This window comes from Canis lupus, chromosome 23 (genome assembly GCF_048164855.1).
Source record: "Canis lupus baileyi chromosome 23, mCanLup2.hap1, whole genome shotgun sequence".
Lineage (NCBI taxonomy): Eukaryota > Metazoa > Chordata > Mammalia > Carnivora > Canidae > Canis > Canis lupus.
In genome coordinates, this window is record NC_132860.1 from 22,956,617 (window position 1) to 23,028,705 (window position 72,089).

General features: G+C 37.3%; 4 protein-coding genes, 1 long non-coding RNA gene and 1 pseudogene across 5 annotated transcripts; all 6 read left to right on the top strand.

Annotated features, from left to right (window-relative positions):
* The first annotated feature begins 6,401 nt into the window (after positions 1-6,401).
* LOC140615497 (olfactory receptor 52Z1P-like) lies at positions 6,402-7,361 on the top strand. The gene has a single exon (XM_072795364.1). It carries the CDS (start codon positions 6,402-6,404, stop codon positions 7,359-7,361), a length of 960 nt encoding a protein of 319 aa, XP_072651465.1.
* A 10,818-nt stretch (positions 7,362-18,179) lies between these two features.
* Positions 18,180-19,130, top strand: LOC140615273 (olfactory receptor 51V1-like). Its single transcript, XM_072795191.1, has one exon. It carries the CDS (start codon positions 18,180-18,182, stop codon positions 19,128-19,130), a length of 951 nt encoding a protein of 316 aa, XP_072651292.1.
* Positions 19,131-26,770: 7,640 nt separating this feature from the next.
* Positions 26,771-54,710, top strand: LOC140615500 (uncharacterized). The gene is made up of 3 exons (XR_012016070.1): positions 26,771-26,945; positions 27,090-27,159; positions 54,551-54,710. It is a non-coding gene; the product is annotated as an uncharacterized lncRNA (long non-coding RNA).
* LOC140615499 (olfactory receptor 52Z1P-like) lies at positions 32,891-33,850 on the top strand. Its single transcript, XM_072795365.1, has one exon. The coding sequence runs from the start codon at positions 32,891-32,893 to the stop codon at positions 33,848-33,850; it is 960 nt and encodes a 319-aa protein (XP_072651466.1).
* Positions 45,349-46,332, top strand: LOC140614586 (olfactory receptor 51G2-like). Its single transcript, XM_072793679.1, has one exon. It carries the CDS (start codon positions 45,349-45,351, stop codon positions 46,330-46,332), a length of 984 nt encoding a protein of 327 aa, XP_072649780.1.
* A 3,110-nt stretch (positions 54,711-57,820) lies between the features above and the next one.
* On the top strand, positions 57,821-58,758 carry LOC140615501 (olfactory receptor 52A1-like; annotated as a pseudogene).
* Positions 58,759-72,089: the final 13,331 nt, after the last annotated feature.

Genomic DNA, 72,089 nt, shown 5'->3' on the forward strand with positions numbered 1-72,089 from the left:
ATCCCTTCAAAAGGTTGAGGGAAGGTACTGGACTCCTGATGATAATGGTAGTCACTTCCATCTCAATATGTCTACAGATTTCTTTCTCTCCCTCAACCTATAAAGTACAACAAGAAGACTAGACATAACTATCCATATTTCCATGTCTAGGGACATACAAAATCTCAAACTTTGAGAGTCAGCTCCAGAACTACAGGTAAGACTGTAATAGACTGTTCAGGGAAACAGGTTGAGCAGCAGTATTTTACTGTTACTGAAACATTGAAAACACCACATCCACCATCACAAATGCCAAAAAAGAGTCCATTCCATGGTGTAAAATAGTGAGAATAGGTCTGAGGGCCTTTAAAGGAGACATTCCTCAAGTGGGGAATTAAAGGAAGAGTTGAAAGAGCAGGAAAAGAAACTTGAAAGCAAACTTGAGAAGCTGTTGCTTTTGTGTCATGAAACACCATGACAAAATGGGTGTTAGGAGCACATGGTTGGTGCTGTCAATTAAGCTCTCAATCTTGATGTGTCAGCTGAACTCTGCTCTCCGTGTCCTGAGATGGAACCCTGAGTCGGTCTCTGCACTCAGCAGAAGGTCAGCTTGAGATTCTCTTTCTTTCCCTCCCTCTCTATTCCACCCCTCCTTGTGCACTCCTTCTCTCTCTCTCTCTCTCATATATATATATATATATATATATATATATATATATATATATATATATATAAGAGAGGGGACACTCTAGTAAACCCTCTTAGTCTTCCATCATTCCCTCACCCTTCTATATGTGCATGTGTTGGGCATTCCAGGGAAACCATGAGATATTACAATTGAAGAGTTCCTACAGAAAACATATAATTATAATAAAAATGTTTCTGCTGATAGAGATTCTGTCTCACCTCCTGAAAATGCACACACACAATAACACACACATGGGTTCTAGAGAAACTTCAATGTATCTCTCCAATCTATCTTTCTTGGGAATAATTTGTATTCCTCAGATATGGGAAATAAAACAGGAATGGAAAGAATAGAAATAGATAAGAAATGTATCATATTATTTAAACTCTGAAGTCAGAAGAGAAAGATGCACAATCATTTCAAAAATATATTTACTGTCTTTTTATTGTTATCTGCTATGTAACAAACCACCCAAAACCTTTGTGCTTCAAACAACAGTGATATAACATTTCTAAAAATTCTGTGGGTCAACAATCCAAGTAGGGCTTGTCTGTATGGTTCTATTTCAAAGAGGAAATGGTCTCACTGAGACCTCACTGGTCACTCAGTAGGCAGCATCTGGCTGGGAACTCAGTTGATTTGAAAGGTCCACAGAGTTCATTGTCATATTTGGTGCCTTTTCTGAAGGTCTCATCCACTTAGTCATACTCTCCCCAAGGAGAGCTTCTTCTTATTCTTGTGTGGTCCTATTCCTAACATGGGTGGCTGGCATTGAATTAGAAACAAGGCCGAAGTTGCCAGACCTACTACTTTGGCTCAATATCTGAGAACATCACCGTCATTTCTGCAGTATTGTTTGGTAAAACACCTATCAGCCCAGTTTCAAGAGGAGGAGACATCAGCACCCTTATGGATGATAGTAGAGGCAGGCATCCATTGAGAAGGGAGGGATTACAGTCTGTTTCACAGATTACTTTGCACAGTCTCAAAACAGATTGGTGAAAATATTGTAACAGGAATTGAAAAAGAATAATAAACAGGAGAGAAATCATTATGTAAAGGCCAGTGATATGTGGAGAAAAGACAAAATGTACAAAAGGATTCTCTGAAAAATAAAAAAAAATAGAAGAAAAGAAAAGAGCAAAACCAAACAATAAAGCAAAACTGAAACTAAGATTATAGTTATAACCTTTGCAGAAAACCCAGACAATCCCAATGCATTTAGAGAATGGTTACTATGAATGAGAAAGTTGAAAAAGAAACAGAAACAGAAGAAGAAAACCTCATGCAGAGAACATAAATATCCAAATAAAAATATCTATAGGGGCTAATGGCGTTTCTGGATCCATCTGATGCTAATTCTACCATATGACCAATGGTAGAGAGAGAAGGCCAAGGAGTCTTAAATTTTTGAGGTAAATAAATGACAATATCAAGGTTTTAGAGACCCTTTAAGAAACAAACAATGTTTTCTTTTTTTTTTAAATCAAAATTATTTATTTATTTATTTATTTTTTCTTAGTATTAGGAAAATAATTTTGTTTTTTTTATTATTATTTTTTTAAATTTATTTTTTATTGGTGTTCAATTTACTAACATACAGAATAACACCCAGTGCCCGTCACCCATTCACTCCCACCCCCCGCCCTCCTCCCCTTCTACCACCCCTAGTTCGTTTCCCAGAGTTAGCAGTCTTTACGTTCTGTCTCCCTTTCTGATATGTCCCACACATTTCTTCTCCCTTCCCTTATATTCCCTTTCACTATGTTTTCATATGTGGCAATGACCCTCTGCATTTGCTGATGCCTCCAAGAGAACAAGAAATGACTACACTAGCAGGAGTCTCTGCCACTCAATGGAGACCTGGATGTTTAACAGCAAGTTAAACCAGGGTGTGTGATAGTGCTGGGCAGAAGTAAACTTGCGCACGTGGTGCATGGAGAGAATGTGGGCGGTGTTTTTCTCCTAAGCCAGGTCTGGGCTCTCTCCTTCCATGAGTGAGTAAAGTTCAGTCCTCTGGGGACTGAAGATCTTGGGCCTGAGAGATCCCTAAAGGAGATATAAATAGTCAGCTACCCATTTCCTCTTTGTGTGTGTGGGTTTTGAAAAGATTTTATGTATCCACTTAAAGGAGAGAGAGAGAGAGAGAGAGAGAGAGAGAGAGAAAGACAGTGTGTGTGTGTGTGAGAGAGAGAGAGAGAGAGAGAACAAGCAGGGAGAGGATCACAGGGAGAAGGACAAGCCAGATTCTGCACACAGCGCTGAGCCTGACATGGTGCTCCATCCCATGATGCTGAGATCATGGCCTGAGTGAAAATCAAGAGTAAGAGACTCAATGGATTGATCCACCTCCAGGTGCCCCATCCTATTTTTGCTTTGAACATCATCTGCCTTTTACTTTTTCCATCTCAACGAGTTAAATATCTCCAGGGTCCTAGAAAAGATAGGTAAGTAAGCTGACTTTTGCTCAGCAAAGATGTAGAAAAAGACATCAGGTAAAATAAGGAAAGGGAAGGAAAGGAAGAAAATCTTAGGAAACCGAAGGAGCTACTCAGTCTTCCTAGAACTTGATCATCCCACATTTCTCTCAGCCCTGACCCCTGAGGTGTGTTGTGTGGCTGTGATTGGACTGCAGGGGCGATTGTAGTGGCTCTTTGGACTCTTTTACGAAATGAGTCATCTGCAAAGAGCACAAATATTTTTTCCTTTAAGAATATATTTATACAGTGGTTGTTTTTCTTTACTATGTGGCTCTGAATATTGGGCATAGGGGCAATGAATTTCTATTCCAGGTCCAGTAATAAGAATAAGGCTCAGGAGTTACACAAGTCTAGTAGTTAAAGACCATGTATGGGTGTGTACACATCAATCCATGCATGCATTTTTTTCCATAGATTTCCTTGATATTCACCATATAGCAGGTGCTGGGCTCAACACAGAGGAAGAAGCTGAAGCGTAGAGATTTGGACTCCACTCCCTATGTGACAAAGTTGCTACCCTGGTGATAGTGCAAAAATAAAACTCCATTTCTAAGCCCACTGAGTTCAGCAGGCTGAGCTGCCTGCATCTTATAAAGCAAAAAGGACAGATTTGGGGTGAATATTATAGTTGATATCATGTGCCTAGTGTGAGAAAGTGAGTCTTGGCCTGTGTGTGTACTCTAAAGCAGTTCAATGTCTGTCCAGTGGATCCTAAGCCTAAAGTCCAAAACATTGAACTTACTTCAAAGTAACAATGTTTTTGATCTTAGTGATGGTAATTTTGGAAGTGCCCTAATTTCATCTGTTGCCTGGATAAAAATGTATGTGATTTATTTAGCAATCATCCTAAGATACTAACTTCAGAACTGGTTCACATCTGTCATTTATGTTTATTATTGAGTATTTTAAAGAAGAAAACCAAGCTTTAAATCAAGTAAGTTTTATTGGAAATGTAGTCAGAATATGACTTACTCAGCTGTACATCCAATCTGTGGGTCCCATTCTGTCCCTGTAGCCACAACACTGCCTCTGTGCATATAGTCACAATTCAGTCAGACTAGGCCATTATGAATATTGTAAAGAAATACTTCAGTGAGCTCTGGAGCTGTAGGTTAGAGAGCTGCATGTGATACTGCTATGCCAAGAGGAAATCAAGTAAAATAAACCAGATCACTGGTGTCCCAAAGGATCTGGAAAATATCTATAAATTGGTTGATTTTCTCTTCTACCTCCATTTCTGTGCTTTTCATCACTCATGTAGACACCTCCCTCCCCATCTCTGATGTCCTTATGAAGCCCCGCTCACTCTACAACCCCTCCCATAGCTGTACATGACTCACATACATGGTTCTGGCTCAGGTCCCGATCAAGTATACTGTATCTTTTCTCTCGCTCTCTGAAACCCTGCGATCCTTTTTAAAATAAGTTTCCAACAATTAATTTTACTTGTATGTTAAATGTTTAGACCATTAGCTTATGTAATCAAAGGAGATCCAGAGACTTATGCATCTCAACTTTTTAGTGTAACACCTTAAAGAATTAAGTACCAACTTAAGGAAAGGTCTAATGGAATGATCATTTGAGGGTTATATATTCTAAACTGTAATTTAATACATGGGGTCCAAATGACTGTAGAGAACAAACTAATGGTTGCAGAGGGATAGGGGGATGGAAGATGGGTAAGATGAGTGAAAGGGAGTGGAAGAGAGAAGCTTTCCTTTTTGGAATTAATTAGTCCCCAGAATAAAAAGAAAGTATTGGGAATATAGTCAGTGGAATTATAATGGCCTTGTATGGTGGCATATGAGATCTATCCATCTGGCATGTATAACAACATATAGACGTGTCCAATCATGGTGTGGTCCTCTTGAAACTAATGCAACCGTGTATATAAATTATTCTTCAATGGAAAAAAAGAAAAAGAAAAATGGAATCCAAATATTTCAATCATATGAAATGAAGTGTCAGATTATTTAACGTTTAATGAAAAAAAATCAAAGTGGTCAGATTATACTGTGCAGTGATGCTGACACCTTGCAAACAAGAGGTGAATAACATCCCTTAAGTCCATGTTCCTCTTCAGCAAATGCATCGAGTTAGCTTTTACTGAAGAATGGGGACTGAGGGAGGATGGAAGCCACTTGTCATCCACTTCTTTCCTATCCATGCCTAGTCCCTCGTTTATATGTGTGTATTTATATGTACATACCTCCTTCCCCACACACATCCCACTTACATGTTGTATCTCCTAGTCTGTTTTTTGCTCCACAGCTCCCTGCTTTTATGCACATTCTTTTGGAACTCTAGAAAAAGAGCAACCAATAAATTACTCACCCTTCCTTTTAGTGAAGGACAGTGGATGCCTACTTCATAATGTAAAACATTAGTATTTGCTGCTGTGTGGGGATTTGGAAATAATAAATATGTTGTCCAATTTTCAATCAATGACCCAAAAGGGAAAGAATGTTTTTCCTCACCACATGCAGGACATATCCATTTAAGAATCTAACTGAACTCGATATTGCATAAACTTTAGGTTTTTAATGTTCAGCCTATAATTTTAAGAAACATGTTGATTAGCAGACAAGAATCAGTTAATTCATCTGTGGCTCCTCTATGCCCAGCATAGGCCTTAGCATCATTTCTACGGTCAATCAATGCTCAAGAGAGCCTCTGTGTATACATGGTCTGAAATCTATTTTGGTAAAACCTAATTCCCTCCCTCTTCAATAAGCAGTATAATCAATTCCACATGTATCTATGTTACTCAGGGGTAGGATCAGTGAAAATTTTGATGACGTGTTTTTGTATAGGCAACATTCGATGGTGGTTAAGATCGGAACTTTCACATTTTCACTCTTTGGCTCTAATGGGACCTAAGTCAGGAAGCTGAAAGTCTGTGGGATTCTTTTTTTTCATCTGTGGGAATAAGAATGATATTATGTCAAGGATTATTGTTCAAGTCTTTTCAACAGGCTATTGTGAAGATTTAATGAGTTTAAATTTTGGGAGTACTAGACATATATTAAGCACTTATCAAATGGTAACTATTTTTTTCAAGATATGTTTTAATATTTCCATGTAATGAGTCAGAGTGCAATTTTAAGCTGGTTTATACACCTCTCTGTCGTTCCACAGAGAAGAACATATTGGAGAAGAAATTCTGATCCTACATCAACCAGTGGTGCTCTTCAATTCTCAGTCTGCCCTGTGGTTTTTATTCAAGGTACTAGGTCCTGAATATGCTGCATGAGATGGCCCCTTTCTCTTACAACCACACCAATACCCAGGATATGTGGTATGTCCTGATTGGAATCCCAGGGCTGGAAGATTCTCACCCCTGGATCTCCATCCCTATCTGTTCGATGTACGTGTTGGCTGTCATAGGCAACAGCTTCTTGATCTTCCTGATTGTGACTGAGCGCAGTCTCCACGAGCCCATGTATTTTTTCCTTTCCATGCTGGCCTCGGCAGATGTGCTGCTCTCCACAGCCACGGCCCCCAAGATGCTGGCCATCTTCTGGTTCCAGTCCATGGATATATCCTTCGGTAGCTGTGTATCTCAGATGTTTTTCATACATTTCATCTTTGCGACAGAATCTGCTATTCTCCTGGCCATGGCATTTGACCGCTATGTGGCCATCTGTCACCCCCTGAGATACACCACCATCTTAACCTCCTCAGCCACTGGGAAGATTGGCATAGCAGCTGTGGTCAGGAGCTTTTTCATCTGCCTTCCATTCATCTTCCTGGTTTACCGACTTAGGTACTGTGGGAGAAACATCATTCCCCACTCCTACTGTGAGCACATGGGCATTGCCAGATTGGCATGTGACAGTATCAAGGTCAACATCATCTATGGCCTGACTGTGGCCCTACTGTCTACAGGACTGGATATTGTGTTCATCATTATGTCGTACACCATGATCCTTTGCACAGTGTTTCAGATACCTTCCTGGGCTGCCAGATTCAAGGCCCTCAACACATGTGCTTCCCACATCTGTGTCATCCTTATGTTCTATGCCCCAGCATTCTTTTCATTTTTTGCCCATCGTTTTGGGGGTAAAACCATCCCTCACCACATCCACATCCTGGTAGCCAATCTCTATGTGGTTGTTCCCCCTATGCTAAACCCCATCATTTATGGGGTGAAGACCAAACAGTTTCAAGACCGAGTGATGTCGCTTTTCTCTCCCATCAGCACATGTTGTTAAAATGGAGATTGATGCTAAATGCTGCATATCTCTGAATCAAACACATGCACCCTCACATATACACACACACACACATAATATTTGAATGAGGAATTAGAATGATTGAAATGCATAAAGAATCCTCAACACACTTAAAAGGACAGTAAATGCCAAAGATACCAATGCATAAATCACTTAAAGTCTTTGGAATACTAATGATATTCTCAATTCTAGACATGTTATCATCTTGCATTGTACTTAATTCTTTTTTTTTTTTTTGTACCTATTTGTTAAGGAAGTGTAAGATAAGTCTGAAAAGAAAGGAATATATTTTAGGATTCAGTCCAGATGGAACTTTCTTGGGTATAGCTGGGAGGTGAGAATAGTGAGTTGCTGAGCTTTTGCTCATTTAAAATTGGACATTTAAAATTCTGCTGAAATATAAAACTCTCCCACTGCAATCAGTAAACACTTGCCTAGTAGCATGAAGCTACTTAAACTTATTTTTATCAGCACCTTTTTCTTTAATTAAATTGTTAGTTTTAAAGTGAGATATTTTTGTATCCCTGATACACTCTACTGTATGGAATAGGTACAGAATATAGGTCTATTGTATGAACGCTTAATAGTGAATTAAAACAAATAATGACTTCATCTTACATAAAATGTCTCTAATAACACAAAATATAAATTTTTATAAGCTTGTCTCCAAACTGTACCTTAATTTCTTTATTTAAGAAAATACTTTTATAGTATCTCCTTCTCAAGGCTTAACATGCTATGAGAATGTAAAATCGGAACTTATCTACATTTGATGTCAGCAAAAAGTGAACTTGGAGGTATTGCTTTGAACAATTGCAACCTTTTCAGGGTTAGTCTTTTTTCTTTGTCTTCTATTAAGTATATATCATGTATGTGTGGATATACACATTAATGTATATATGATGTAATATATGCGAATGAATGTGAAATGAAAGTCTTTTTCTTTGATCCTTGGAATCCTGAATAATTACCGTGGCTTGCAATAAATGATATATTCACTTGAATTTCAACAAATCTATTTTAGCAGTTAAAAAAAAAGTTTGATATTAAAAATCCTTGTTTGCTTGTCCACACTAACTGTATAAAATTATCTGTTGTGTAACTTTTGATTCTTGCCTGGTAAAATGGAATCATTTGAGTACCTTCTTTATTGGCTTGATAATTAATCGAAATATGTCATAGGATATATTTGATATTTTATAAATATAAATTTTATTTTGATGATGTCGGTAATTTTTATGATCAGAGACACTAAAGAACCCAGCAAACTGAAACTAGCTCTAGTAACAATAGTTCATAGAAAAATGGTGGGAATGGGTCATAGTCATAGATATGGGAGTCACATAAACTGTGACAAAAGTTGCAGCACATAACTAGGAACTCTTTGACTCATATGGGTCAAAAAATGTTCTGTTTTCTTCTAGTCATTTATAATTTTAGATATTTCATTTAGATTTATAATCCATTTCAAGTCAATTGTTGCATAGGAAAATGGTTGTTTTTCTTTTTCTTTTTTGGATAATGATACCCAGTTGTTTCAGCAATATTTGTATAGAGGACTATTCTTTCTCTGTTGAACAACTTTGATATTGTTTTTGAGAATCAATTGACCTCATATGTAGACATTAATTTCTTGACTCTGTATTCCATATATCAGTGACTTTAGCAATATGAGTCTGCTTAATGACTTATAAGCAATTGGTGTAATTTATTGTATTCTGCTAAAAACCTGGATTGTCAGATTAGTGTATGATACATAGTGAATACATATCAATATTTTTGAGGAAATTTTTGGGTGATAATCCTTTAAAGATGATTCATTAGCCTACTACCCTCCTAAAAAAAAAGCCAATATTCAGAAAAAAGGAAAACAAATAGGTTTTGATCTATGTGTGAAGACATTTCCAGGGATTACAATAAAGTAGAAAAAGGTTGTTAGCCAAAATAAAATGGTCAGGACCATTTTTCACACTATTTGTTTTTTATTTTTTAATTTAAATTCAATTAGCCAACATATAATACATCATTAGTTTCAGATGTAGTGTTCAATAATTTATAATTTTGTATAACATCCAGTGCTCAGAGCATCATGTACCATCCTTAATGTCCATCACCCATTTATCCCATCACCCCACCTTCCCTCCAGCAATTCTGTTTCTTTCCTATAATTAAGAGTCTCTCATAATTTTCCTCTCTCTGATGACTTCCCTTTTAGTTTTCCCTCCCTTGCTCTATTATCCTCTATGCTGTTTTTTATAATCTACATATGAGTGAAACCATATGATAATTCTCTGCTTAATTATTTTGCTCAGCATAATACCCTTCAGTTCCATCAATATTGATGTAAATGTTAAGTATTCATCTTTTCTGATGGCTGAGTAATATTCCATTGTTAATATATATCACATAATCTTTGATCTGAAGAATTATCTTTCAAAGTATGTTCTACATCAACTGAAATTTGGATATGACTCGCTGATACTATATATCTGGAGCAGAATCAGGATATGTGCTGAAAATATTGTAAGAGTTGACATAATAACACTGATACTTAAGTTATTTTGAGAAGCTGCAATTGCCAATTACCAACAATAATGGATACTTTGAGGGTGAAAGGAACTTAGGATAGAATATTGGAAGGCACCAAATTTAAATAAAATCAGTAGAAGAGAAGAAGAGGAGGGAAACAAAGTGATGCACCAGCCTAAATTGTTCTTTAGTGATTCAAGAATGGGCTCATGATTAGCTAACATGTGCCAGTCTGACCTCTGTTTCAATTTCATTCCACATGAATCAGTATCACTGTATCTGTCTCCTTCACAAGTGTGCCCTTTTATCTTTATCTCATATTCTCCCTGAAATCCGCTGTGAATGCCTTCCTCGATCCTACTGAAAGTATTCGTCCCAAATTTGCCAGTATCTCAACATACCTCTTAAAGTTAGCAACATACAAAAAGTCTAGACTCCAGGTGAACCAAGTACTTCTTACAGTTAGCAGCATACAAGAAGGTCTAGACTCCAGGTGAGTCATGTCAAGGAGAGAAATAACAGGTGTGTAAGTATTTCTTGTAATTCATCACTTGTTATAATGATAAAAGGTATATGAATTCTTCCTCCCATATTTCTAAAGATTTGAAAGCATATATTATATATTCTTTATACTTGCATCAAGAGCAGACGGCATGATTCCTTCACACCTATGAGACATAAAACATCTGCATTCTGAGAGAAGAGTGGCAGAAAAGAGGAACTATAAAAGATAAATGGAGAAAAAAGTCACCAAGTGGCCAACGACATGCTCAAAGTTCAGTATGGTAGGGTTTAGAAATGTACCATATAACTTGTCATGTGGGAATATTATTAAATTTACAGAAATAGTTTCAACACAATAAAAATCAGAGGAATGAGAATGCAGGACGATGAGAGTAAATGTGTGATAAAGAGCTATTGTGGATACAGATTTTTCTTTCCAGAAGTGCTTCAATGATAAAGGGTCATAAGGATATTTATAGAATTCATTGGCATAGTAACATACCCATATCTAAGTGTTCTTTAGATGTCTTTCCAAGTGAGAACAGCAGAAAAGGAACTGAACTCATAAAAGTATAACTCGTGTGCATTAATTTCTCTGCATTTACTCTGTGAGGAAAGAGAAAAGAGAAGAACAATGAGATTCTGCAAGGTATAGAAATGATTTCAGAGATATTAGCTGTGAATGGACCCCGAAGTGACTTATTCTGAGCTGCTGGGCCTCCTGGCCTGGGCTAGTGGCAAGGAAATCTCTCAGTCCATGTTCAAACTTCCTTTTTCTCCACATTCACTATGAACGTGTTAATTGGTAGCCAGGAGCTTTCTTCTGTACTTTGAGCTCAATAAATTTGTTGCTGCCTCAGCATAAATGAGACCGATCCTGCTGTCAGTTTTGTTGGAGGATGAATTCAGCAACATGATCTCAGGCAGACTTACAGAATAGAGTCAAATCTGTTTTAAAGGGGGAGAAGAAAGGCAAGAAAATTGTCCCACAGATGTCCATGTCCATATATTGGATACGGCCCCAGCAGCAAATAGATCAGAGTTCATGACATTGACAAGGGCTGTTACTGAGGGTGTAACAGGAGGCACTGCCCAGCACAAGATACTGGGGAATGAGACCAGAATCTCGAGAGAAAGACAGGTGGAGGAGAGAAAAGCAAGGAGGGATGACGGTCATCAGGTGTCTGGTAAGAACAGAACTGGTTCCCAATAACAAAGGGTAAGAATGTCTCACTATCTCTAAGTTTACCTCACAATGCTTCACTAGTGGATTTCCCTTCCCACCTGTCCTTAACTCACATCCTCTCCCACCTGCCTTCTCACCATCTGTACCTGTCAGGTAATGCTCACATGGCAGTTCCTTTCTCTTGACTAAGTCAGACAATGTGGTTGTTACTAAAGGATTCCTATTCTGTCTATAAGGAAGAGAAAAATCAACCCTATGAGAAACAATCTGTGACCTATGGATGTGTAGAATAAGACACTGGAGAGCAAAGCTGTGGAAATTAAGGAATTAGCTGACTTACTAGTCTATCCTAAATACATGTTAGCTGATGCAGCCTTTCTTCATAAATGATCCCTCTGATTTAAGTCCTTTCCTTGAGTTGTAGCTGCATAAATCACAGCTGTTCTTGATCTACTGGCATATTTGGTGACATTGGTTATGTGGTTTGTTGATCATGAGCTTGCTGACATCAGGCAACACTGTTGGAGAGTTCAGGAAAAATGACATACCTGAACCATGTATTTTATAGGAAATGCTTTTCTATTGTATAACTTGAGAATTTCATGATTTTAGATATGCAGTTTTTAAAATCAATGATCTTTATCAGAGAAGAACTCTCATTTGAGGACTAAGAGCCCAAGAGTTTAGAAAATCCAGTCATCAGTGAATTGTGGTGATGAAATTATCTTTAGTTGCTCTACAGCCCTCTCCTAAATCATTTCTGGTGTGCCGAGGTCTGCCATCTTTCCTCCCTTTGTAGGACTCCTAACCATCTCTACCTGTCAGGTAATGCTCACATGGCAGCTCCTTTCCAGCTTCTAGATCGGGCTCCCTTTTAAGGAACCTGTCTTTTTATCCCTTTATTTTCTCATTCTTTATTTCTATTTTCTATTCATTTTTGATGCTTCACCTCCAAAATGATTGAAGTATTCAAATGAGAATCAACGAGACTAAATTTACCAATATTTTGCTAATGGTACCTCTAAACACTTTAAACCCTAGAAACTAAGCCTAGAAAAAGTATTAAAACAGATTATTTGCTTGGAGGTTATTTAGGCCTTAAAGTGCAATCAAACGAGACAAATCCTAATAGAACTTTCTCAGATACCCACATGACCACAATTAAACAAATGTACCATGTATTATAACTTTTTATCATGGTTCTAAATTATGGTAATCACTTTTCAATATTTATGCTATGATGAGAATATTATTTATATGCATCTTATGTAATGTTATAAGCAAACACATAGTAAGAATAAATACACAAGTAACATAATAAAGAGAACATTTATAAAATTAATAACAGTAATCATTCCTATAACCTGAGTTTTAAGCCTATACTGGGTTACTGGTGAAAAAGTTGCCACCAATACTAACATGTTGAGAACTCCTGAAACCCCAGTTTTTGGACTAGTGTCATAGAAGGTTCTTATCTCTTCAGCCATGCTGGAACTCCAAAGGGCTGGGCCTCACAAAAACCCAGTTTAAAGCAAACTTGCTTTAGGCATCCTTGAAGATGGGGGAAAATGGGCTTCTTCTGCCCCCTACTGGTGTCCAGATGTGACACTGAGAGGGACTACCTGGCAAAGAGTGAATCTTTCAATTTATTGAACAAAGCAGGTTGTGCGCGGGCGTCATTAAATAATGATACAAAAAAAAAAAAGCAAAAACCTGGACTATTCTGGCAAACAGTCATACTTTTTATTCAATTTAATGAAAAAGACTCTGACTTGTACATCCAACACTCCACCTCCATGCCTTTAGGGTAAGTAAGGAATATTCATCTTTACCCTACCCAACCTGGAAAAGGCAGCGAGTGATTAATAGTGATTAATTCATTAAAAGTGATTCATTTGCAAAGAACAGAAAAAAAGACAGCATGCTTGAATATGTAGGTCAGTTTGAACTGGAGGGTGTAAGAAAAGACTCCTGTGAGAAAATGATCTGTTTACTTTGATCACAGATATGCTTTCCAAATCCACATTCCAGACAAAGTGCACAGAGCAAATGCCGGGATCCCATCACCACCCTGGGCTCCAATTCACTGCTGCATTAATTCACTGCAATATTATTTATTTCATGCCAGGCATTGCTCTGGTTGCTAGGAATTCAGAAACAAGTATTATGCACACTGACTGAGAGAGGCAAAAACATAGCATGATGTTTTGAGAAATATGTTCTTTTTTCCCCTCCTTTTTGATACAAATGGAGCATATTTTGCATCTGAAATATCTGACCACTTTCCTTAGAAATTTTCATTTATTCATCTCACCAGCACTATCTTCTCTGATTCCCATCCTATCTCAAAATAGAATTTAGAAAAATCCTACAATTGCACTTTTATGCTGAAAGACCGTTCATCTGAGGCGACACTACTAAGCTTTGTGGCTAGGCTGAAGAAGCCTGAATGAGAGCATAGATTTCAATTCCATGTGTGCCTATATTCAGAGGATGTTTGAATTTTTTGTCGGTCAGGCTGTGAATGACGGGAATCATATCTGGATTCTGAGCATTGTTGTTTGAGGTCAGCAGGAATGCCCAAGGCAGCATCTGTTTTATGCATCACATAAACCTTCGAGAGGATGACAACGTTTGGTAACATGTGACCAAAAAGAATCGAATGTGTACTTTAAGATATGACAGTTTAGATTTCATGGTATTTTTTTGCAATGTGTTTGCATTTAACTTGTTTTATACCTCTGTAATTGAACAGTTCAAAATCATAGATTAATTCAAATAAGACAGTAATAATTGGATAAATGCCCCATCTATGCTACACCTCACTTTGCCTTTCAATGAGCAAAAACCAGACATAGCTCCTGTTCTTCTCATACTTCCAAGAGATCTCCTAGAAAATCAGCAAAGGATAAGTGGCATAAACACAAAGCAGGGAATGATGAGACTCATTTATTGGAGAGGATGGGGGCACTTGTGGTGGGGCTACAAAAATCCCTCTGAGGAAGCTACATTGAACTTCTCCACCAAAGAAGAAAAAGTAATTGTTGACTATGTCACCTGGAGGGGAGAATCCTCAATGACGAAAGGAGGTTTTGTGCAAATACCTGGGGTAGATCATTCTACACAGAGAGAAGATCAAGAACAAAGACTCTGAGATAGGAAAACACTTAAGTGGTTTTAAGGAAGAATAGATTCCTGGATCTCATTCATTTGGGGAATATAAATAATAGTGAAAGGGAATATAAGGTAAGGAAGAAGAAATGTGTGGGAAATATCAGAAAGGGAGACAGAACAGAACATGGAAGACTCCTAACTCTGGGAAATGAACTAGGGGTGGTAGAAGGGGAGGAGGGCGGGGGGTGGGGATGAATGGATGACGGGCACTGAGGGGGGCACTTGACGGGATGAACACTGGGTGTTATTCTGTATGTTGGCAAATTGAACACGAATAAAAAATAAACTTATTATTAAAAAATAAAAAAGAAAGAATAGATTCCTGGGAGATAAGAAAAGAAAGCAACAGTGGCCTATCCTGTAGACAGAAAAGTGGGTAAGCCAGGTCCTTTCATTTTTCCGACTAAGATAAAAATATTTTTGTTTTAAGAGCAATGAAAAGACATCAGTGATTTTGTTTTTTGTTGTTTTTGCCTTTTGTTGTTTCATTTTGTCTTAACATGGGCTTATGTGATGTAGTAGACATTTATCATTTATTTATTTATTTTATTAATTAATTATTTTTTTTAGCGGGGGGGAAAAGATGGTTTTAAAAAGCACTCAGTAGTGCCTGGGTGACTGAGTCGGTTAAGCATCCAACTTGATGTCAGCTCAAGTCATGATCAGGGTGATGGGACTAAACTAGGCTTTGGGTTCTGGGCTCAGCGTGGAGTCTGCTTGACCCTTTCCCCTTTTCTTCCCGCCTTCCCTACTTGTGCTTTCTCTGTAAAATAAGTAAAGGAAATGCAAAAATATAAAGAGGAAAGAAAGAAAGAAAGAAGAAAGAAAGAAAGAAAGAAAGAAAGAAAGAAAGAAAGAAAGAGAAAGAAGAAAGAAAGAAAGAAAGAAAGAAAGAAAGAAAGAAAGAAAGAGAAAGAAGAAAGAAAGAAAGAAAGAAAGAAAGAAAGAAAGAAAGAAAGAAAGAAAGAAAAAAGAAAGAAGAAAGAAAGGAAGAAAGAAGAAAGAAAGGAAGAAAGAGAAAGCAGTGTGGTATCCCTGGGGAGAGTATATTTTTAGGGGGCAAGTAGAAAAACAATAAAACTAACTGGTAAGTTATTGCCATACGTGAAGAACAGATGAGGATATTACGTACCAAGACAGTGGTAGCGTACAGTGTGTAGGTGAGAAGTGGGCAGGTCTGGGTACGTTTGAGGCAGGAAATGATAGAAAGAGATGAAGGATTTGATAGCCAGGAGAGGGAAGGAAAGACAAGAAACAAGAAAGACTCTTGGGAGTCTTCCTAAGTAATCCTGTAATTGCTGAACTGATTTTATGATACCAGGAGTAAATGGATTTATGAGGAAAATGAAATCTTTTTGTCATAATTTGAATTTTTGGGTTAAAGATGAAGATATCAAATATGAGGCTGTATCCATCAGTCTGTGCTCACAGGGGAGGTGAGAACACTGAAGTGCAAATTTCAGCCTACCTTACGGAATAAAAATTAACACTATCCTCCCTCTCAGGGACATTACAGTGCAGTATGTAACAGAGACCTTAGTCAGTTATGTAGGCTTATGAATATGACATTGTAAATTGAATAAATTATATAAAGATAAATGTATTTACCAACACAATAGATAAGTGAGGAAAATCTGTCTCAGGTAACGGATCCTTGAAAAGTGATGGTTGAGTTGCAGAGGAAAAATATAATATTATTTTACAAATGGGAGGAAGAGGGATCCCTGGGTGGCGCAGCGGTTTGGCGCCTGCCTTTGGCCCAGGGCGCGATCCTGGAGACCCGGGATCGAATCCCACATCAGGCTCCTGGTGCATGGAGCCTGCTTCTCCCTCTGCCTATGTCTCTGCCTCTCTCTCTCTCTCTCTCTCTCTCTGGGACTATCATAAATAAATAAAAGTTTTTAAAAAAAAAACAAAAAAACAAAAAAAAAACAAATGGGAGGAAGATGTTGAGGAGAAGACGGAAAGAAAAGAACTCTGTGAAAAGAACACCTTAGGCAGATAGAATATCTGGAGAAATATCTCATGAAAGAAGACAATTGTGCTTTTGAGAAGGAAAAGGAGCTCAAGGGGAATACATTTTTCTCCAAAGGGTAAAGACTCCATTCATTCAAGGAAGGACAGAAAGAAAAATATTGGACTAGATTATTTCACATGGAGAGGGGCTCAGGGCAAGAAAGAACAGCACAGGGGACTCTAGAAGGGGTCTGACAGGGACAGAGGGTGCATTATGAAGAAAGGTAGCCTGAGGAGCTGCTTAGTGTGCTAGAATGACTAAATTGAGGAAGAGGAAGAGGAAGACAGAATCTGGAGCTAATTGAACATGTTGGAAGGATGAGATGAAACAGAAGCCAGAATTGATTTTGAAACACCTGCCTATATTCTAAAGCCTTCAGTCTTTTTATGATGACTCCCAGGGTCAGAATCCCAAGCAGGAAAACAATGTGGGGAAGAAGTCAATGAATGCCGTTGCCAGGAGGCTTTTTAAAATTCTGGAATTACCTCTGCCACATTGGCCTTATTTCTAGTCTTTTGAATGCTAGGATCTAAGGAAGAGAAAAAACCTGCTCATCCCTTCCATAAATTGATATTCAATGAATATTGAACTTACTGATTGAATGAATAAATAAGTGGGTGAAGAACACTGGGCTGATGTCAGAAGCTGAAAGCTTTTAGCCCAAGTCTCTGAGTCACAAGGGCACAGTTAAGCTGAACATCTCAGAGTGAGAGCTCTCCTGGGAGATTCTTCTCCAAAGGCCTCATGCATAAATATTCCTCTCTTCTTGTCACTGCACAGAAAAAGTAATTGTTGGCTGTGTCATCTGGAGTGGAAAAAAAAAAAAAAAACAGGGGTGTCTTTCCTAAGGATTATTTGGAGGAATTATTCATTTGGAGACAGCAGAAAATGGAGAGTTAGGGGTACACAGCAACTAGACTTTGGATAGACTTTGGATACTTAAACACTAAATGTTACTCTTCATTTTAAGTGCTTAATAAATTGGAGAGAGGAAACTAATAATTGCTTTGAGAACCTCAGCTCTCACTTTTACCGGTACTCCCTTTCCTCAGAATCCCTGAGAAAATATCCCAGGCAACATAGCCTCTCTGGAAATTAGCTTCTTACTCTGGTCTCCTCATTTTCACTTGTAGCTTCTAAGGATATAATGTGCCTCCAGTGGATGAATAATGGCTCTTACATGACATGAGGAGGACATTATTCTCTTCCAGGCAGCAGATAATACATCTCTAAAGAAGAGAGTTGCTCAGCTAGTATTTCATACACTCAGTTAACTATAGCATAATTTTATTTACTCAGAAATTTCACCTAATTCATCTGAACTTGGAGCATTTCCTTGGAAAAACCCTTTCTTACTGCCTGGAAGAGGTATCCCTGTGCCAAAAGGATGGCGTTGGGAAGTTCTAGCCTAAATTCTTCCTCCTTCCTTCTCACGGGATTTTCTGGCCTGGAGCAGCAATATCCTTGGATCTCCATTCCCTTCTCCACTATCTACGCCATGGTGCTTTTGGGCAACTGCCTGGTGCTGCACGTGATCCGGACTGAGCCGAGCCTGCACCAGCCCATGTTCTACTTCCTGGCCATGCTGGCCCTCACTGACCTGTGCATGGGGCTGTCCACGGTGCACACGGTGCTGGGCATCCTGTGGGGGTTCATTCGAGAAATCAGCCTGGATTCGTGCATTGCCCAGTCCTACTTCATCCATGGTCTTTCCTTCATGGAGTCCTCTGTCCTCCTTACTATGGCCTTTGATAGGTATGTCGCCATTTGCAATCCACTGCGGTATTCCTCCATTCTGACTAATTCCAGGATTTTCAAAATCGGGCTCATCATAGTGGGTAGGAGTTTCTTCTTTATTACACCCCCCATCATCAATCTGAAATTTTTCCATTACTGTCACTCCCATAGCCTCTCTCACTCGTTCTGCCTACACCAGGACCTTCTGCGTCTAGCTTGCTCAGACATCAGGTTTAATAGCTACTATGCCCTGATGTTGGTCATTCTCACGCTGTTGTTGGATGCTGTTCTCATCCTTTACTCCTATGTGCTGATTCTTAGGGCAGTCCTGGCAATTGCCTCTCAGGAGGAACAGCATAAATTATTTCAGACCTGCATCTCCCACCTGTGTGCTGTTCTCGTGTTCTATATCCCTATCATTAGCTTAACAATGGTGCACCGTTTTGGCAAGCATCTCTCACCTGTGATCCATGTACTTATGGGCAACATCTACATCCTTTTCCCACCTTTGATGAACCCCATCATCTACAGTGTCAAGACCCAGCAGATTCGGAGCAGAATGCTCAGACTCTTTTCTCTGGATATGTGTCGAGTTGCCTAGGGCTTTTGAAGAATAAAACAGCAGCTTTAATTAACACACAGTATGTAATACCAAAAAGGAATTTTGTTTTAGTTAAGTAGTCCAGAGTCTAGGATTCTTGATTTTAAACACATTTAAACATAAATCGAGAGAATCACCTATGAACAAATGCTATTTTAACTTATGTTTGGTAGTAAATCATTCTTAGGGCTGGAGTTGGGAGACTCCTTGAAACATTCCAGAAATTTTCTACCAACTATGGATTTATGTAAAATGAGATATTATATGTTCCTGCCACAAGTATATCCAAGAGATGATAAAACTAGTTCATGTGCCCAAAATGGAAATCAAGCACTTTCTTTGCATTGAAACAAGGCTAGATTCAAATCCTAGGTTTTAGTTACAAGGGTGGATGACTACACATTCTTTGTTTCTCAGATTATGTTAACTAATCTTCAAATGGGGAAGTTGGGATCCATGGGTGGCTCAGCAGTTTGGCGCCTGCCTTTGGCCCAGGGTGCGATCCTAGAGTCCCGGGATCAACTTGCATCTGGCTCCTGGTATGGAGCCTGCTTCTCCCTCTGCCTGTCTCTCTGCCTCTCTCTCTCTCTGTCTATCATTAATAAATAAATAAATAAATAAATCTTTAAAAAAATGGGGAAAGTGCCCATCTCTGGGATCTTGTGATAGGCATATATGGACCAGAATCCTCCAGTAGGGTTTTACTAACATGTTGGAGATGTTCTCTACTATAGGGTAATAGGGACCAACATATAAGAAGAGCTATGTATGGCTATTGAACACTTGAAATGTAAATAGTGTAACTGGGCTCATGCCTCTACAATTCATGTTAAATATGGTTAATTTATATTTAAATGTTAAAAGGACATTGCCTCCGCCAATGCAGTGGCTACTGTATTGGACAGCACAATATAGATTATAAAGACAACTTCTAATGGAATTTGATTTTGGATTCAATTTTCACCACGTCGACTTTAAATTAGAATCGTCACTTGTTATATTTTACATGTAAACTCCTTTGTCATTGGGCCAGAAGTAGATTCTGCTGTAAACTCTGATTTTAAATCTGAAGAGGGGAATATTCTGAGTAGATGAAACTTTATGCTTATGATTGAGCTTTATGAACTTTATCTTTATTGATTCTGAGTTAAAAAAATATCAACAGATTCCCTTCTGAGTAATTTAGAAAATTTAGTTCATTTTCAAAAGAATGGAAGCAAGAATGAAATCAGGTATCTGTGCTGAGATACAGGGGGAAAATGGTTTAAGATTCCCGTAATCTTGGATAACTGAGGAAGAAATGTTAAGTAATGCTCAACAGATGACTGCATCAGAGCAATTTCATGAAGCAAGAATTTAATATTAATAGGTAAAACCTAGACCTTTGTATTTTAAATTAGCCTTTGAAACTCTGTGTTTCTATCTTCCCCTCCTTTTTAGTGCTTCACTCAATTAAGTAATCAGTGTAGAAAGCAGAAGTATAGGCTACTCTCCAACAGCTTTAAAGTATGGAAATAGTTCCTAAACAGAACAAAGTATCTTGGAACATGCGTTTGACAAGAGTCCTAAGACCCAATTTCAGCATGAAAACAGCAGTTAGCTGCTGAATCTTTGGAGATTCTGTTGTTTCTCACAGACCATGTCTAAGCACATGTCTCTCAGCTTCCCTTCAATATCTTGACACTGCAGCATCACCTCTCCTCAGCACTGACTCAATCTTGCTGAAGCAGGGGCCTCTGGGGCAGCAGGACATGTCCTGCCCTGGCCAGGCATGCTGGGAGTACTGACATGAGCTTATGTTGTGTTAAGGGAATAGCACCATATGTAACACACCCGAGTCTTCTTTTGGAGAGTCCTGTATTCCACGGTGAATGGGAGGGTTCACTTGAGGACTTGGCACTCATACAAATGCTCTGAGTGGCTGTACCTCACATTATGACAATTTGTAGAATATGAGCCAAAAGAGTTGGAAAGAAGGGCTATGAAATGGACGTGAAAATACCTGGTACACTCTCAGAAACCACAGGGGGTTTCAGAACTGTGCAATTGTATTATGATGAGGAGACTTGTGAAGAACTTCAGAATGTTTGAAACTGTGTGAACCAGTGGAAGGATGTCAAAGGAAGGCAAATGTGTGAAGGAAGCAAGCTGATGAAAATACATCTCCTGACTACTGGGTTTTACATGGAAACAAACAGGCAGGAGAGTTGGTCTTATAAAGGCCTTTGACTTGAAGCACCATCATAAAGTCAAATAAAGCCATTCTTAGGGAGGAAGGGAGATTTTGGAGTCATCCTTCCCGGTCCTGAAGTTGAGAATTGACAGCCATACCTTAGGTTTAGGAGCACTGTCTGACACTTTGTAACCTTTTTAGAAACATGACAAAGATATTCTTCCATGACTTCTGGAAAGCAAACTTGTAAGGAAAAGAAACTTGTTATCCAAAAATTAGACAGTCTCTGAGGGCTGTTTTCAATGAGGTGGCCTAAAGAGCTAGTAGGAACTAACAACCTGATGGGAGTTGCCCAGACATCATGCTAAGCCTTCAAGGCAGCCACCCAGTATGGATGGAAACCACTATTGAATATTTGGAAGCATGTGTTCTCTTGGTGTAGACTTTGTTACACGTGGACTGCCATGGCTTTGGACGCTTCTCCTTAACTGAGGTCAAACTAAAAGGAGAGAGCTAAAGAATATTAGACGGGGTGAGTTGAGCAAAACAGGATGTGGGAAAACAGAGAGTCATTGCTCTGTTGGTGTTCATTTTGTTCTGACTTCAGAAAGCTATGGTCCATAATGAGAGAGATTTGTGATCCTCAGAAGTGAGGGAACACATTTTTAGTGGAAATAACCCCGCCCTGGTAATAGTCCAAAGGCCGATGCTCTTACTGTACACTATATGTCTTACTTTCCTTAGATGTAACAGAACTCTACTTTTCAATCAACTTAGAAGGTTTTCTACGTTAGGCTGTTTCTCTGGTCCCTAGACTATTTGTGACCCCTACCTCAAAAAGGGAGAATCAGCTAGAGGAATGGATAGAGACTTCCTGGTGAGGCAATGAAAACAAGCCCACTATCCAGGATCACTCTCTTAGAAATTTAAAAATAATACCAACCCAGTCTAAATTCCCTTTGCCGTGGAAACTGGTGTCCTAGAGCTTTTCTACTGAACATGTGGCTTCCGGTCCTGCAGCCTCAGCTCGATCTGGGAGTTTGGAAAAAACTTATATTCTTGAGCTTAGTCCAGTCCTACTGAAAAGAATCTGTATTCATATTGGGGGTGCTGGAGCTGTTCTTTTTCTTGGTCAGAGTGTCGGCTATAGGTTTCTGCAAATTTCGTGGTAATTAACCAAGATGAATCTTTATGTACCTTCCTGTGTTCACTTAATAATAGAATATGAATTTAAGGAATGTAATTACGGAATAGGATGTGTAAATTTACAGGTAAACTCAGCAGATTGAATGTTATGTTTTTATTTCTGCTACTTTCTGAAGTTCACTAAAACCATGGTGCCCACAAGAGACAGTGTAAAATATTACCAATGTATGTGTAAACAAATTATATAAATATGGAAGATTAAGATATCCCCAAAAGGCAGAATGGATTACATAAATCTGAAATCTTGGTGCCTGCAGAAGGGGATACCCATGAGGTAAAAAATGATCTGTGTATGTCAACTCTAGAAAAACACAGCAATTTCATCCAAGGCAGTGGTGAGAGGTGGCACTGAGAATGGTACAAAAAGTGAGTTTGTGTGTAAGGCTTCCTAATTGAAGTGTCCAGAAAATATCTATTTCAATTCCTGCAAAATGCTTGGTCTCTATAATGACAGAATCAAATATGACCCAGATAAAAGGGCATTGGGTACAAAGGATGATAGGAATGAGGGGTCATATAAGAGAGAGGGATTGTGTAAAATATTTCGTTTTGAATGTTGAAGCCCATAGAACACTTGTCTACATTCACCTTGTAAAATAGCAGCACACTGATACTCTCTAGGGAAGCAAGTTGAGATGATTCTCCATTGAACTGTCTCAAAAGAAAAGAGTAACAGGTACTGACATTTGAGTATTTACTCACTGACTTGTGTAGTCTCCTTCCTCTGGAACCTACAATGTCATGGACCAGGTAAAATATCCCAGTATGTCCATGGAAGTCCCTGTTACATTCATGGTCCCTCATCATGAAATATGAATGGACAGCCAAATCAACACCAGGGATGAGATCAAATCCACATATGGAAAAGTCATAAATTAAAGTCAAAATTTAATTTATGAAAAGAAAATTACCTGAATTGAGCAGAGCTTCTTCAGAGTAGAATATAAAACTTAAAGAGAAAAAAACACAATCCCTAATTAATACTCCTAATGACATACTCCGTCATAATAGATCCTTGAGAGAAGATTAGAACACCCTTAATAAGACATAATTAGACAACACAAAAGATTATTTATGAATTAAGCAACAATGTGAGAGATTAAAGAAAAACCAATAGAACTCTCAGGAAATAGTGTTAAGAAAGTAGAACAAAAATTTAAATGTTATATTGGGGTGTGTGGGGGCGGGAGAAGAAAAAGAGGATCAATCCGACAACAACAACACATCATTAGTACATGTCCTAGGAATCAGGGAATATAAAAATTTAGGCAGAATATTAGGATTAGGAATGTATTAGAGTGTTATACAAGAATTTTTCCCAGAACAAAAGGACACAATTCCACATTGATAGTATCCCCTGAGGACCCAGAAGAGAAAATAAAAAAGAATATAATTTCATAGTAAGTTAAGAAAATGAAAAGAAATCCATAGACCAGAGAAAATCATTACAACATACTGTTCATCAAAGGATCTGTATCCAAAGTATACAAGGAACGTTTTAATTCAAAAACAAGGAAATAAACAAGTCTGTTAAATATTGGGCAAATGATCTAAAAAGATATTTCCCTCCAAGAGGACTGGTCAATACCAATAAGCACGTGAAAAATATATTTTTAATTAAAAATATTTATTGGAGTTTAATTTGCCAACATATAGCATAACACCTAGTTCTCATCCCGCCAAGTGCCCCCCTCAGTGCCCATCACCCAGTCACCAACCCCCCGCCCACCTCCCCTTCCACTACCCCTTGTTAATTTCCCAGACTTAGGTGTCTCTAATGTTTGGTCACCCTCACTGATATTTTCACTCATTTTCTCTCTTTTCCCTTTATTCCCTTTCACTAATTTTTAATTTCCCCAAATGAATGAGACCATATACTGTTTGTCCTTTTCCAAAGGACTTACTTCACTCAGCATAATACCCCAGGTCCATCCACGTCGAAGAAAATGGTGGGTATTTGTCGTTTCTAATGGAATGGCTGAGGTTATTCGATTTTATACATATACCACAGCTTCTTTATCCATTCATTTTTCAATGGACACCAAGGCTCCTTCCACAGTTTAGCTATTGTGGACATTGCTGCTAGAAACATCGGGGTGCAGGTGTCCTAATGTTTCCCTGCATCTGTATCTTTGGGGTAAATCCCCAGCAGTGCAATTGCTGGGTCGTAGGGCAGATCTATTTTTAAATCTTTGAGGAACCTCCACACAGTTTTCCAGAGTGGCTGCACCAGTTCACATTCCCACCAACAGTGCAGGAGGGTTCCCCTTTCTCCACATCCTCTTCAACATTTGTTGTTTCTTGCCTTGTTAATTTTCTCCATTCTCACTGGTGTGAGGTGATATCTCATTGTGGTTTTGATTTGTATTTCCCTGATGGCCAGTGATGCGGAGTTTTTCTCATGTGCTTGTTGGCCATGTCTATGTCTTCCTCTGTGAAATTTCTTTCCATGTGTTTTGCCCATTTCAGGATTGGATTGTTTGTTTCTTTGCTGCTGAGTTTAATAGATCTTTATAGATCTTGGAAACTAGCCCTTTATCTGATAGGTCATTTGCAAATATCTTCTCCCATTCTCTAGGTTGTCTTTTAGTTTTGTTGACTGTATCCTTTGCTGTGCAAAAGCTTCTTATCTTGATGAAGTCCCAATAGTTCATTTTTGCTTTTGTTTCTTTGCCTTCATGGATGTATCTTGCAAGAAGTTGTTGTGGCCAAGATCAAAAAGGGTGTTTCCTGTGTTTTCCTCTAGGATTTTGATGGAATCTTCTCTCATATTTAGATCTAAATGGGATTGACTCCTTAATTTCTTCTTTCAGTCTCATTGTTAGTGTATAGAAATGCCACTGATTTCTGGGCATTGATTTTGTATCCTGCCACACTGCCAAATTGCTGTAGGAGTTCTAGCAATGTTGGGGTGGAGTCTTTTGGGTTTTCTACATACCATGTATCATGCCATCCTCGAAGAGGGAGAGTTTTACATCTTTGCAAATTTGAATGCCTTTTATTTCTTTTTGTTGCCTGATTGTTGAGGCTAGGACTTCTAGTATGATGTTGAATAGCAGTGGTGAGAGTGGACATCCCTGTCTTATTCCTGATCTTAGGGAAAAGGCTCCCAGTGTTTCCCCATTGAGAAAGATATTTGCTGTGGGCTTTTCGTAGATGGCTTTTTTTTTCTTAGAAATTTATTTTTTATTGGTGTTCAATTTGCCAATGTATAGAATAACACCCAGTGCTCATCCTGTCAAGTGCCCACTTCGGTGCCCGTCGTAGATGGCTTTAAGATGCTGAGGAATGTTCCCTCTATCCCTACACTCTGAAGAGTTTTGATCAGGAATGGATGCTGTATTTTGTCAAATGCTTTCTCTGCTTTGTCAAATGTTTTCTCTGCGAAAAAGATGTTTAATACCATTTGTCATTAACAAATGGCAGAGTAAAACAACGAGACAGCACTACAACCGATTAGAATGGCTAAAACCTAAAACACTGACAATGCCAAATTCTGCTGAGGATGTAGTCATAGGCATTCTCATTCATTGCTGGTGAAAAGCCAAACTAGTACAGCCTCTCTGGAGGAGAGTCTTGCAGTTTCTCACAGGATCAAACATACTCTTATCATATGGTCATTCGTTCCCAGGCATTTTATCCAATGATATGAAGACTTAATGTCCACACAAAGACTTGCACCTGTATCTTTATTTCAGATTTCTTTGCAATTGCCCCAAATTGGAAGCATTTAAGATGAATGGATAAAAAAAAACTGGTATCTCTGTAAAATGTAACATTACCCTTTGATTATATAGAGAGAAAGAGAATGAGAGAGAGAGAGCGAGAGCTATCAATCTATGAAAAGACATGGAACAACCTTAAACGCATATTTTTAAGTGAAAGAAGCTGTCCTGACAAGGCTTGATATTTATATGATTTCAAGGACCCGACCTCCTAGAAAGGGCAAAACTATAGTAATAGAATAAAAATCAGTGTAGCCAGGGGTCCAGGAAGAGGGAGAGATACATGAATAGGTGGGGAACAGGGAATTTTAGGGTAGTGAAAGTTTTCTGTAGGATACTCTGATGGTGGGTATATGACATCATTTATAGGTAACCTCTAGTTTTAGAAAGTTCACCTTATGGCAGTTAGCTGTCATGAAAGACCTACATTAGTCCTCTTTTTGTCACTTGAAAGTAATCTCAAGAATATTTTAACTTTACATAAAAGGTGAAAATCAAAACTAGCTTTTAGTGTGTGTTTTGAATTCAGCCATCACAGGAGCAGTGAGAGCAGCCCCACCAAGGTCCTTCCGCATGAAGCACATTCAACATCATGGTATCAAAACCCCACAGTATTGATACTGTGTCTGTGATCACCTATGCTCTATCCTGAGTGATTTTGTGCATCTGTCAGCAAGATATATCCTGAAGTATCAGAAAACCTAACAGAAGGTATTTTGGGGGTCTGGAAATGCTCAAAATCCTTCATGCTTTTGTTGTTGTTGTTGTTGTTGTTGTTGTTAGCGTCTTTACTTTGTTTCATTTCATTTTGGCTCAGAAAAGATTTTATAGGAACTCTCTACTTTTGGACACCAGGGAGAAAACATGTTCTCATCAGACACAGGATTGTAGACAGCGCGATCCCATATGTAAACTGTCAACTTTGGTGAGTAATAATGCATCAATACTTCTTCAATTGCTTAACAAAGAGACAAATCAGACATGCAATCATCATAATGTAACATAAAATGGGAATGAAAAGGACACAGCAGTAGCTTGGAGCTGAAAATGAAAAGTGAGTAAACCAAAAGCCATACCAAAGGAGTGGAAAACAGAATGGTCCTGCTAATTTCCACAAGAATGCAGGAATCTAGAAGATATCATAAAATCCCTTCAAAAGGTTGAGGGAAGGTACTGGACTCCTGATGATAATGGTAGTCACTTCCATCTCAATATATCTACAGATTTCTTTCTCTCCCTCAACCTATAAAGTACAACAAGAGGACTAGACATAACTATCCATATTTCCATGTCTAGGGACATACAAAATCTCAAACTTTGAGAGTCAGCTCCAGAACTACATCTGAAAAAGACTGTTTAGGGAACTAAGGTCGAGCAGCAGTATTTTACTGTTACTGAAACATTGAAAACACCACATCCACCAACACAAATGCCAAAAAAAGAGTTCATTCCATGGTGTAAAATAGTGAGAATAGGTCTGAGGGCTTTTGAAGGAAACATTCCTTAAGTGGAGAATTAAAGGAAGAGTTGAAAGCACAAAAAGAAACTTGAAAGCAAACTTGAGAAGCTGTTGCTTTTGTGTCAGGCAACACAATGACAAAATCGGTGTTAGTTAGGGGCACATGGTTGGCACTGTCAGTTAAGCTTCTGAATCTTGATTGTCAGCTGAACTCTGCTCTCCGTGTCCTGAGATGGAACCCTGAGTCGGGCTCTGCGCTCAGCAGATCAGCTTGAGATTCTCTTTCTTTCCCTTCCTCTCTATCCCACCCCTCCTTGTGCACTCCTTTTCCCTTTTTTCTCTCTCTCTCTCTCTCTCTCTCTGTCTCTCTCATATATATTATATAATATATATATATTTTTTAAAGAAACAGAGGTCAGTTAAAATAGAGGACAAACAATAAAACAAAGCTAAAACTAAGATTATAGTTATAACCTTTGCAGAAAACCCAGACAATCCCTATGCATTTAGAGAATGGTTACTAGGAATGAGAAAGTTGAAAAAGAAACAGAGACAGAAAAAGAAAACCTCATGCAGAGAACATAAATATCCAAATAAAAAATATCTATAGGAGCTAATGGCGTTTCTGGATCCATCTGATGCTAATTCTACCATATGACCAATGGTAGAGAGAGAAAGCCAGGGAGTCTTAAATTTTTGAAGTAAATAAGAGGACATCAAGGTTTTAGGAAACTTCTAAGAAGCAAACAATGCTTTCACTTGTGACATTGAGACTCTGCATTTGCTGATGCCTCCAAGGGAACAAGACATGACTACACTAGCAGGAGTTTCTGCCTCTCAATGGAGACCTGGATGTTTAACGGCAAGTGTGTGCTGATCTCGGTGTGTTAGAGTGCTGGGCAGAGGGAAACCTGCACATGAGGCCTGTGGAGAGAATGCGGGGGCGCTTCTCCCCTAAGCCAGGTCTGGGCCCTCTCCTTCCATGAATCAGTAAAGTTCAGTCCTCTGGGGACTGAAGATCTTGGGCCTGAGAGGTCCCTAAAGGAGGTATAAACAGCTATACATTTCCTCTTTGTGTCTGTGTGTTTTGAAAAGATTTTATGTATCCAGTTAAAGGAGAGAGAGAGAGAGAGAGAGAGAGAGAACAAGCAGGGAGAGGATCACAGGGAGAAGGACAAGCCAGATTCTGCACACAGCGCTGAGCCTGACATGGTGCTCCATCCCATGATGCTGAGATCATGGCCTGAGTGAAAATCAAGAGTAAGAGACTCAATGGATTGATCCACCCCCAGGTGCCCCATCCTATTTTTGCTTTGAACATCATCTGCCTTTTACTTTTTCCATCTCAACGAGTTAAATATCTCCAGGGTCCTAGAAAAGATAGGTAAGTAAGCTGACTTTTGCTCAGCAAAGATGTAGAAAAAGACATCAGGGAAAAAAAGGAAAGGGAAGGAAAGGAAGAAAATCTTAGGAAACCGAAGGAGCTACTCAGTCTTCCTAGAACTTGATCATCCCACATTTCTCTCAGCCCTGACCCCTGAGGTGCGGTGTGTGGCTGTGATTGGACTGCAGGGGCGATTGTAGTGGCTCTTTGGGCTCTTTAACGAAATGAGTCATCTGCAAAGAGCTCAAATATTTTTTCATTTAAGAATATATTTATGCAGTGGTTGTTTTTCTTTACTACGTGTCTCTGAATGTTGGGCATAGGGGCAATGAATTTCTATTCCAGATCCAGTAATAAGAATAAGGCTCAGGAGTTACACAAGTCTAGTAGTTAAAGACCTTGTATAGGTGTGTATACATCAATCCTTGCATGCATTTTTCCTTAGATTTCCTTGATATTCACCATATAGCAGGTGCTGGGCTCAACACAGAAGAAGAAGCTGAAGCGTAGAGATTTGGACTCCTCTCTCTATGTGACAGAGTTGCTACCCTGGTGATTGGGCAAAAATAAGACTCCATTTCTAAGCCCACTGAATTCAGCATGCTGAACTGCCTGCATTTTATAAAATGAAGAAGACAGATTTGGGGTGAAAATTACAGTTGATATCATGAGTCTAGTGTGAGAAAGTGATTTTACAGTTTAGAATATATAACCCTCAAATGATCATCCCATTAGACCTTTCCTTAAGGTGGTACATAATTCTTGAAAGATGTTACACTAAAATGCTTGAGATGCATAAGTCTCTGGATCTCCTTTGATTACATAAGCTAATTGTCTAAACATTTGGCATACAGGTTAAATTAATTGTTGGAAATTTATTTTAAAAGGCATTGCAGGGTTTCAGAGAGTGAGAGAAAAGATACATTTGGCAGTATGCTTGTTCCAGACCTTAGCCAGAACCATGTACGTGAGTCAAGTACAGCTAAGGGGAGGGGTTGTAGAGTGAAAAGTGTTAAGTGCCAAGGCCTGCGTGTGTACTCTAAAGCAGTTCAATGTCTGTCCAGTGGGTCCTAAGCCTAAAGTCCAAAACATTGAACTTACTTCAAAGTAACAATGTTTTTTATCTTAGTGATGGTAATTTTGGAAGTGCCCTAATTTCATCTGTTGCCTGGATAAAAATGTGTCTGATTTAGTAGCAACCATCCTAAAATAGTAACTTCAAAACTGGCTCACATCTGTCATTGATGTTTATTTTTTGGGATTTTACAGAAGAAAACTAAGCTTCAAGTCAAGTAAGATTTAATGGAAATGTAGTCAGAATATGACGTACTCAGCACGTACATCTAATCTGTGGGTCCCAATCTGTCTCTCTAGCCACACACACTGCCTCTGTGCATATAGTCATGGTTCAGTCAGACTAGACCATTAGGAATATTGTAAAGAAATTCTTCAGTGAGTTCCGGAGCTGTAGGTTAGAGAGCTGCATGTGATACTGCTGCGCCAAGAGGAAATCAAGTAAAATAAACCAAGTCACTGGTTCCCAAAGGATCAGGAGAATATCTATAAATTGATTTGATTTCTCTTCTACCTCCTTTTCTGTGCTTTTCATCATTCATGTAGACTCCTCCCTCCCCCATCTCTGATGTCCTTATGAAGTCCCGCTTACTCTACAACCCCTCCCCATAACTGTACTTGACTCACATACATGATTCTGGTTCAGGTCTGGGTCAAGTATACTGCCAAACGTATCTATTCTCTCACTCTCTGAAACCCTGCAATCCCTTTTAAAATAAATTTCCAACAATTAATTTTACCTGTATGTTAAATGTTTAGACAATTAGCTTATGTAATCAAAGGAGATCCAGAGACTTATGCATCTCAACATTTTAGTGTAACATCTTTCTAGAATTAAGTACCACCTTAAGGAAAGATCTAATGGGATGATCATTTAAGGGTTATATATTCTAAACTGTAATTTAATACATGGGGTCCAAATGACCGTAGAGAACAAACTAATGGTTGCCATAGGGATAGGGGGATGGAAGATGGATAAGATGGGTGAAAGGGAGTGGAAGAGAGAAGCTTTCCTTTTTGGAATTATTAGTCCCAGGAATAAAAGGCAAGTATAGGGAATAGTGTCAGTGGAATTATAATGGTGTTGCATGGTGGCATATGAGATGTATCCACCTGGCGAATATAACATAACATATAGACTTGTCCAATCATGGTGTGGTCCTCTTGAAACTAATGCAACCTTGTATATAAATTCTTCAATAGAAACAAGAAAAACAAAAATGGAATCCAAATATTTCATAATATGAAATGAAGTGCCAGATTATTGAACATTTAATGAAAAAAGTCAAAGTGGTCAGATTATACTGTGCAGTGATCCTGACACCTTGCAAACAAGAGGTTAAATAGGTTAACATCCCTTAAGTCCATGTTCCTCTTCAGCAAATGCGTTGAGCGCTTTTATTGAAGAACGGGGACTGAGGGAGGATGGAAGCCACTCGTTATCCACTTCTTTCCTATTCATGCCTATACCCTCGTTTTTTATGTGTGTGTTCATATGGACACACCCCCTCACACACACATCCCACTCACATGTTGTATCTCCTAGTCTGTTTTTCACCCAACAGCTCTCCTGACTTTATGCACATTCTTTTGGAACTCTAGAAAAAGAGCAAACAGTAAATTACTCACCCTTCCTTTTAGTGAAGGACAGTGGATGCCTACTTCGTAATGTGAAGCATTAGTATTTGCTGCTGTGTGGGGAGTTGGAAATAATAAATATGTTGTCCAATTTTCAATCAATGACCCAAAAGGGAGAGAATGTTTTTCCTCACCATATGCAGGACATAACCATTTACGAACCTAACTGAGCAGTCAGCCCTGTGGCTTTGCGGCTTAGTGCTACCTTCGGCCCAGGAGACCCGCGATCGAGTCCCATGTCGGGCTCCCTGCATGGAGCCTGCTTCTCCCTCTGCCTGTGTCTCTGCCTCTCTCTCTCTGTGTCTCTCATGAATAAATAAATAAATAATCTGTAAAACAAAAACAAAAGAATCTAACTGAGCTTGATCTTGCATGAACTTTAGGTTTTTAATGTTCAGCCTATAATTTTAAGAAACATGTTGATTAGCAGACAAGAATCAGTTAATTCATCTGTGGCTCCTCAATGCCCAGCATAGGCCTTAGCATCATTTCTATGGTCAATCAATGCTCAAGAGAGCCTCTGTATATACATGGTCTGAAATCTATTTTGGTAAAACCTAACTCCCTCCCTCTTCAATAAGCAGTATGATCAATTTCACATGTATCAATGTTACTCAGGGGTAGGATCAGTGAAAATTTTGATGACGTGTTTTTGTATAGGCAACATTCGATGGTGGTTAAGATCGGAACTTTCACATTTTCACTCTTTGGCTCTAATGGGACCTAAGTCAGGAAGCTGAAAGTCTGTGGGATTCTTTTTTTTCATCTGTGGGAATAAGAATGATATTATGTCAAGGATTATTGTTCAAGTCTTTTCAACAGGCTATTGTGAAGATTTAATGAGTTTAAATTTTGGGAGTACTAGACGTATATTAAGCACTTATCAAATGGTAACTATTTTTTTCAAGATATGTTTTAATAATTCCATGTAATGAGTCAGAGTGCAATTTTAAGCTGGTTTATACACCTCGCTGTCGTTCCACAGAGAAGAACATATTGGAGAAGAAATTCTGATCCTACATCAACCAGTGGTGCTCTTCAATTCTCAGTCTGCCCTGTGGTTTTTATTCAAGGTACTAGGTTCTGAATATGCTGCAGGAGATGGCCCCTTTCTCTTACAACCACACCAATACCCAGGATATGTGGTATGTCCTGATTGGAATCCCAGGGCTGGAAGATTCTCACCCCTGGATCTCCATCCCTATCTGTTCGATGTACGTGTTGGCTGTCATAGGCAACAGCTTCTTGATCTTCCTGATTGTGACTGAGCGCAGTCTCCACGAGCCCATGTATTTTTTCCTTTCCATGCTGGCCTCGGCAGATGTGCTGCTCTCCACAGCCACGGCCCCCAAGATGCTGGCCATCTTCTGGTTCCAGTCCATGGATATATCCTTCGGTAGCTGTGTATCTCAGATGTTCTTCATACATTTCATCTTTGTGGCAGAATCTGCTATTCTCCTGGCCATGGCATTTGACCGCTATGTGGCCATCTGTCACCCCCTGAGATACACCACCATCTTAACCTCCTCAGCCACTGGGAAGATTGGCATAGCAGCTGTGGTCAGGAGCTTTTTCATCTGCCTTCCATTCATCTTCCTGGTTTACCGACTTAGGTACTGTGGGAGAAACATCATTCCCCACTCCTACTGTGAGCACATGGGCATTGCCAGATTGGCATGTGACAGTATCAAGGTCAACATCATCTATGGCCTGACTGTGGCCCTACTGTCTACAGGACTGGATATTGTGTTCATCATTATGTCGTACACCATGATCCTTTGCACAGTGTTTCAGATACCTTCCTGGGCTGCCAGATTCAAGGCCCTCAACACATGTGCTTCCCACATCTGTGTCATCCTTATGTTCTATGCCCCAGCATTCTTTTCATTTTTTGCCCATCGTTTTGGGGGTAAAACCATCCCTCACCACATCCACATCCTGGTAGCCAATCTCTATGTGGTTGTTCCCCCTATGCTAAACCCCATCATTTATGGGGTGAAGACCAAACAGATTCAAGACCGAGTAACATTGCTTTTCTCCTTCATCAGCACATGTTGTTAAAATGAAGGTTGATGCTAAATGCTGCATATCTCTGAATTAAACGGATACACACACACACAGACACATACATACACAGAATATTTGAATGAGGAGTCAGAATGATTGAAATCTATAAAGAATCCTCAACACACTTAAAAGGACAGTAAATGCCAAAGTTACCAATGTATTTTCAGAAAGCACTTAAAAACATTGAAAAACTAATGATATTCCTAATTCTCCTAGACCTGCTATTTTCTTGCATTGTACCTTATTTCTAAGCAAACATAAGATATCTCTGAGAAAAGAGGAATGTATTTTAGAATTGAACCCAGATGGAAATTTCTTGGGTGTAGCTGGGAATTGAGAATGGTGAGTTTGTGAGATTTTGCACAGACCTTTGAAATTCTGCTGAAATATAAAACTCTCCCACTGCAATCAGTAAACAATTGCCTAGTAGCATGAGGTCACTTAACCATACTTATTTTTATCAGCACCTTTTTCTTAAATAGAAATGTGAGTTCTAAAATGATATATTTTCTGTCTCACTGACATAATGTCTTCTATATGGCATAAACACAGAATATAGGTTGTTGAAGGAACAGATAATATTGAATTAAAACAAATAATAAATTAAATGAACCCATCTGAGACCATGTAGACAACTTAAAAGTTAATACTTTTTCCCCCTATATATTAGCAGCTTCAGGCCCAAATCACCAAGGAAGTATCCTGTTATCAACAGAGACTTCATTGAGGGAGGGACTAAAAGTTTAAAAATGTCATGCTGAGTCCAAAATTAAAAGGCAATAATAGATTACATAGGATGTTTACCAATAATCTTATGTAAATGGCTCTAATCTCATCAAATATAATTTTCTATAAGCTTGTCTCTATACTGTACCTTAATGTCTTCATTCAAGAAAATATTTTTACAATCTTGAAATATGGAAATATTTTATGATCTGTCCTTCCTCAAGGCCTATCACATGCTATGAGAACATGAAATCTGACGTTATTTACACTTGAAGAAAGCAAAAAATGAACTTGGAAGTATTTTCTTGAACCTTTGCATCCCTCTCTGGGATAGTTTTTTTTTCTTTGTTTTTCTATTATATATATATACCATACAATGTGTAACACACTTTAATGAATGTATAATGTTAATGTGAGAAATGAAAGGCTGTTTCCTTGATCCTCGGAATTCTGAATAATTATCTTGGCTCAAAATATATGTTTTCTCCCTTGATGTCAGCAAGTAAGTCTATTTTAGGGGTTAAGAAAAATACTTTGATGTTAGAATTTTGGGTTTGCCTGTATCACAGTAACTCTATAAAATTGTCCTGTTATTTAACTATTGGTTTTTGACTAGTAAAATGGAATTATTTTAGTACCTTCTTTACTGACTTGATAATTAAATGAAATATATCATATAATGTACTTGGCATTTAATCAATGTAAATTTTATTTTGATTATGATGGTAATTTTTATGAACCGAGAAACTAAAAAACCCAACCCAGCAAACCGAACCTAGCTCTGGTAACAATAATTCATATAAAAATTATTGGAATGGATCTTCATTATAGATATGGAAATCAGGGGCAGCCCGGGTAGCTCAGTGGTTTAGCGCCACCTTCAGCCCAGAGCGTGATCCTGGAGAACTGGAATTGAGTCCCACATCAGGCTCCCTGCATGGAGCCTGCTTCTCTCTCTCTCTCTCTCTCTCTCTCTCTCTAATAAATAAATAAAATCTTTTAAAAAAAGATATGGAAATCACATAAGATGTTGATAAAAGTTGCAGCAAATAAGATTCTGGTTTAGGGGCAAATTCTCCAAGGAATGAAAGAGAGTCAGAGAGTAATTCAGTTACAATAAGCTGGCAAAATATTTGTTTAAATGTGTGTTTTAAGTGAGCCTAGAAGGACGTTTTAATGCTTTATTTTGGCAATGGGGATCTAAGAAAATGCCAATTTCCCACTCAGAATGTATGAAATATGATAGAGTAAACAATGATTGAGTTGACAATTTTAAGAAACTTTCAAGTTGAGGGCTCAGGGATGTGTAGATGCTGAAGGAGTTAGGAGAGCACTGTCTATTCTTAGCTGATGGAGGCACCATTACTGAGCCATTGCCCTAGAAATTTTGAAGGCAATGCTCCATATCCTATCATCTCCATGACCACTAAATTTCCAGCTGGGTAACAATGACTAAGAAAGATAGAATACCACACAAGATAGAAATGGTGAGCCCTGGAGGAGTTTAGAGAAAACTGACATAGTCTTCCAGACACAATTAAAAAAAACAGGACACTAAGATTGTTAACATGAGAACAGTCTTTCATAAGACAATGCTGAGGAATTTAAAATCAGATTCTGAGCTGCAGTAGTTATTGCGGGAGCTGACTCCAGAGCTGGACAGCTGGCCACTGCCACTGTTGTTGTTCCTACTGGTGTCACCTTGTACCTAGGACTGAGCAGGAGCCTCATAGGATAAACAACTCCCACTGAGCTGTGCACCTGGCAGGGGGCTGAGCTGCTAACCCAGATGCTCACACCTGAGAATCAGCACAGCAGGCCCCTCCACCAGAAGACCAGGAAGAAGGACAGCAGAAATGCAAGTTACTGACCAAGCAGCAATGGAAAGTTCCAGGGGAAGTCGAGGGATTTACAATATATATAACCAGAGGATACTCCCCCTTGTTTTTTGTTTTCTGTTTGTCCCCCAGCCCCCACCTTTTTTCTTTTTCTTCTTTTTTTTTCTCTTTTTCTCCTTTTTCCAGTACAACTTATTTTGGCCACTCTGCACTGAGCAAAATGACTAGAAGGAAATACTCACCTCAAAAGAAAAAATCAGAAACAGTCTTCTATCCCACAGAGTTACAAAATTTGGATTACAATTCAATGTCAGAAAGCCAATTCAGAAGCACAATTATAAAGCTACTAGTAGCTCTAGAAAAAAAGTATAAAGGATTCAAGAGACTTCTTGACTGCAGAATTTAGATCAGATCAGGCCAAAATTAAAAATTAAATGAGATGCAAATTCAATCAAAATTAAATGAGACGCAAATTAAATCAAAATTAAATGAGATGCAAATTAAATCAAAAATTAAATGAGATGCAAATCGAATTAAAAATTAAATGAGATGCAAATTAAATCAAAAATTAAATGAGATGCAAATCGAATTAAAAATTAAATGAGATACAAATTAAATCAAAAATTAAATGAGATGCAAATCGAATTAAAAATTAAATGAGATGCAAATTAAATCAAAAATTAAATGAGATGCAAATCGAATTAAAAATTAAATGAGATACAAATTAAATCAAAAATTAAACGAGATGCAAATCGAATTAAAAATTAAATGAGATGCAAATTAAATCAAAAATTAAATGAGATGCAAATCAAATTAAAAATTAAATGAGATGCAAATTAAATCAAAAATTAAATGAGATGCAAATCAAATTAAAAATTAAATGAGATGCAAAATAAATTAAAAATTAAATGAGATGCAATCCAAACTGGAGGTCCTAACGATGAGGGTTAACAAGGTAGAAGAACGAGTGAGTGACATAGAAGACAAGTTGATGGCAAGGAGGGAAACTGAGGAAATAAGAGGAAAACAATGAAAAGATCATGAGGATAGGTTAAGGGAAATAAATGACAGCCTGAGAAGGAAAAATCTACGTTTAATTGGGGTTACTGAGGGCTCCAAAAGGGATAGAAGTCCAGAATATATATTTGAACAAATTATAACTGAGAATTTCCCTAATCTGGGAAGGGAAACAGGTATTCAGATCCAGGAGAGAGAGAGATCCCCCCCTAAAATCAATAAAAACCGCTCAACACCTCGCATAGTGAGGTGTTTCACCTTGCATAGTGAAACTTGCAAATTTCAAAGATAAAGAGAAGATCCTTAAAGCATCAAGAGACAAGAAATCTCTAACTTTTATGGAGAGAAGCACTAGGATAACATCAGACCTCTCCACAGAGACCTGACAGGCCAGAAAGGGCTGGAAGGATATATTCAAGGTCCTAAATGAGAAAAACCTGCAGCCAAGAATACTTTATCCAGCAAGGCTCTCATTCAGAATAGAAGGAGAGATAAAGAGCTTCCAAGATAGGCAGAAACTGAAAGAATATGTGACCACCAACCCGGGTCTCCAAGAAATACTAAGGGTGACTCTCTAATAGAAAAAGGAAGTCCAAGGAAACAATCCACAAAAACAGGGACTGAATAGGTATCATGATGACATTAAATTCATATCTTTTAATAGTAACTCTGAATGTGAATGGGCTTTATGACCCCATCAAAAGGCACAGGGTTTCAGACTGGATAAAAAAGCAAGACCCGTCTATTTGCTGTTTACAAGAGACTCATTTTAGACAGAAGGACACCTCCAGCCTGAAAATAAAAGGTTGGAAAACCATTTACCATTCAAATGGTCCTCAAAAGAAAGTAGGGGTAGCCATCCTTATATCAGATAAATTAAAGTTTATCCCAAAGACTGTAGTAAGAGATGAAGAGGGATGCTATATCATACTTAAAGGATCTATCCAACAAGAGGACTTAACAATCATGAATATTTATGCCCTGAATGTGGGAGCTGCCAAGTATATCAATCAATTAGTAACCAAAATTAAGACATACTTATATAATACTACACTTATACTTGGTGACTTCAATCTAGCGCTTTCTACAATCGACAGATGTTCTAAGCACAACACCTCCAAAGAAACAAGAGATTGAAATGATTCACTGGACCAGATGGATTTCACAGATATCTACAGAACTTTACATCCAAACTCAACTGAATACACATTCTTCTCAAGTGCACATGGAACTTTCTCCAGAATAGACCACATATTGGGTCACAAATTGGGTCTGAAGTGATACCAAAAGATTGTGATCGTCCCCTGCGTAATTTCAGACCATAATGCCTTGAAATTAGAACTAAATCACAACAAGAAGTTTGAAAGGTCTTCAAACACGTGGAAGTTAAGGACCATCCTGCTAAAAGATGAAAGGGTCAACCAGGAAATTAAGGAAAAATTAAAAAGATTCATGGAAACTAATGAGAATGAAGATACCACTGTTCAAAATCTTTGGGATACAGCAAAAGCAGTCCTAAGGGGGAAATAGATTGCAATACACGCATCCATTCAAACTGGAAAGAACTCAAATATAAAAGCTAACCTTAGACCTAAAGGAGCTAGAGAAAAAATAGCAAATAGATCCTACACCCAGCAGAAGAAGAGAGTTAATAAAGATTCGAGCAGAACTAAATGAAATTGAGACCAGAAGAACTGTGGACCAGATCAACAAAGCCAGGAGTTGGTTCTGTGAAAGAATTAATAAGATAGATAAATCATTAGCCAGCCTTATTAAAAAGAAGAGAGAGAAGACTCAAATTAATAAAATCATAAATGGGAAAGGAGAGATCACTACCAACACCAAGGAAATACAAACGATTTTAAAAGCATATTATGAACAGCTATACGCCAATAAATTAGGCAATCTAGAAGAAATGGACGCATTCCTGGAAAGCCAAAAACTACCAAAACTGGAACAGGAAGAAATAAAAAACCTGAACAGGCCAATAACCAGGGAGGAAATTGAAGCAGTCATCAAAAACCTCCCAAGACACAAAAGTCCAGGGGCAGATGGCTTCCCCGGGGTTTTCTATCAATCGTTTAAAGAAGAAACCATACCTATTCTACTAAAGCTGTTTGGAAAGAAAGAGATGGTGTACTTCCAAATTCGTTCTATGAGGCCAGCATCACCTTAATTCCAAAACCAGACAAAGACCGCACCAAAAAGGAGAATTACAGACCAATATCCCTGATGAACATGGATGCAAAAATTCTCAACAAGATACTAGCCAATAGGATCCAAGAGTACATTAAGAAAATTATTCACCATGACCAAGTAGGATTTATCCCCGGGACACAAGGCTGGTTCAACACTCATAAAACAATCAATGATTCATCATATCAGCAAGAGAAAACCCAAGAACCATATGATCCTCTCATTAGATGCAGAGAAAGCATTTGACAAAATACAGCATCCATTCCTGATCAAAACTCTTCACAGTGTAGGGATAGAGGGAACATTCCTCAACATCTTAAAAGCCATCTATGAAAAGCCCAGCAAATATCATTCTCAATGGGGAAGTACTGGGAGCCTTTCGCCTAAGATCAGGAACAAGACAGGGATGTCCACTCTCACCACTGCTATTCAACATAGTACTGGAAGTCCTAGCCTCAGCAATCAGACAACAAAAAGACATTAAAGGCATTCAAATTGGCAAAGAAGAAGTCAAACTCTTCCTCTTCGCCGATGACATGATACTCTACATAGAAAACCCAAAAGCCTCTACCCCAAGATTGCTAGAACTCATACAGCAATTTGGCAGCATGGCAGGATACAAAATCAATGCCCAGAAGTCAGTGGCATTTCTATACACTAACAATGAGACTGAAGAAAGAGAAATTAAGGAGTCAATCCCATTTACAATTGCACCCAAAAGCATAAGATACCTAGGAATATACCTAACCAAAGAGGTGAAGGATCTATACCCTAAAAACTATAGAACACTTCTGAAAGAAATTGAGGAAGACACAAAGAGATGGAAAAATATTCCATGCTCATGGATTGGCAGAATTAATATTGTGAAAATGTCAATGTTACCCAGGGCAATTTACACGTTTAATGCAATCCCTATCAAAATACCATGAACTTTCTTCAGACAGTTGGAACAAATCATCTTAAGATTTGTAAGGAATCAGAAATGCCCCGAATAGCCAGGGAATATTAAAAAAGAAAACCATATCTGGGGGCATCACAATGCCAGATTTCAGGTTGTGCTACAAAGCGGTGGTCATCAAGACAGTGTGGTACTGGCACAACACAGACACATAGATCAATGGAACAGAATAGAGAATCCAGAAGTGGACCAGCAACTTTATGGTCAACTAATATTCGATAAAGGAGGAAAGACTATGCACTGGAAGAAAGACAGTCTCTTCAGTAAATGGTGCTGGGAAAATTGGACATCCACATGCAGAAGAATGAAACTAGACCACTCTCTTGCACCATACACAAAGATAAACTCAAAATGGATGAAAGATCTTAATGTGAGACAAGATTCCATCAAAATCCTAGAGGAGAACACAGGCAACACCCTTTTTGAACTCGGCCACAGTAACTTCTTGCAAGATACATCCACGAAGGCAAAAGAAACAAAAGCAAAAATGAACCTTTGGGACTTCATCAAGATAAGAAGCTTTTGCACAGCAAAGGATACAGTCAACAAAACTAAAAGACAACCTACAGAATGGGAGAAGATATTTGCAATGACATATCAGATAAAGGGCTAGTTTCCAAGATCTATAAAGAACTTATTAAACTCAACAGCAAAGAAACAAACAATCCAATCATGAAATGGGCAAAAGACATGAACAGAAATCTCACAGAGGAAGACGTAGACATGGCCAACATGCACATGAGAAAATGCTCTTCATCACTTGCCATCAGGGAAATACAAATCAAAACCGCAATGAGATACCACCTCACACCAGTGAGAATGGGGAAAATTAACAAGGCAGGAAACAACAAATGTTGGAGAGGATGTGGAGAAAGGGGAACACTCTTGCACTGTTGGTGGGAATGTGAACTGGTGCAGCCACTCTGGAAAACTGTGTGGAGGTTCCTCAAAGAGTTAAAAATAGATCTGCCCTATGACCCAGCAATTGCACTGCTGGGGATTTACCCCAAAGTTACAGATGCAGTGAAATGCCAGGTCACCTGCACCCCAATGTTTCTAGCAGCAATGTCCACAATAGCCAAACTGTGGAAGGAGCCTCGGTGTCCATCGAAAGATGAATGGATAAAGAAGATGTGGTTTATGTATACAATGGAATATTCCTCAGCCATTAGAAACGACAAATACCCACCATTTGTTTCAACGTGGATGGAACTGGAGGGTATTATGCTGAGTGAAGTAAGTCGATCGTAGAAGGACAAACATTATATGGTCTCATTCATTTGGGTAATATAAATAATAGTGAAAGGGAATAGAGGGGAAGGCAGAAGAAATGGGTAGGAAATATCAGAAAGGGAGACAGAACATGGAAGACTCCTAACTCTGGGAAACGAACTAGGTGTGGTGGAAGGGGAGGCGGACGGGTGGTGGGCGTGACTGGTGGCGGACACTTAATGGGGGCACTTGATGGGATGAGCACTGCGTGTATTCTGTATGTTGGCAAATTGAACACCAATAAAAAATAAATTTATTATTAAAAAAATCTTTAAAAAATAAAAAATAATATAAAATCGTAAACAAAAATGTATATATGCCTGAAATAAATGTAGGAAACATTTATTTCATATTGTTCATTGTAATAATATTGACTCCAAAACCATCTATAAATTCAACATAATACCAATTAAATGCTAATCTATGTTATTGTTTGCATGCTGATTTTTTTCAATTTTTTTTATTGTGGTGAAATATGTGTACCATATCACTCGTTATAATGATACTTTTTATGCATACAATTCATTGGAATTAATAATATTTTGGATATTATATAATATCACCACCAATTCAAACGTTTTTCATCACCCCAAACAGAAACTCTATACCTCTTTTTCTTTTGGGGAGGGGATGGAGAGGAAGAAATAACATTTTTATTAAAACAGAGGAACACTCAAATTTTTGTCTTTTTTTTCTTTCAATTTTGTATTAAATTCTAGTTAACATATACTGCAATATTGGTTTCAGGAGTAGAATTCAGTGATTCGTTATTTAAATGCAGCGCTCAGTGCTCATCACAGCAAGTGCTCTCCTTAATACCCATCACCCATCTAGCCCATCCCCCAACCACCTCCTTCTATCAATCCTCAGTTTGTTCTCTATCATTGAGAGTCTCCTATAGTTTGTCTCCCCTTCTCCTTTTTTCCCCCTACCCACACATTTATCTGTTTTGTTTCCTAAATTCCACATATGGGTGAAATCATGTTATTTGTCTTTCTTTGACAGACAGATCAGATCAGTTAGTGAAACTATACCTCTTAACCAGTAACTTCCCATTCCCCTAGTAACCTCTAATCTACTTTACATTTCTATGAATTTGCTTACTTGTATAAGTGGAATAAAATAATTTTTATGCTTTGTGTCTGGCTTCTTTCACTCAACATAATGTTTTCAAAGTTCATCCATCTTGTAGCATGTATCCATACTTTATATGGATGCATGATGTCCCATTCAAAGGCAGAATACAGAGTCAAGAGTCATATGGGTACATATTTATATAAAAATTTAAACTAAAACAAAACTAATTTAAACTAAAACAACCTCAAAATGGTTGACAAAGTACCAAATTATCTATTAATATGTAATAAAAATGGTCTCTACATTTGTTAATAATTAAATTAAATCCTTGGTTACCCAAGTCCCCAAAACAAATTCCAGATGGAGTTAAAGTTTTCTCTTCTCTCCTTGCTTTCTCTCAATTCTATTAAAATCTCCCATCATAGTTGCTGTCTATATCAGTATCTAGATCACTTCCCATCTCTATATAGAGTTTGTATCTGTTTTTGAATTTATGTATGGGATAGCTGTATAAAAAAACTGAATTTGTGTATGAGATAGCTGTTATAAAAATCATAAAAACTATATGTTATAAAGAAGAATGTTAACTACATAAAAGCTATGTATGACATGTATATTTCATAGGACAAAAATAAAATCAAAAGACAATAGAAAGAAAAACATTCAAATATGAAAAGTGTTCTATATTTAAATAATAATTAATGAAAAATTAATTATTTGTTGTCTCTTTATCTTCTTTTGTATCTATAAACTCTTAATATATTTCTTGTCAGAGGACTTGTTCCCTCCCTTTCTCTGGAATCCAGCTGAAGTTTCCAAGGATTATTATTCACTGCTTAATTGTTCCCTCAAGTATTCCATGTCATCATGCCTTAACTGCCAATCAAGTAAGCACATATAAAGGAAAGTAGTAACTAGACTTACAGCCTGATCAGAAGGAAAGCAAGAAAGGGGAGGCATGGATTGATGTGCCTGCTGTCAGTTAACCTGGTAGGAAAGTATGTGATATCTAGGATCAGTTGTAGTTATGTTTAATGCTCTCCTGGTACTGCCTGGCATCAGGTTGAGAAAGCTGCTTATAAATATCTCAGCTCTGCATTCAGCAACATCACATGGGTGGCTTGTAATTGCTCATAATGTGAGTATTTAACTAAAGAAATTGGCAACTGGTACAGATCAGGTATTTTACTCAGACAGCTGTTTTTTTTTCTTTTTTTTACCTTTATTAGCACTCCACTGATTATACCTAACCAAGAGCGTGAACCCGATATGAGAAAAATACTTCACTTTCACTTTCATGTACCGTCTCTAAGCTACGCCTCACCCTGAATTTTACCTCTGATTCCTAACCTTCACACCCAAGGCTCTGCTACAGATGAGGAGAATTTTAGTGTTAATGAATTTGTTGAGATAAAGAACCCTAGCCCTAACCTCAATCCTTACCATTGTGTTCAGCTTGTGAGATCCTGATGGCTTTGGACACCAGGTTCCAATAGGAGACATTTACCTTCCTACCTATGGATAGTAGGTGGAGAAAGAGTGAACTGGTAAGTTAAAAAAAGACATTGGAAATACTAAAAACTAGGAGAAACTAGCCCTGTTTTCTAATATTTAATTGTTCCTTTTATTTCCTGAGCTGAATATTTATTGATCCAAATATAATGACAATTTACATACATTACCCTATGCAACCATTACTGTGTTTATATCAAATACCTGGATCTCAGATAATTAAGTGGCTCTCTCAAGATCACAAGCCTATTAAGTATTAGAGCCATGAATTCCTTTTATTACTCTGTTATATTCCTTCTGCTATTTACATTTACTCCTGTACAAACTGCAGAAAGTTACCAGATCCTTCTCCAGTCTTCAATTTCCACAGGAAGCTGTCATTTCCATGCTTATTATAACTGCCTTCCATTGTCTTAAATGGCCCAGTGGAGATTTCTGTACTGCCAGGCAGTACCAGGATAGCATTAAACATTATCTTTTGTATTTGGCATGTAGCCCATGAAGAAATACTCTTCCACATGTCTAAACAGGAATCTCTTCCACATAGGGTGGTTTCCGTGTGTCCTTGTTTCAGATATAAGTTTTCCATCTCTTTGGTAATGAAATGTTTTTTGTTTTTTTTTAAGATTTTATTTATTTATTCGTGAGAGACACACAGAGATGCAGAGACTTAGGCAGAGGGAGAAGCAGGCTACCTGTGGGGAGCCCAATGTGGGACTCAATCCCAGGACCCCAGGACCACAACCTGAGTCAAAGGCAGATGCTCAACCACTGAGCCACCCAGGCATCTCAAGGAAATGTCTTAAAAATGATTATCAAGAGCTTGAAGTTTGATGTATAGTAACTGACCAGAGATTTCTATTCTCTAGTCCCTGTGTGCTTCCCTGTGTCTTCAAATGAAGTCTCACCATGACATTTTCAATGCGTCCATTGCATTCACACCTGCAACATTCACTCTTGCTGGCATTCCAGGGCTAGAGGCAGAACATATCTGGATATCCATCCCTTTCTGCCTGATATACATCATCATCTTCCTAGGAAATGGCATCATTCTTCATATCATCCGGATTGACCCTGCTTTGCACCAACCCATGTACTCCTTTTTGGCCATGCTGGCCTTTGTTGAACTTGGGGTCTCTGCTTCCACCATGCCCACTGTGCTAGGCATTTTCCTCTGTGGAATTAATGAAATCAGTTTTGGTGGTTGCCTGTTCCAGATGTTTTCCATGCATTCTTTTACCATAATGGAGTCAGGTGTCCTTCTCACTATGTCTGTACACCGTTTTGTGGCCATCTACAGCCCCCTGCGCTACACAACCATCCTGACAATTCCCCGCATCATTGGGATGGGTGTCATCATTGCCTTACGAAGTGTGGTGCTCATGTTCCCACTGCTCTTCCTCCTGAAGGGCCTGCCTTTCTGTGGTCACAATACTCTCACACACTCTTACTGTCTCCATTCAGATCTAATCAAATTGCCCTGTGGAGACACTAGACCCAATAGCATCCTGGGTTTGTTTGTCATTACCTCCACATTTGGGCTGGACTCACTGCTCATTGTAGTTTCTTATATGTTGATTCTTCACACTGTACTGGGAATAGCTTCTGGAGCTGGGCAGTGGAAGGCACTCAACACATGCGTGTCACACATCTGTGCTGTTCTGGTGTACTATGTGCCCATGATTAGCCTCTCCTTGCTGCATCGCTTTGGGGGACACTTACCTCCACTCCTTCAGACTGTCATGGCCAATGCCTACCTCTTCTTCCCACCTGTGGTCAACCCCATTGTGTATAGTATGAGAACAAAAGAAATTCGCAATAGCATTGTTCGTACACTGCCTAGAAAGAGGCATGAAGTCTCAAGACAGATAATACCCTAAGAACTTAGGAATTTGGATCAGATCTGATTGCCTATATAGTAATCTGTCAAATGGGAAAAATTCATAATTTATCATTGCTTATGAGCAAACTGTAGGCTTTAGTAGATAAAGAAAAGAAAAATACCCTCACCTTTCTCCCTGAAAATATAGAATGTCATTACTTTGATGTAAGCTTATAGAAGGAGGCATGGGCCCCATGCTTAACCCTGGTGAGGACAACGTTTTTCTATTCAATTCTTAAATACTTGATTCATTTTTCCCCTTGGGAATAGGTAGAATGAGTCCTAGGGTGGTTTGTATTTCCAAGTACATACAATTTAGTGATACATACTTGTGTGGAAGAGAATCAGGACACAAAAGAGTGTGTATTGTATGATTGCAATGTGTGTATGATAACAGTGGTTACTTCTCTGATGGATGTAGAGGTGAGAAAGTGACTGAAGAAATGCATGAGAAAATTTTCTGTCAGATGGAAATACCAGACGTATTTTAGGGATGCAAGTTACATGGTTGTATTCATTTGTCAAAAAAAGTACAGCTAAGATTTGCACATTTCAATGACTGTCAATTTCACCTCTAAGCTTCTAAATAAAAATGATGATAGTAGCAACAAAAAAATGCTGGGTTAGACAGTGGTTGCAAGTGTGGGAGATAGAAGAACAGCATAATGTTCCAATTATAGAAGCTGGATGATGGATAGATGGAGTTTCATTCATTATAATGCCTTTTTTTTTCCATTTTCAAAGCTTTTGTAATAAAAAGTCTTAAAAACATATTGTTCTGTTATTAAGTATTTATTGCATGTATGCCATGAAGCAGAGATAACTTTCCACTGATAACTTACTTACTAAGTGATTTACATACATTAAGATAATTTAATCCACAGAACAAATATATAAAGTAAAAAAAATGACTTTAAGATATTTTATTTTTAATTAGCCAATGACTTAATAAACGATGATCTGAAAATAATGGTTTTAGCAGAAAATAACTAAAAAAAAAACCCTCTACTCTTGTAATAGGTTTGGTTGACATGAATCACTTAGTAGTAGATATTAATACACATGCTTATGATCAACAGGAAGGCAAGGAGGGAAGGAATAACTTGATGTAAACTTTCTAGACAAGGTCTGCAAGATTCAACTTTTTTTCCACCTGGTTTCGATTTTCCACAAACTAGAATGAGTATCCTCATAAACCAGAGTCTTGACTAATTAGCGGTTAACCAAGTTAAGGCAAGTCCCTGTCTTAGAACAAGTGATAAACATATAGGGTGGCGGGTGGCATCATTTATTTAATTTATTTTCTGTTTTTATCTAATTCACTCGATTGAGTTCTCTTCCAGTTTTTTATGTATCTATCTTTGAAAGTGCTCGATTTAGTGAAATCATGAAAATGGAAAGGGTATTTTTTACTGACCTAGTTTTTAATTTTTCAAGGTACTCAGAAGCCATTCCTTAGCAATAATTAGTGTCAATGTCCATGACAATGCTATGAATTTGTTACTATTATTATTCTCATTATATAACTGAAGAAATTGAGAGAATTTATGTAAGTTTTTTGAAGTCACACAGAGAAAAGTTAGTACTTGCAAGAACTAAGTCTGTAATTTGATGTTGGATAATTGAATCCCATATAGTTACGTCCAAATTTTAGCTATTTTACTCTTAATATGTAGAGAACTTTTCTGTGATTTGACCTGTTTGAATTAAATGTCCTCATTTGTAAATAGGGGAATACAATAGAATTTCATATTGATGGTTTAAAGATTCAATACAGGGCAGCCCCGGTAGCTTAGTTTAGCCACGCCTTCAGCCCAGGGCGTGATCCTGGAGACCCGGGATCCAGGTCCCATGTCAGGCTCCTTGCATGGAGCCTGCTTCTTTCTCCTTCTGCCTGTGTCTCTGCCTCTCTCTGTGTGTGTCTGTCATGAATAAATAAATAAAATCTTAAAAAAGAAATAAAGATTCAATACAATATACAGATAAAACAATTAGCAAAGTTCCTGGTAGAATTTGCTTCATAAGTACTTAGCTTTTATTAGTCATTACTTTCCTACAACATCTGATAGAAATGTGTGAAACATCCCGCCAAATTTCACACTGCCAGATAGTAGCTATATATCCTAATTTTAAGTTCAATAACATCATAATTAAAGTCCTGCAATTATTTGACAGAAGCTATATATCAAGTATCATACTAAGTGATTTATGTAGATAAGATCATTTAATGCATAGAACAGATATATGAAGCCATTATCAGTATTTTCTACATCATGCAGATATAGAAATAGAGACAGAAGTAAAGTATAGTGCTCCAAATCGTAGTTAGCCTGTGGCATAATCTTATTTCTAACCTAGACAACACAAATAAAAAACTAAATTTTCAACCAATTGTATTATGAGTGGTCCTGTATCTTAAACTTCAAATATAATATAATTAATTATAATTAACTATAATCTGTAATGATGACACCTAAATATTTCTTTAAGATTTTTATGCAGTGGTCTCCACCTAAACCTGCCTGGCTTCCAAGAGATTTTCTTCTTTAATCCTCATAACCACCAGAAATATCACCCATTATACTGTGGGTCAAACTTTCATTATTACAATGATAATAGAGGAATATTGAAAACAACAACTCAGTCTTATTTGCAATTTTTTTAAAGATTTTATTTATTTATGAGAGACACACAGAGAGAGAGAGAGAGAGAGGCAGAGACACAGGCAGAGGGAGAAGCAGGCTCCCTGCAGGGAACCTGATGTGGGACTTGATCCCGGGACCCCGGGATCACGACCTGAGCCAAAGGCAGATGCTCAACCACTGAGCCATCCAGGCGCCCCTTCTTTGCAATGTTTTATTACATGTTATTCATTATGAGTTTAACTCTTGTAGGTAACAGACTTAATTCACTCTGAGGACTGCACCAGGAATTTGCCTCATTTCATCATTGTACAAATCAAATTAGGCTAATTTATGCTACAGTAATGAATAGCTCCCAAATCTCAAGGGACTAAACATAAAATTTTTCTCTCTCAGCTATGTTTACAATGTGGGTAGAGGGTGGAGGGTGAAGTTATACACCACATAAGTATCAGGATGAGAAGTTGATGGAACCTCTTAACATTTCAATATGAAGCTCTTAGAAAAGATGCTGCAGGTGAACAAAAAGATGGTAAGTAAACATCAAAATTTAGGCTGTTATGAGCAATGTTTTATGATGATTTGGGTAGAAATCCTACACATGCTAGCATTTTTATAGCTCTGGGGTAAGCACCAGCAGTGGGAATGCTGGGTTCTATGCTATATGTAGAATTAACTTTTAAAATAAATTTCAAACACTTTCCAAAGTGGTTCTACAATTTTGCATTCCCATCAATAGTACGTGAGAGTTCCAGATGCTCCACATTATCACCAATACTCAGCAAAATCGGTCTTTAATTTACTGTAGCTGGTGTGTAGGTACATCTTACTATGGGTTTAAAAAATTTTTTTGTCTTTTATTTGGGATAGAGAGTGAGGGAGTGAGTGTGTGTGTGTGAGAGAGAGAGAGCACAAGCAGGGAGAGTGGCAGAGGCAAAGAGAGAAGGAGACTTCCTGCTGAGTAGGAAGTCTAATGCAACACTTGATTCCAAGATTCTGGGATCATGACCTGAGCCAAAGAGGCTTAATCAACTGAGCCACCAGTGCCCTCGCTGTGTTTTTTCTAAAAGATTTATTTATTTATTTATTTATTTATTTATTTATTTATTTATTATTTATTTGAGAGAGAGAGAGCACAAGCAGGGGTTGGGGCAGGGGGCAAAGGGAGAAGCATACTCCCTGCTATGCAGGGAGCCCTATGGATGTAGGGCTCAATCCCAGGACCCTGAGATCATGACCTGAGCCAAAGGCAGAGTTTAAGCAATTGAGCCACCCTGGCTCCCCACTTAATTGTGATTTTCATTAGCATTCTCTATTGACTGAAATAGTGGACACTCTTTTCATGAGCTTATAGCATATTCATTATGTTTCTGCACGTTCAGTAACTTCAAAGTTTTGCACATAGTTTACTAAATATTCCTAAATGTATCTAAATAGACTAAATATTTCTGGCTCCATCAATAACATTTAAGTTAGGTTTTCTCTAGATTTTTCTGTTTGAGATGATAAGTATGTCTTAGCAATACATTCTCTGCTACACCACCAATATCATGGGATGATGAGAAAATAGATTTAGTTACTCAGGAAACATTTTAGAGAAAAATTGAATTTTTCCTTTTTATTAAAAATGTTTTTATGTATCCTAGATACAAATGATTGATTAGGTATGTGTTTTACAAATATTTTCTCTAGTCTGTGGCTTGTTTTAATTTTCCTAATAGCATCTTTGAAAGAATAATATACTTTTAAATTGTAATCAAGTCTAATTTATCATTTGGTTCTCTTGGTTTATGCTTTTTGGTCCTTTCTAAGAGATCTTTGACTAAAAATGAGGCCACAAAAATGTTTCAGTGTCTTCTAGCAATTTTATAATTTTAGGTATTTTGTTTAGGTTTATAATCCATTTCAAGTTAATTGTTGTGTAGAAAAAATGTTGATTTTTTGGGGGGGGATATGGATATCCAGTTGTTCTAGCATTATTTTTAGAGAAGATGGTTCTTCCTCTATTGAACAACCTTGATATTGTTTTTGAGAATCAATTGACCTCATATTACATTAATTTCTTGACTCTGTAATCCATATGATTTATAAGTGATTTTGGCAATATGAGTCACTTAATGACTACACTTCTTTTTTTGAAAAATGGACAAAAGAAGAAATAATACCTATTCCACTGAAGCTTTTTCAAAAGATAGAAATGGAAAGAAAACATTCAAACTCATTCTATGAGGCCAGCATTACCTTGATTCTAAAACCAAAGACCCTATCAAAATGGAGAATTACAGACTAATATTCCTGATGAATATGAATGTCAAATTACTCATCAAGATATTGGCCAGTATGATCCAACAGTACATTAAAATAATTTTTCACCATGACCAAGTGGGATTTATTCTGGGGATATAAGAGTTGTTCAACATTGGCAAATCAATGTGATAGATCACATTAATAAAAGACAAGAACCAAGGAATCTTCTCTATTGATGCAGAAGAAGCATTTGAAAAAATACAGCATCATTTCTTGATTAAAACTCTTTGAAGTGTTGGGATAGAGGGAACATACCTCAATATTATAAAAGCCATCTATGAAAAGCCCGTAGTGAGTATCATTCTCAATGGCAAAAACCTGAGAGCTTTTCCTCTAAAGATCAGGAACACAACAGGGATGCCCACTCTCACCACAGATTTTCTTCAGAGTTGGAAAAAATGATTCTAAGATTTGCATGGAACCAGAAAAGACCCCAAATAGAGGAATGTTGAAAAAGAAAACCAAAGCCAAGGCATCACAATGCCTGACTTTAAGCTATACTACAAAGCTATGATTATCAAAACAGCATGGTACTGGCACAAAAACAGACACATAGATCAATGAAATAGAATAGAGAACCCAGAAATGGACCCTCAACACTATGGTCCACTAATCTTTGACAAATCAGGAAAGAATATCCAATAGAAAAAATATAGTTTCTTAAATAAATGCTATTGAGAAAGTTGGACAGTCACATGCAGAAGAATAAAACTGGACCATTTTCTTACACTTTACACAAGGATAAACTCAAAATGTATGAAATAACTAAATGTGAGATAGGAATTCATCAAAATCATAGAGGAGAACACAGGCAGCAACATTTTTGACCTGGGCCACAGCAGCTTCTTGCAAAACTGTCTCTAAAGGCAAGGGAAACAAAAGTAAAAATGAATTATTGGGGCTATCAAGATAAAAAGCAAAGGAAAGAGTCAACAAAACTAAAGGCAGCCTATAGAATGAGGGAAGATATGTGCAAATGACATATCAGATCTATAAAGAACTTACCAAAGTCAACACCCAAAAACAAGCAATCCAGTCAAGAAATGGCAGAAGACATGAACAGACATTTCTCCAAAGAACACCTACATAGGGACAAAAGACACATGAAAAATGGTCCACATCACTCATCATCAGGAAAACACAAATAAAAACCACAATGAGATACCACTTTACACCAATTAGAATGGCTAAAATTAACAATACAGGAAACAACAAATGTTAGCAAGGATGTGAAGAAAGGGGAACCCTCTTACACTTTTGGTGGGAATGCAGGCTAGTACAGCTACTTTGGAAAACAGTATGGAGGTTCCTCAAGAAATTATAAAAATTAAAAAAAAAAAAGGGGGATCCCTGGGTGGTGCAGCGGTTTGGCGCCTGCCTTTGGCCCAGGGCGCGATCCTGGAGACCCGGGATCGAATCCCACGTCGGGCTCCGGGTGCGTGGAGCCTGCTTCTCCCTCTGCCTATGTCTCTGCCTCTCTCTCTCTCTCTTTCTGTGTGTGTGACTATCATAAATAGGTAAAAATTAAAAAAAAAAAAAAGAAATTAAAAATAAGGCTACCCTATGACCCAGCAATTGCACTAGTGGGTATTTACCCTAAAGATATAGATGTAGTGAAAAGAAGGGGTACCTGCACCTCAGTGGTCATAACAGCAGCGTCCTCAATATCCAAACCGTGGAAGGAGCCAATAAGTCCTTTGGCAGATGAATGGATAAATAAGATGTGGGATGTATATATATATATATATATATATATATATATATATATATATACACACACACACATTACTTACATATTACATACGTGTGTGTGTATATATATATATATATATATATATATATACACACACACATTACTCAGCCATCAGAAAGGATAAATACCTACCTTTTACATTAACACATTAACATGGATGGAACTGGAGGGTATTATGGTGAATGAAATAAGTCAGTCAGAGAAAGAGAATTATACCATTATATATGGTTTCACTCATATGTGGAATATAAGAAATAGTGCAGAGGACCACAAAGGAAGGAGGGGAAACTGAATGGGGAAAAATCAGAGATAAAGAAAAACCATGGGAGACTCTTAACTCTGGGAAACAAACTGAAAGTTGCCAAAGGGGAAGTGGGTGGGGGTGATGAGGTAATAGGCATTAGGAGCACGTGATGCTATGAGCACAGGGTGTTATATACAACTGATGAATTATTGAAAACTACATCTGAAACTAATGATTTGCCAACATATAGTTTATAGAATTTAAAGAAAAAGAGATGGATAGGAAATAGATGTAATTAATTTTACTATGCTAAAAACTGGATTGCCAGATTGGTGTATGCTTCATAATGAAAACATATCAATACTTTTGAGAAAAAAATGTTGAATGATGATTCTTTAAAGATTATTAGTTAGCCTATCCTGCCCCCCCCAAAAAAAAAAACTCCACAAAATTCAGAGAAAAGGGAAAATAACTAAGTATCTATTTGTGAAAGTATTTCCAGGTAGTACAATAAAGTGGAAAAAAATCATTTACCCATTCCACAGGCAAAAGAAATGGTCAGGACAGTCCTTCAAATATGTTCAACATGAACTGAAATTTATATATGACACATTAAGTCAGATTCAGAACAGATATCAGAATCAGATATGCTGAAAATATTGTTATACGAGTTGGCATAATAAAATTGATGCCTCAGTTATTTTGAGAGACTCAATTACCAGCAATAAGGTATAGTTTGAGGGTGAAAGGGGCCAGGATAGGGGCACACAATTTTAATAAAATCAGTAGAAGAGAAGAAGTGGAGGGGAAAAATGATAAACTAGTCTAAATTGTTCTTTGATGACTTAAGAATGAGCTAATAACTAGATAACATGTGCAAGTCTGACCTCTGAATCAATTCTTTTCAACATTAAAGAGTATCATGGCATCTGCCTCCTTCACAGACAAAATTCTACAAAGAGCATTTAAGATTCCTTGCCCCTTTATCTCTATCTCTTCTTCTCTCTGAAATCCATTGTGAATGCTCTCTTCCATTTGTACTGAAAGTATTATTCTTCCTAAATTTGCCAGTCATCCCAACATTACCTCAAAGTGAGTGACATACAAGAAAGTCTAGACTCCAGGTGAATCATGTCAAAGAGAAAAATAGGTGCATAAGTATTTCTTGTAATTCATCATTTGTTTTAATGATAAAAGATATATGTATTCTTCTTCTCATATTTCTAAAAATTTGAAAGCATATATCATATCTTTTTTTACTTGCATCAAGAACTGATGGCATGGATCCTCCACCTCTTTGAGGCATAAAACACCTGCATTCTGAAGGAAGAGTGGAAGAAAAGAAGGAGGAAGGTATAAAGGGAAGGATGGAGAAAGATTTCATCAAATGGGCTGCAACTGGCTCAGAGCTCAGTACAGAAGGATTTAGAAAGATGCATCATGGCTGGGCATTATGAAAATATTAATGAATTTACAAGAATAGCTTCATCAAATAAAAATCTGATGAATGAGATTGAAGGAGAATGAGAGCTAAATGTGTGGTAAAGAGCTATTATGGATACAGAGTTTTCTTTCCTGAAGTTCCTCAATGGCCAAAGGATTATAATGATATTCATAGAGTTCATGGCATAGGATCATGCCCATATCTAAATGTTCTTTAGGTGTTTTTCTAAGTGAGTACAGCAGAAAAGGAACTGAACTCATAAAAATACAACTTGTGTATATTAAATTTATCTACATTTACCCTGTGAGAATAAAGAGAAGAGCAAAGGCAGTCTGCGAGTTGTAGAAATGATTACAGAGATATTAGGTGTGGATGGACCCAAGAGGGTTTCGTTCTGAGCTGCTGGGCCCCTCCTACCCTGGACTAGTGGCTAGGAAATCTCTCAGTCCATGTTCAGACCTCCTCCTTCTCCACATTCACTTGGGGACATTTTAATTGGTGGCCATAAGCTTTCTTCAACACTTTGAGCTCAATAAATTTATGCTGCTGTCTCAGCATAAATAAGACAGATCTTACTGTGAGTTTTGTTGGGGAATGAATCCACTAATATGATCTCAGACAGACTTACAGAAATGGGAGCAAGTCTGCCTTGCAGGAACAGAAGAAAAGGAAAGACTATCCCAGAGATGTCCATATATTAGATATGGTCCCAGAAGTAAATGGATCAGAGGTCATGGTATTGACAAAGGCTGTTACAAAGGGTGTAGACAGAAGGAAGAGGCACTATCCAGAACAAGATACCAGGAAATGAGGCCAGAAGCTCAAGAGGAGGAAAGGTGGATGACAGGTAAGCAATGAGGGATAATGCTGTGAAAACTGATGATGGTCTTCAGGTGTTGGGTAAGGAGTTGGTTCCCAGTAACAAAGGGCATAGAAGATGGAAGTCTCACTATCCCCAAATTTATTCCATACTGTTTCACTACCAGCTTTTCCAATGATAAACAATCCTTCTCACCTGTCCTTTACTCACTTACATCCTCCCCTATCTGCCTCCTCAGCATCTGTACCTGTCAGGTAATGCTCACATGGCAGCTTATTTCTCTTGACTAAATCAGACAATGTGATTGTTACTAAAGGATTCCTATTCTAATTCTGATTAACTATGAAGAAGGAAAAAGTCAACCCTATGAGAAACAATCTGTGACCCGTGGATATACAGAATGAGGGACTGGAGAGCAAAGCTGCAGAAATTAAGGACTCAGTTGATTTACTAGTCTATTCTAAATACACATTGGCTGATGCAGCCTTTCTTCATCAATGATCCCTATGATCTTTCACTAGAGTTTTAGCTACATAAATCGCAGCTGTTCTTGAACTACTGGCATACTTCATGACTTTGGTTATGTGGTTTGTTTATCATGAGCATAAGGCAACAGTGTTGGAGAGTCTAGGAAAGAATGAAATCCTGAACCTTGTATTTTACAGGATGTCAAATATTTTTCTTTTGTATACCTTGAGAATTTCATGATTTTTAGATACACAATTTTTAAAGGAAATTATTTTTTATCATAGAAGAACTCTCTTATAGGACTACGAGCCTATGTTTTTAGAAAATTCAGTCATCTGTGAATTGAGGCAATTAAATTTTCTGTTTGCTCTATAGCCTTCTCCTGAATCATTTCTGATGTCCAAGGTCTGCCTTCTGTCTTCCCTTCCTACTACTAGATTGGACTCCTTTTAAGGAATCGACCATTTTACCCCTTATTTTCTACTTATTTTTGGTGCTTAAACTCATAAAATGACCGAACCATTAAATGGTGTATATATAATTAAGCATCAACAAGCCTTAATTTACTAATCTTTTACTAATGGTAAATCTAAACATTTTAAAACCTAGAAACTAACCTCCATTCTGACTACCTTACTGATTACCTATGTTGTGTAGTCAGCAAGAATGAGTCCTCTTGCTTTTTCTACATTGTTACTCTGGATTTCCTTGCCTCTGGATATTTCTTGCCTCTAGTAATTCTGAAACCTGTATTATAGTATTTCTGCTATTTTAAGGGTACAACTCTTTTTATGAAATTCCAAAGTTAGAAATATTGATAAAACAAATACAGTTTTACTAAAAATGTAAAAAATAGCATGGAACTTTGATACAAATAGTAAAAATTGCATGGATTTAAATAATCTTTTCTCAAGTTCTACCTCGCATTCTTTTTTTTTAAATAAATTTATTTTTTATTGGTGTTCAATTTGCCAACATACAGAATAACACCCAGTGCTCATCCCATCAAGTGCCCCCCTCAGTGCCCTTCACCCATTCTCCCCCACCACCATCCATCTCCTCCCCTTCCACCATCCCTAGTTCATTTCCCAGAGTTAGGAGTCTTTATGTTCTGTCTCCCTTTCTGATATTTCCTACCCATTTCTTCTCCCTTCCCTTCTATTCCCTTTCACTATTATTTATATGTCCTCACATTCTTTTGAAAGGACATCCACTCTTACATAGACCTGTAACGTATAGATACAGATATCTAAGTATATTATGCTCTTAGGTGGAGGTGTTTCTATCCCCTTTCTCTTTCATAGAAGTTTTTGATACCACTATACTGTGGAGTGCGACTACTTGCAGGTCCAGACTACCAGTTCCTGACTCAGAGACAGTGGGGAAAAAATAGAGGACCAAGGATTAGCTGCAAGTTGGAATAGGGAGAGACTTTTCAAAATATGATTAATGCACAATTAATGTACAAGCAAAATAAACAAGTACAATTATTTTGTCCACAGGTCCAGAGGACATAACAGACAGGTCAGCACTTGATTCCCTTACTCAGATGGTCTGGTGGTTCTAATGCACTTAGCCTTTCATGCACATAACCTCTTAATATGAACTAATGATTGGGGATGCCTTTCCTCAAAACAGTGGGATCTATGGATCTTTTTCCTTAAATAATATGCATGATGTGGATGATATGATCTTAGACTTCAGCCAAAATCAGAGAGACTCACTATGATGACCTTGAACAAAAGTAGAAGTTGAAGAGTTCACTGACTGAGACACTTTTCATTTGCTTCTGGAGACCCAAAGACATTATGTCCATCTCCAACATTACAATCTTCATGCCTTCTGTGTTGACACTAATAGGGATCCCAGGCCTAGAGTCTGTGCAGTGCTGGATTGGGATTCCATTCTATGCCATGTATCACTTTGCTATGATTGGAAATTTCTTGCTTCTGATCATCATCAAATCAGAGCGCAGCCTCCATGAGCCCATGTATATTTTCTTAGGCATGTTAGGAGTCACAGATATTGTACCTGGCACAGGCATTGTGCCCAAGATGCTTGGAATTTTTTGGCTACATGTACCAGAGATTTATTTTGATTCCTGCTTGCTTCAAATGGGGCTCATCCACACATTTGAGTGCATAGAGTCAGGCATCCTCCTTGCCATGGCCCTGGACCATTATGTGGCCATCTGTTATCCACTCAAACACAGTGGCATCTTCACCCACCAGCTGGTGGCCCAAATAGGGGCTATGGTAACACTCAGGGCTGCCATTCTGGTAGCCCCATCTTTAGCACTCATAAAGTGTCAGTTTCAATTTTATCATACAACCACCATCTCCCACTCCTACTGTGAGCATATGGCCATTGTGAAACTGGCTGCAGAAAATGTGCGGGTCAACAAAATCTATGACTTGTTTGTGGCATTCGCTGTTGCAGGGTTCGACCTCACCTTCATCACTATGTCCTACATACAGATCTTCTTCACGGTTTTTCGTTTGCCCCAGAAGGAGCCCCACTTGAAAGCATTCAGTACCTGCATCGCCCACATCTGCGTTTTCCTCCAGCTCTACTTCCTTGCCTTCTTCTCCTTCTTCACTCATAGGTTTGGTACTCATGTCCTCCTTATATCCATATCCTCTTTTCTAGCCTCTACTTGCTGGTCCCCCCATTTCTTAATCCACTTGTCTATGGTGCCAAGACCAAGCAAATCCGCATTCACGTGGTAAAGATGTTCTGTTCTTAAAATCCACAGTGATTAACACCTTCAGCCTTCCCCTCTCTGCAATAGTAACAACCTCTCAAAACTAAATAAAACAGAAAAAAGACATGTTGTTTGTGATGTTTGAGTATTCTATTATTTTTTTTTTGTGAAATTTGCCTGTATTTTATGTGGTTGTTACATCATAGCCCGTGACACCTCTGCGTCAGTGAGATTTACAACCTACTGGATAATTAGAATGAGAAATGTTTAAAGAGCAAAATAGTTAAAATATGTCATTTCCTTTTTAAAATTTTTTTAGTTACTGATTGAACTTTCTCCTTTAAGTATGCTTCTCTAGAAGGATTCACAAATATGTATATCTCAGTGAATATAATTGCACCCAATACTCATTCTTTTTCCAATTTGTCTAGGTCAGCAATAACAAATTGTTAATACTGTTTGTTTCTGGGTCATCCTACTAATCTTCAAAACAAATGAGAGAATTTTTAAAAACTCTTATTCAAGCAAAAATCCCCAAACAAAAAGCAAAGACTTTATGTATCTGATGAGACATTGTCTTCAAATTTCAACATTTCCATTGTCATTTAAGATATTAAGATATAAAAATTATGAACAATCAGTGTTCCACTTTATACATCAATACTTTTTTCTGAATCCTCACCATTTGCTTCTTTATTAATTCATCAAGTGTTATAAAAACCTACAATATTATAATGCTATAATAAAGAATAGAGGCATAATGGTAAATTTGACGTAATGTTTACATTTTTTTTCAGTTTATAGCCATCATAGGTTTATATTTCTGGGAGAAAAAGGGGAGGAATAAGAGACAAGCAATAGAGGTCTCCATGGAATATGAGTTAGCAAAGAGAGTGAAGCACTGAAATTCAACTAAAAGCAGCAGTCTGTAGAGTTATTTCTATTTTATTTTTTTATTAGAGAGTCTGATTCTTCTTTTAAATTTTCATTTTAATTCCAGTTATTTGCACACAGTTTTATATTAGTTTCAGGTGTACAATATAGTATTCAACACTTGTATGCATCACCGTGTGCTCAAATCAGCAAGTGCACTAGTTACTTCCCATCACCTATTTCACCCCATCACTATTTCACTTTCCCATCACCCCACCCACCTTCCCTCTGGTAACCATCAGTTTGTTCTCTGTGATGAAATGTCTCTTTCTTGAGTTCCCCCTCTCTTATTTTTCCCCTTGCTTGTTTGTTTTGTTTTGTAAGTTCCACATATGAGTGAAATCATATGGTATTTGTCTTTCTCTACAAGGAGTCTGATTCTTAAGGAAGGACAAATGAATGGGAAGCAGGTAAGGACATTCATGCCAGGTAGATGATATTGGAGATTAAATAGACAATCAAGAAACTGCCCTGTTTTTTTCAAAGTAATGTACAATTTGTAGAGATGAGACAAATACAAATGTTAAAAATGATTATGGACACTGTGCCAAATTGTTGAACTTTATATAGCTATCATATATCATTGGTGAGTTTTTTATTATAAGAAAGGCACTTATGTGTGTGTGTGTGTGTGTGTGTGTGTGTGTATACTTGGCATTTGGCAGCATATCTTAGTGGATATAAAACAGAATGCTTTTTAATTACTCAAGACTATTTATTAATGAACATAAAGAGTGTTCTATCTAAATTAATAGCTTGAGAACTTAGGGTTTGTGGGCTGTTCCTGAAAACCTCAGCTCATAGATCATTTTTTAAAATTATGGAAAATATTCACATGTGCAAAAAATGTCCCTACTTGATTTATAACATTAAAATCAATGTATATATAAGAAACATTGGACTGCATGTCATAGGAGTGTGGATACTCTGGCTTGTTTTATGGACTGTGCCTTATCAGATGACTGCTAAAGATGATCACTTTATAAATCTAGAGGCTATCCTGATGCATTTTTTGAGGCTACTTTAAATGTCAGTATTTATTACATAGAATTGATTACATTACCAGTAATAGTTATTTTTCTTTGATAACAATGTATTTGGAATTAAATAAAACCTAAAAAACCATCAGAAATAATTTCTTAATGTTCTAGCCAGAGTTCCTCAAACTTTTATGTAAAGGGCCAAATAAATAACTTGGGCTTATGTAGGCAAAGAGAAAATTAAAGAGTATTTTTTTTTTGGTATTTATATAAAAAGAAACAAAGCATATTTCCACAAAAATTTTGATGAAATTCTATATAATGAAATATCATTTACAATTGGTAATATTAATAATAATAAACACACTTGTGTAGTTTTCTGTAATGTAAGTTTGAATGGAATTCATTTTTCTCTAGGAGATAACATTCTGCTTAAGTGGGACTGAAAGTTAGATTTTCCCTACGATCAAACTTATTGCAAAAATTCATCTTTAAAAACCCTTCTTACTAGCTATTGGGCTATCCAGCCCTATATATAGACAGAGAGAGAGAGAGAGAGAGAGAGGAATATTTCTCAGCCACAAGAAATAATGAAATTGCCATTGGCAATGATGTGGTGAGAGCTAGAGACTATTATGTTAAGTGAAATAACTCAAAAGAGAAAGACAAATGCCATATAATTTCACTCACATGTAGAATTAAAAAAAAAGGAAAACAAATGAACATAGAGGAAAAAAGAGAGAAAGGAAAAAACCAAGAAACAGACTCTAAACTATAGAGAACGAACTGATGGTTACCAGAAGGGAAGTGGGTGGGAGGATAAATTGAATAGGTGATGGCGATTAAGGAGGGCACTGTCATGATGAGCACCAGGTGTTGTATGGAAGTATTGACAGTGTTACTGACATGGAAAGAGATGAGTCGAGAATGAACGTTGAGGATTTGAATCCTGATTGGAATGAAAAGTATGGTCATTATTTTTAATAGAGATATAAATAAATATGTACATTCAAACATAATTATATAATTATATGTTTTTGTTGCATATGCATGTTTATTTTTGTAAACATATTTCATGGGCTCTATCCACTGAAGGGAACTAATAGCATGACAAATCAGTACAAGTAAAATCTTTACTATTGGGATCCTGAACTGGAAAGCATAATATAAGTTAGAATAGTAATGCTATGCCAGAAAGTAAGAAACTGCTCAAAGTGTGATTGGGACATGTCAAAAGGACCCACAATCTAGTCTGAAAGAATGCTCTCTAGCCCAATGTAGAAAAATTTGAGTAGTAGTAGTAGTAATACTACTACTAATAATAATAATTAATAATAATGGTATGGATTATGAATCCATATATATATATATATACATATGCGTGTGTCTATGTATATGTGTATGTGTGTGTGTGTGTATACATCACCTCTTCTTTCTTCTTTAGCCATTCATCATTAGACTCTTTCCATAATTTGGCTATTATAGATAACACTGCTATAAACATTGGGGTTCAAGTATTCCTTCAAATTAGTATTGTTATATCCTTTGGGTAAATACCAGTAATTTAATTGCTGGATTACAGGATAGTTCTAATTTTAACTTTTTGAGGAACCTCCATTCTGATTTACAGAGTGACTTCACAAGTTTGCATTCCCACCAACACTATGAGTGTTCCCCTTCCTGCACATCCTTGCCAACATCTCTCGTTTTTGTGTTGTTAATTTTAGCCATTCTGACAGATGAGGTGATGCTCATTGTAGTTTTGATTTGTATTTCCCTGATGATGAATGATGTTGAGCATTTAAGCTTATCTTTTGATACCTGTGCTACCACAACTCCACCAACATACGGAACATTTCCATAACTTCAGAAAGTTCCCTTTTCATGCTCCTTCCCAATGAACGTCTACCTCCCACTCCTGCAGAAGAAACCACTATTTTATTTTTTTTCATTTTATATTAGTTTTGCATGTTCCACACCATCTATAAATAGAATTATAAAACCATGAACTTTTAATCTTATTTACTCAAATCCTTTTTTTTTTTTTTTTTTGGTATTTGGTGTGTTAGTCTTATGAATGTCTGATAAAGAATTGTGTCCATTTTGTTTTTATAATGGAATTGTAAGATTTATTTCTGTAATTTTGACTCAAGTGTTTTGTCCGTATAAATAAGTATATATATATATGTGTGTGTAAATGTGTGTGTGTGTATATATATATATATATATATATAACGTCATATATATGACACAACCTCACAGTCTGCGTATTGCTTATTAATTTTTTCAAACTATACTTCTCTTAAAGTAAAAATTATTAAAAAGATGGTAGCCTATAGCTTTTTGTGCCTTAATAAGGAAATCTTTGCCTATCCTCCAGTCATATAAATATTCTATTTTTTCTAGAAGTTCTATTTTTAACTTATCACTACTTTGTATGGGTGCTTATAAGACAATCGGGTCATTATATGTTTATTAGGGCTGGGAATGTGATTGGGACATGTCAAAAGGACCCACAATCTAGTCTGAAAGAATGCTCTCTAGCCCAATGTAGAAAAATTTTAGTAGTAGTAGTAGTAGTAGTAGTAGTAATAATAATAATAATAATAATAATAATAATAATAATAATGGTATGGATTATGAATCTCTAACTAGGATAATTGATGAAGGCTGTTCACAGTACAATGCAAATCCAAAAAGACTGAAAGAGGTTATTTCAAATGTGTAGATCTCAGTACAAAGCCACAAGGCTCATGGAAACACATGAAAACCTGGCTCAATCAGAAGAACAAAATAAATCTTCAGAAATTAATCTTAAAGAAACAGTTATTTGAATTACCTGATGAATTGAAAATAACCATCATACAGATGTCCAATGAACTAAAAAAAACAATACGTGAATAAAATGACAATCTCAAGAGTGGTAAAAAGTACTTTAAAAGATCAAACAAATTTTGGAACGGAAGAATAAAATAACTGAATTGAAAAAATTCACTAAAAGAATACAACATACGACAAGAAAAAGAGAAAATCATTGAATCCAAAAGTAGGTTTTTCTTTTTTTTTAATTTATTTTTTATTGGTTTTCAATTTACTAACATACAGAATAACCCCCAATGCCCGTCACCCATTCACTCCCATCCCCCACCCTCCTCCCCTTCTACCACCCCTAGTTTGTTTCCCAGAGTTTTCTTTTGTAGTTGAAATATAACTTATATACCATCGAATTCACTCTTTAAAGCATACAACATACTGGTTTTTAGTACATTCAAAAAATTGTGTAACTATCACTACTAATTCTAGAATGTTCTCATCGGTCTGACAAAGATACCATATTCTGATTGGCAGTCACTTCCCACTCATCCTGTCCCTAGTCTCTGGCAACCACTTTTTTTACCTCCTGTCTATATGAATTTGACTATTTTGGACATTTCAAGTAAGTAGATAATATGTTACAAGGTATGTCTACCTTCCTTCATATGGTATGAAGTTTTCAAGGCTCATCCATATAGTAGCATCGATTGGAACTTCACTTCTCTTTTTATGTCTGAATGAAATTCCATTGCATGAATATACCCAAGTCTATTCCTGGCACCTGGCAGGCAAAATCTGGCCACACAAGGTTTTCCATGATCTCTCCTCTCTCTGTGTGGTAAGGACTCCTGTCTTAGTTCATACATTCCACAAATAATATAATCATGGGCTTTTATTTTCTATTTTCCATTTTTCATGTACACTTACTTCTTCTCACTTGATTAATTTTATCAACCATCATAGTAAAAGCTATTCAGAGGTCATATTTCTTTGTTGAAAGGTAATTATAAAATTTAATATGACAGAAATTATATTTTGGTCTTTTGGCTTCAGTATGCCATGGAATTTGGATCGAAGTAGTTTCATTTATTATAACAAAAAGTCTTAGGTTTTCATTCATATAATATAGTCTAATAATGTCAATATCATACATTAAGGAAGATAAAATACTCTAAAATGTCTGAAAATTTTATGAAGATGAATGATATAGTACATATTTAATAAATGGTGAATATTCATTTTGAATTTCAAGCTCTCAGCACAATCTAGATTTTTAAAAAATGTTTAATAAATATATTTTACTTATTCTTCAATTGCTTCCAAAAGTACCTGAAACACAATTAATACTTAATTATTGTGTGTTGAATAAAATCATCAGGATGTAACTTTTTAATTGGTGGGAAGTAACATTAATGTTATTTTGTTGATTTCATATTCCATATAATCTGTCAGTGATTTTGGCAAAATGAGTCTCTTAATGACTGTAGCTTTGTTAAGTCAAAGAGGTGAGAGATGAACTTATGTTGGGTCTAGCTGATTTTACTATGCTGAAGACCTAAATTGCCACATTGATATGATTCATAATAAATATTTATATATATATTTGGTTAACAAATGAGATATGATGATAACCTTTCACTTAGAATAATAGTCCCTAGAAGAAAGAAAAAAGAAGAAAAGAAGAAGAAAGAAAGAAAGAAAGAAAGAAAGAAAGAAAGAAAGAAAGAAAGAAAGAAAAGAAGTAGAGAATACATACATAGGTATTGACTAGGTTTCAAGTTATTTCCAAAAATTATGATAAAGTGGAAAAGTATTTTTTTACTCATTGTGATGCTAAATAAGATGGTCAGGGACAGTTTTTCAAAGTGTATGAAGCATAAACTGAAATTGGATAACATATAGTGAACCTATGTTTCTGGAACAAAATAAATGGAGTGAGAAAATTTATGTTGGAAATACAGTTAAAGAAGTTTGCAGAAGGAAGTGAATTACTGCATTATTTGGAGTAAATAGAATTACAAGCAAATTTACAGAGTTTGAGGGTTAAAAGTACCCAGGATAAAATTTTGGAGGGTGCCAAAATTTAAATAAAATATGTAGAAGACACGAAATCTGGAAGATTATAAGCTAGTCTAAATTATTTATTGCTGACTCAAGAATTAAGGTACTTATTAGCTCACATATCAATCTGACCTCTGAATCAATTTCATTCGACATGAATTAGTACTATTTTATCTCTCTCCTTCATGTAGAAAATACTGTAAAAAACATTTAAAGTCTCTTGTCCTTTTGTCTCTATCCCTTATTTTACCAGAAATTACAAATGCCCTCCTCCAACTTACTGACCAGATGAACTTAATATATATATTCAAAACATTCCACCATAAAACAGCAGAATTCACGTTCTTTTCGAGTGCATATAGAACATTCTCCAGAATAGATCATATATTAAGTCACAAAACAGACCTTGACAATACGAAGAAATTGAGATCATACCAAGCACATTTTTTGACCACAACTCTTTTTTTTTTTTAATTTATTTATGTTAGTCACACAGAGAGAGAGAGAGAGGCAGAGACATAGGCAGAGGGAGAAGCAGGCTCCATGCACCGGGAGCCCGACGTGGGATTCGATCCTGGGTCTCCAGGATCATGCCCTGGGCCAAAGGCAGGCGCCAAGCCGCTGTGCCACCCAGGTTTCCCGACCACAACTCTTAAAACTAGAAGTCAACCATAAGAAAAAATTGGAAAGACTACAAACACATGGAAGTTAAACAACACACTACTAAAAAAAGAATGAGTCAGCCAAGAAATCAAAGAGGAAAAAAAAAATAGATGGAAACAAATGAAAGTGAAAACACAATAGTCGAAATAAATAAATAAATAAATAAATAAATAAATAAATAAATAAATAAAAAATAAATAAATAAAACACAATAGTCCAAATCTTTTGGGATGCAGAAAAAGTGGTTATAAGAGTGAAGTATAGGCTTCTAAGCACAACATCTCCAAAGAAACGAGAGCTTTAAATGATACACTGGACCAGATGGATTTCACAGATATCTACAGAACTTTACATCAAAACTCAACTGAATACACATTCTTCTCAAGTGCACACGGAACTTTCTCCAGAATAGACCACATATTGGGTCACAAATCGGGTCTTAACCGATACCAAAAGATTGGGATCATCCCCTGCATATTCTCAGACCATAATGCCTTGAAATTAGAACTAAATCACAACAAGAAGTTTGGAAGGACCTCAAACACGTGGAGGTTAAGGACCATCCTGCTAAAAGAGGAAAGGGTCAACCAAAAATTAAGGAAGAATTAAAAAGATTCATGGAAACTAATGAGAATGAAGATACAACCGTTCAAAATCTTTGGGATGCAGCAAAAGCAGTCCTGAGGGGGAAATACATCGCAATACACGCATCCATTCATAAACTGGAAAGAACTCAAATACAAAAGCTAACCTTACACATAAAGGAGCTAGAGAAAAAAACAGCAAATAGATCCTACACCCAGGAGAAGAAGGGAGTTAATAAAGATTCGAGCAGAACTCAATGAAATCGAGACCCAAAGAACTGTGGAACAGATCAACAGAAACAGGAGTTGGTTCTTTGAAAGAATTAATAAGATAGATAAACCATTAGCCAGCCTTATTAAAAAGAAGAGACAGAAGACTCAAATTAATAAAATCATGAATGGGAAAGGAGAGATCACTACCAACACCAAGGAAATACAAACGATTTTAAAAACGTATTATGAACAGCTATACGCCAATAAACTAGGCAATCTAGAAGAAATGGACGCATTCCTGGAAAGCCACAAACTACCAAAACTGGAACAGGAAGAAATCGAAAACCTGAACAGGCCAATAACCAGGGAGGAAATTGAAGCAGTCATCAAAAACCTCCCAAGACACAAGAGTCCAGGGCCAGATGGCTTCCCAGGAGAATTTTATCAAACGTTTAAAGAAGAAACCATACCCATTCTCCTAAAGCTGTTTGGAAAGATAGAAAGAGATGGAGTACTTTCAAATTCGTTCTATGAGGCCAGCATCACCTTAACTCCAAAACCAGACAAAGAACCCACCAGAAAGGAGAATTACAGACCAGTATCCCTGATGAACATGGATGCAAAAATTCTCAACAAGATACTGGCCAATAGGATCCAACAGTACATTAAGAAAATTGTTCACCATGACCAAGTAGGATTTATCCCCGGGACACAAGGCTGGTTCAACACCCGTAAAACAATCAATGTGATTCATCATATCAGCAAGAGAAAACCCAAGAACCATATGATCCTCTCATTAGATGCAGAGAAAGCATTTGACAAAATACAGCATCCATTTCTGATCAAAACTCTTCAGAGTGTAGGGATAGAGGGAACATTCCTCAACATCTTATCTTAAAAGCCATCTATGAAAAGCCCACAGCAAATATCATTCTCAATGGGGAAGCACTGGGAGCCTTTTCCCTAAGATCAGGAACAAGACAGGGATGTCCACTCTCACCACTGCTATTCAACATAGTACTGGAAGTCCTAGCCTCAGCAATCAGACAACAAAAAGACATTAAAGGCATTCAAATTGGCAAAGAAGAAGATAAACTCTCCCTCTTCGCCGATGACATGATACTCTACATAGAAAACCCAAAAGCCTCCACCCCAGATTGCTAGAACTCATACAGCAATTCGGTAGCGTGGCAGGATACAAAATCAATGCCCAGAAATCAGTGGCATTTCTATACACTAACAATGAGACTGAAGAAAGAGAAATTAAGGAGTCAATCCCATTTACAATTGCACCCAAAAGCATAAGATACCTAGGAATAAACCTAACCAAAGATGTAAAGGATCTATACCCTCAAAACTAGAGAACACCTCTGAAAGAAATTGAGGAAGACACAAAGAGATGGAAAAATATTCCATGCTCATGGATTGGCAGAATTAATATTGTGAAATTGTCAATGTTATGTTACTCAGGGCAATATACACGTTTAATGCAATCCCTATCAAAATACCATGGACTTTCTTCAGAGAGTTAGAACAAATAATTTTAAGATTTGTGTGGAATCAGAAAAGACCCCGAATAGCCAGGGGAATTTTAAAAAAGAAAACCAGAGCTGGGGGCATCACAATGCCAGATTTCAGGTTGTTCTACAAAGCTGTGGTCATCAAGACAGTGTGGTACTGGAACAGAAACAGACACATAGATCAATGGAACAGAATAGAGAACCCAGAAGTGGACCCTGAACTTTATGGGCAACTAATATTCGGTAAAGGAGGAAAGACTATCCTTTGGAAGAAAGACAGTCTCTTCAATAAATGGTGCTGGGAAAATTGGACATCCACATGCAGAAGAATGAAACTGACCACTCTCTTTCACCATACACAAAGATAAACTCAAAATGGATGAAAGATCTAAATGTGAGACAGGATTCCATCAGAATCCTAGAGAAGAACACAGGCAACACCCTTTTTGAACTCGGCCACAGTAACTTCTTGCAAGATACATCCACGAAGGCAAAAGAAACAAAAGCAAAAATGAACTATTGGGACTTCATCAAGATAAGAAGCTTTTGCACAGCAAAGGATACAGTCAACAAAACTCAAAGACAACCTACAGAACGGGAGAAGATATTTGCAAATGACATATCAGATAAAGGGCTAGTTTCCAAGATCTATAAAGAACTTATTAAACTCAGCAGCAAAGAAACAAACAATCCAATCCTGAAATGGGCAAAACACATGAACAGAAATCTCACAGAGGAAGACATAGACATGGCCAACATGCATATGAGAAAATGCTCTGCATCACTTGCCATCAGGGAAGTACAAATCAAAACCACAATGAGATACCACCTCACACCAGGGAGAATGGGGCAAATTAACAAGGCAGGAAACCACAAATGTTGGAGAGGATGCGGAGAAAAGGGAACCCTCTTACACTGTTGGTGGGAATGTGAACTGGTGCAACTACTCTGGAAAACTGTGTGGAGGTTCGTCAAAGGGTTAAAAATAGATCTGCCCTACGACCCAGCAATTGCACTATTGGGGATTTACCCCAAAGATACAAATGCAATGAAACGCCGGGACACCTGCACCCCGATGTTTATAGCAGCAATGGCCACGATAGCCAATCTGTGGAAGGAGCCTCGGTGTCCAACGAATGATGAATGGATAAAGAAGATGTGGTTTATGTATACAATGGAATATTACTCAGCTATTAGAAATGACAAATACCCACCATTTGCTTCAACGTGGATGGAACTGGAGGGTATTATGCTGAGTGTGAAGTAAGTCAATCGGAGAAGGACAAACATTATATGTTCTCATTCATTTGGGGAATATAAATAATAGTGAACAGGAATATAAGGGAAGGGAGAAGAAATGTGTGGGAAATATCAGAAAGGGAGATAGAACGTAAAGACTGCTAACTCTGGGAAACGAACTAGGGGTGGTGGAAGGGGAGGAGGGCGGGGGGTGGGAGTGAATGCGTGATGGGCACTGGGGGTTATTCTGTATGTTAGTAAATTGAACACCAATAAAAAATAAATTAAAAAAAAGAAAAAGAAATAGATAATAGGAATAGAAAATTTTAAAAAAATAAAATAAATAAAAATTTTAAGCATGTGTGTCAAAATAAACAAAGAGACAAACATATAAACATAGCCAAATCTTTATGGATATAAAGAGATCATAATATAAAAATTTCAGTACAATCTTCAGAGTCATTCAGCAATTTTGAGATGGAAAAATCATGAGAAATCAAGTGTTCCATATTACATACTCATACTTTTTCTCTTGCATCCTCCAGGTATTTAATTATTACTCCATCAATCAAGTATTACAGCATCATATATTAAATATTGTACTAGGGAATAAGGGGCAGGGTGGCAAATTTAACAGATCACTTAAGTTTCATCCACCTGTTTCCTTATGTTTCTGGGAGGGAAGGAGAGAGAAACAGAGAGGGAAAGGAGTAAGACGTTGTAGTCGTATATGCACTGATTGTTAGGTAAGGGAACACTGAAATCCAACTGAAAGCAGCAGACAGGAGAGTTAAAATCCTGTTCTTTGGTTTTCAGTTAGGAAGCCTGATTCTTAAGCAATAATGGAAGATGGCCCAGTAAGGAAGGACACACCATGCCAGGTAGATGATACAAGAGACATAAACTAGAGAATGTGCTTAATGTAACTGCACAGATGTTTTCCCAATGTAAGATATGATTTGGAGAGATGAACATACTGTGGATATATAGGATCACCCTGGAGGGCAAATTGGCCAAAGGAGAGCAGGAGATACAGAACCTACTTGTGATAGGAATAAGTCATGGGGATAAAAAGCACAGCATAGATAATAGAGTCAAGGGTATTCTAGTAGCACTACATGGTTACAGATGGTAGCTACATTTGCTGTGAGCACACCATAAAGTATAGATTTGCTGAATCACTATGCTGTACCCCTGGATATAAGGTAACATGGGTGTCATCTCTATTTCTATTAAAAAACTTAGAATCCCCGTCAGGGATGAGCACTGGGTGATATGATATATGTTGGCAAATTGAACTCCAATTTAAAAATTAAAATAAATTTTAAAAAGAAAATAAAAGAAATAAAAATTTCTAAAAATAAAAAAAAAAACAACCTACAAGAATGGCTACCACAGACACTCTGCAAAGAAGTTGAACTTTATTTTGAAAGTTATTATGTGGCATTACAGGTTTCTCTATAAGGGAAACACATGTATTTTGTGTGCATGTGTAAACATGTATGTACCTAAGGAGCATGCAATAGTGTATCTTCTCAGTGGATATAGACATCATGCTTTTTAATCAGGCAAGGCTATTAATTTAATGAAAAGATGGAGTAGTCATCTAAGATTATGATTTCAGAGCTTAAGACTAGGGGACTATTCCTGAAAACTTCAGATCATAGACCATTTTACTGAACAATTGTGGAAAACATGCACATGTGGGCAGATGTCTATGATTTCATTTAAAATAAATACATCTATAAAATAGGCTGCATGTCACCAAGATGGAGGATACTCTGGTTTGTTTAAAGCAATCAGGCTGAGGATGCATGGGTGGCTCTGTGGTTTGGCGCGTACCTTCAGCCCCAGGGTGTGATCCTGGAGACTGGGGTCAAGTCCCACATCAGGCTCCCTGCATGGAGCCTACTTCTCCCTCTGCCTATGTCTCTGCCTTTCTCTCTCTCTCTGTCTCTCATAAATAAATAAATAAAATCTTAAAAAAAGAAAAAGGATTCAGGCTCATCACCTATCAATGATTGATGAGGATCACTGACTACTTGTAAATCTAGGGGATTTCTTGTGGCATCTTTGAAAATGTTCTCAATATAAATCTTTCTTGTATAATTAACATATGATATGATTAGCATGGATTACCAATAGGGGTGGTTGTTCTTAGAGAACATAACTTCTTTAGGAATAAAACTGAGATGGCATCAGAAGTGATTTCTTAATGTATTAGCAGGGTTCAACAACATTCTATGAAAAGGAACAAATACATAGCTTAGGCTTTGTGGGCAAAGAGGCAATTGAAGACTATTACATAGGTTTTTAGATACCAAGAGATAAAACATGTTTACATACAGAAGTTGAACGAGGTCCAA

What these genes read in the sequence shown, in the direction of transcription:
- LOC140615497 (XM_072795364.1), top strand. Translation starts at nt 6,402, where the DNA reads ATGGCCCCTTTCTCTTACAACCACACCAATACCCAGGATATGTGGTAT.
- LOC140615273 (XM_072795191.1), top strand. Translation starts at nt 18,180, where the DNA reads ATGGCGTTGGGAAGTTCTAGCCTAAATTCTTCCTCCTTCCTTCTCACG.
- LOC140615499 (XM_072795365.1), top strand. Translation starts at nt 32,891, where the DNA reads ATGGCCCCTTTCTCTTACAACCACACCAATACCCAGGATATGTGGTAT.
- LOC140614586 (XM_072793679.1), top strand. Translation starts at nt 45,349, where the DNA reads ATGAAGTCTCACCATGACATTTTCAATGCGTCCATTGCATTCACACCT.